Source organism: Penicillium argentinense (genome assembly GCF_028826775.1).
Source record: "Penicillium argentinense strain IBT 30761 chromosome Unknown utg000010l_segment0_segment0, whole genome shotgun sequence".
In the NCBI taxonomy this organism is placed as follows: domain Eukaryota; kingdom Fungi; phylum Ascomycota; class Eurotiomycetes; order Eurotiales; family Aspergillaceae; genus Penicillium; species Penicillium argentinense.
This window is the reverse complement of record NW_026622669.1, coordinates 3,504,343-3,561,692: the sequence shown is the minus strand read 5'-3', so window position 1 is coordinate 3,561,692 and position 57,350 is coordinate 3,504,343. Positions and strand designations below refer to the sequence as shown.

General features: G+C 51.7%; 14 protein-coding genes across 14 annotated transcripts; 8 read left to right on the top strand and 6 right to left on the bottom strand.

Annotated features, from left to right (window-relative positions):
* Positions 1 to 5,098: 5,098 nt before the first annotated feature.
* N7532_011000 (uncharacterized protein) lies at positions 5,099 to 5,731 on the top strand (the record flags this gene model as incomplete). The annotated part of the gene is made up of 1 exon (XM_056623491.1): positions 5,099 to 5,731. One exon carries the CDS (start codon positions 5,099 to 5,101, stop codon positions 5,729 to 5,731), a length of 633 nt encoding a protein of 210 aa, XP_056470907.1.
* A 1,833-nt stretch (positions 5,732 to 7,564) lies between these two features.
* Positions 7,565 to 7,753, top strand: N7532_010999 (uncharacterized protein; the record flags this gene model as incomplete). Its single annotated transcript, XM_056623490.1, has 1 exon — positions 7,565 to 7,753. One exon carries the CDS (start codon positions 7,565 to 7,567, stop codon positions 7,751 to 7,753), a length of 189 nt encoding a protein of 62 aa, XP_056470906.1.
* A 2,417-nt stretch (positions 7,754 to 10,170) lies between these two features.
* N7532_010998 (uncharacterized protein) lies at positions 10,171 to 11,110 on the bottom strand (the record flags this gene model as incomplete). The annotated part of the gene is made up of 2 exons (XM_056623489.1): positions 10,171 to 10,987; positions 11,064 to 11,110. 2 exons carry the CDS (start codon positions 11,108 to 11,110, stop codon positions 10,171 to 10,173), a joined length of 864 nt encoding a protein of 287 aa, XP_056470905.1.
* Positions 11,111 to 21,225: 10,115 nt separating this feature from the next.
* On the bottom strand, positions 21,226 to 24,197 carry N7532_010997 (uncharacterized protein; the record flags this gene model as incomplete). The annotated part of the gene is made up of 2 exons (XM_056623488.1): positions 21,226 to 21,246; positions 21,360 to 24,197. The coding sequence occupies 2 exons, from the start codon at positions 24,195 to 24,197 to the stop codon at positions 21,226 to 21,228; spliced, it is 2,859 nt and encodes a 952-aa protein (XP_056470904.1).
* A 1,497-nt stretch (positions 24,198 to 25,694) lies between these two features.
* N7532_010996 (uncharacterized protein) lies at positions 25,695 to 27,212 on the bottom strand (the record flags this gene model as incomplete). Its single annotated transcript, XM_056623487.1, has 1 exon — positions 25,695 to 27,212. One exon carries the CDS (start codon positions 27,210 to 27,212, stop codon positions 25,695 to 25,697), a length of 1,518 nt encoding a protein of 505 aa, XP_056470903.1.
* Positions 27,213 to 27,972: 760 nt separating this feature from the next.
* N7532_010995 (NADH:flavin oxidoreductase/NADH oxidase family protein) lies at positions 27,973 to 29,283 on the bottom strand (the record flags this gene model as incomplete). The annotated part of the gene is made up of 1 exon (XM_056623486.1): positions 27,973 to 29,283. One exon carries the CDS (start codon positions 29,281 to 29,283, stop codon positions 27,973 to 27,975), a length of 1,311 nt encoding a protein of 436 aa, XP_056470902.1.
* Positions 29,284 to 30,556: 1,273 nt separating this feature from the next.
* Positions 30,557 to 31,480, top strand: N7532_010994 (aromatic alcohol reductase; the record flags this gene model as incomplete). The annotated part of the gene is made up of 1 exon (XM_056623485.1): positions 30,557 to 31,480. The coding sequence occupies one exon, from the start codon at positions 30,557 to 30,559 to the stop codon at positions 31,478 to 31,480; it is 924 nt and encodes a 307-aa protein (XP_056470901.1).
* A 2,020-nt stretch (positions 31,481 to 33,500) lies between these two features.
* Positions 33,501 to 34,279, top strand: N7532_010993 (Rab family GTPase; the record flags this gene model as incomplete). The annotated part of the gene is made up of 4 exons (XM_056623484.1): positions 33,501 to 33,521; positions 33,589 to 33,601; positions 33,710 to 34,099; positions 34,170 to 34,279. 4 exons carry the CDS (start codon positions 33,501 to 33,503, stop codon positions 34,277 to 34,279), a joined length of 534 nt encoding a protein of 177 aa, XP_056470900.1.
* A 1,456-nt stretch (positions 34,280 to 35,735) lies between these two features.
* Positions 35,736 to 36,376, top strand: N7532_010992 (uncharacterized protein; the record flags this gene model as incomplete). The annotated part of the gene is made up of 2 exons (XM_056623483.1): positions 35,736 to 36,037; positions 36,112 to 36,376. 2 exons carry the CDS (start codon positions 35,736 to 35,738, stop codon positions 36,374 to 36,376), a joined length of 567 nt encoding a protein of 188 aa, XP_056470899.1.
* Positions 36,377 to 38,758: 2,382 nt separating this feature from the next.
* N7532_010991 (uncharacterized protein) lies at positions 38,759 to 39,916 on the bottom strand (the record flags this gene model as incomplete). Its single annotated transcript, XM_056623482.1, has 1 exon — positions 38,759 to 39,916. The coding sequence occupies one exon, from the start codon at positions 39,914 to 39,916 to the stop codon at positions 38,759 to 38,761; it is 1,158 nt and encodes a 385-aa protein (XP_056470898.1).
* Positions 39,917 to 46,861: 6,945 nt separating this feature from the next.
* N7532_010990 (uncharacterized protein) lies at positions 46,862 to 47,929 on the top strand (the record flags this gene model as incomplete). The annotated part of the gene is made up of 1 exon (XM_056623481.1): positions 46,862 to 47,929. One exon carries the CDS (start codon positions 46,862 to 46,864, stop codon positions 47,927 to 47,929), a length of 1,068 nt encoding a protein of 355 aa, XP_056470897.1.
* Positions 47,930 to 53,863: 5,934 nt separating this feature from the next.
* Positions 53,864 to 54,100, top strand: N7532_010989 (uncharacterized protein; the record flags this gene model as incomplete). Its single annotated transcript, XM_056623480.1, has 1 exon — positions 53,864 to 54,100. One exon carries the CDS (start codon positions 53,864 to 53,866, stop codon positions 54,098 to 54,100), a length of 237 nt encoding a protein of 78 aa, XP_056470896.1.
* A 31-nt stretch (positions 54,101 to 54,131) lies between these two features.
* Positions 54,132 to 55,369, top strand: N7532_010988 (uncharacterized protein; the record flags this gene model as incomplete). Its single annotated transcript, XM_056623479.1, has 4 exons — positions 54,132 to 54,253; positions 54,309 to 54,335; positions 54,393 to 54,448; positions 54,570 to 55,369. 4 exons carry the CDS (start codon positions 54,132 to 54,134, stop codon positions 55,367 to 55,369), a joined length of 1,005 nt encoding a protein of 334 aa, XP_056470895.1.
* A 673-nt stretch (positions 55,370 to 56,042) lies between these two features.
* On the bottom strand, positions 56,043 to 57,139 carry N7532_010987 (uncharacterized protein; the record flags this gene model as incomplete). Its single annotated transcript, XM_056623478.1, has 2 exons — positions 56,043 to 56,935; positions 57,004 to 57,139. The coding sequence occupies 2 exons, from the start codon at positions 57,137 to 57,139 to the stop codon at positions 56,043 to 56,045; spliced, it is 1,029 nt and encodes a 342-aa protein (XP_056470894.1).
* Positions 57,140 to 57,350: the final 211 nt, after the last annotated feature.

Sequence of the window (57,350 nt, the reverse complement as noted above, 5' to 3'; positions counted from 1 at the left end):
AACCCTAAACCCTAAACCCTAAACCCTAAACCCTAAACCCTAAACCCTAAACCCTAAACCCTAAACCCTAAACCCTAAACCCACCTAATCAACCCTCCAACGCGGATTTTTGCTTTTTCGCGGCCCGGCCCGGAATTGCCCTTGATTTACCTGAACCACATTAACTTACCTTAACCACTCTAACTACCTTAACCACTCTAACTACCTTAACCACTCTAACTACCTTAACCACTCTAACTACCTTAACCACTCTAACTACCTTAACCACTCTAACCACCTTAACCACCGTAACCGCCATGGCCAACTCAATCCTCATCCACTGGTCCTGACCCAACTCAATCTGCCTCCTCTGCAAATCTCTGTAACCCCACTGCTTTCGCCTTTTCCGCTCTCGCCCCCGCCCTCTACCCCGATTCACCTGCACCCATTCGCCGCCTTGGCCCGTCCTGCATCCCCATCACCTCCCCTTTTTCCTCGCCCTTACCACCCCTTGCAAACCCCACTTTCCTGACTCCTTTTCCGTCTTGCTGGGGGGGGGGCTTTACCCCGACTTTCCTTACCCCTCTTCGGGTTTGTCCCGGGGGGGGGTTAACCCTACTTGCTTTTCCTTTTCCGCCCTGGGGGGCTTGGGCTTGCCCGCACACCTCCATCCACCCCCAACATGTAAATCCCTGAACACAATCCATCTTGAACCGCCAACATCGATCCCTGAACACAATCCCATCTCAACTCATCATCCATACCTCAACACCCTCCAATCACAATCCATCATCCATCCCTCACCACAATCCAACCTCGATATCCCTCATCACCTGCCTCCATTCGCAATATCCATCAACAAAATCAATCTCCAACATACAAATCCCTCAACCCCTCGCCTTCATCCCCCAAAATCCTGAACACCCCCTGCATCCAACTCCCTCACCTCAATTCCTCCCTCAATCTCCTATCCGTCATCCTGCCGTAACCCTTACAATCTTCTCCAACACCCATCTCCTGGAACACAAATCTCCCCCTCCATATTGCCAAACCCGGACCACTCTACCTTCATATCTCTCCTGTCTCTCCAACCCTATCCATTTCCCCCCAATTTTCCATCCCTACTATCCATCCCCGTCTGCCCATACTCGATATCGTCGCCGATCCTCCATTTCCGCTCTCAAAAAAATTCCCACCTGACCGTTTGTCCTTCCGAATCCCCACCCGATATACGTATCCCGTCTTCCAAAATCTACTATCCACCGCACCCGGTCTGATTTTTTTTTTTTTTTTTTTTTTTTTTCAATATGATTTGCCTCATACTCGCGCCCTGCTCCTGCTTCCATTATTTCTTTCCTATACATTCATCGCTTCTACCATTCCTCTACCTGATTGAATCCTCCTATTGATCTGCTGTTGCCGTGGAACCCCTGCTCGTCGTTGCTGGCCAACTTGCCCCTCCCTCTGGTGCTGCCCTGCCCTGCCCATTTCCCATCACAACCCGCCATATTACACTGCCTGCCCTTCCCATTTGTACTACGCTATTTCCTGATCTTCCCCGGATGTATTATCCTCATTTCCATCATCCCTCTCTATCCTTCCTCGACCTCTGCACCCGCTTACCTCCCACCGCCTCTCCACCTCTTGCTTCCTACTTCATCCGCCTATGCCCCTGTGCCTCTCAACTCTACTGCTTTTGGTCGGATCGGGCCAACCACCTTTCGCCTTTCTAACACCACTCTCGCTGGCTCCCGCCTTTATCGCCCGAATATCCCGTTCCATCTCCAACCGTACTCCCTCTGCGCCTCTACCTTGTTCCGCCTTGGGCGCTTTCCGACACCCTGCCATTGAAAACCCAATATGTAAAACCCTGAACGCAACCCGGGAATCAAACCGCAACATGAATAACCCTGAACACGAACCGCCATGACACCCCATCCCGCCCAACATACATAACCCTGAACACCCACCGCCATGACACCCCATCACGCCCCAACATTCATAACCCTGAACACCTCACTTCCATACGCAATACCCCTGAACACGGCCGGTATGAAACCCTCGCCAACGACGGATCCGGGATATTCCATCCGTTCCTCCCCTGTCTTCCAAAACATCATTCCCATCATCAATAACCCTGAACACAAATCTCCCTCTCCATACGGATAAACCCTGAACACCACGCTTGCATACGTGCATCATATACTCCCCCAATCAAATCATCATATATTCTGCACTTCCGCTACCCATGGCCATCAATCCCGAATCGACTCCGTACCGCTCAAAATTTTGGACCTGTCATGGCTGGTCGCGGAACCGCAACGAAAATATATATCCGGTCGGCTAAATATATTTTGGCGTACCGGTATCCTTTTTGTTTACCACACTGTTTTCTTCACAATACGGCTTCCGTAACACTGATCTGGTGGATTGGATAATTATTCATGTCTTTATATCCCCCTGATCCAATATCGACACATTGCTGCTATATCTACACATTACTGCTGTATAACCTGCTGCCCCTGGGCTGCCGTGACGTGCCGCGCCGCTGTCTTTTGCATGCATCTCTCCGACCTCCCGCGGATCCGGAATACCAATCTTCGTGCACTGGAATATATATATGAAAATCATCATTCATATATTCCTGCTGGTAAAAACCAAACGCCCACGCCGATGCGATCAACATGACTCACGCCTCGAATCACTGCACTTCTCCCGTCCATCATATGTCCGCTGGGATGCTTCCGCGTGTGGTGGTGGGAATGGATGTGGGCTCGGCCCTGGGGTCGTGGGTGGTGCTGTCCTTGCTGCTGCTGCTGCTGCTGCCGTCGCTGCTGCTGCCGTCGCTGCTGCTGCCGTCCTCGCTGCGGCTGCTGGTGCATATGCCACCTGGGACACAATCCTCCCACTATCACTGCTGCTGTCCGTGCCACGGGGGGACATGCCCGTGAAAACCATCCGTGGCCTGGGGCGCAATGTCCGCGGGAACGGCGTCATCGCGGTCAACTATCTCAATATCCTCATCCGTCGTATACGCCTCCGCCATCACAATCCCATCCATCGCAACCGCCTCATCCACCGCCACATCCTCTGCCACCGGGAACGACGACCCCATCCGCGACTCGTGGTCCTCCCAATCGGGCTGGCATCCATGTCCATCACACACCGACTCGCCCGCCGTGTCACCGCACCGCCTCCGCGCATATCCATCAACCGTCCTGTCCAAATATCCATCCAATCCCGCCGTCGCCAACCGCCATGTCCCATCTGCATATACTCCTCCACCCGCCCCTGGTCCGTGCTCTGGCTTTGGAATGTATTGCTGGTGGCTATTGCCTTCATTCACTGGACGTGGGTCGATATATATTGCTGTCCGTCACCGGCTGATCTATATATAATCCGTCGCGCTGATCGTGTCCCAATGACAATCTATCCGACATATTCGTTCCCCTAAATTGTAATCAAATCTTTGCTGCGGTGAAATCGTATAAAACGCCTATCTGGGCTGCATTCCGCCGCCCATGCCATTCGGCTGGAAATGGCCATGTGATTCAATATCGAACAAAACCTTAAACCCCATCAATACCCCTGAATATGTTCAATTACCCTTAACACCATCAACACTCACTACCCTGAACACTCACTTCCCTGAACACTCACTTCCCTGAACACAATAATCAAAACCCTCAATGCCCATTATATCCCTCAACACCATCAACCAATAACCCTGAACACAAATCTCCCTCTCCATACTGATAAACCCTGAACACCACGCTTTCATACATCCATCATATACTCTCTCAATCAAATCATCATATATTCTGCACTTCAACTACCCATTGCTATCAATCGCGACTCGATTCCTTGCCGTTTAAAATTTTTGACATGTCATGACGTGTGCCGGAACCCCAACGAAAATATATATCTGATCCGGTAAATATATATTTCAACATATCGGGTTCATTTTTTGCCACACTGTTTTCTTCACAATACGGCGTCCGTGACACTGATCTGGTCGATTGGATAATAATTCGTGCCTGGACATCCCCCGGATCCAATATCTACCCATTTCTGCTATATAACCGGCTGCCCCTGGGCTGCCGTGATGTGCCGCGCCGCTGTCTTTTGCATGCATCTCTCCGACCTCCCGCGGAACCGGAATACCAATCTTCTTGGACTGGAATATATATATGAAAATCATCCTGCATCTATTCCTGCTGGTAAAAAACAACCCTTGTGAAACGCCTACGTGATGCCATCAACATGACCCACGCCTCGAATCACTGGCCTTCTCCACCCCTCATCCCATCGTCAAACCCCGCCTGCCCAACTCGCCGCTGCCATTCATCCGCATACCTCGTAAACCGCTTCTGGAATTCCTACGCCCCGCCGTGCGTCCCCACCCTGCAATCCAATCATGCATCACCATCCTGCCTCCACCACTTCATCAATCCCTAAACCCGCCTGACCGCCCCGGACGCCCACGGGTCCGCCAAATCGCCTTCATGCGCTGTCAATCGGCATCACTCCCATCACACAACATCTCGGATATGCCCAAATCCTCCTTGCCATCATCGCACCGCCTCCGCTCATATCCATCAATCACCCCGTCCAAATATCCATCCAATCCCCGCCGTCGCCAACCGGGATCACCCATCTGCATATACTCCTCCACTCACACCTGGTTCGTGCTCTGGCTTTCCAATGTATATATTGCTGGTGGCTATTGCTCTAATGAACGTCCCCGGGATCGACATATATTGCCATCTGTCACCTGCCGAATAATATATAATCTATCGCGCTGATTGTGTCACAATGACAATCTATCCGAAATATTCTTTCCCATAAATTGTAATCAAATCTTTACTGCTGTGAAATCGTGTAAAACGCCTATCTGGGCTTCATTCCGCCGCCCCTGGGATTCGGCTGGTAATGGCGACCCCATCAAACACCCTGAACATGTTCAATTACCCTTAACACCATCAATCACCCTCAACACTGTCACTATCCCTCAACACTGTCAACAACCCTCGACGCCGATAACCCTGAACACATTGATAAAAAATCCCTCAACACCACCAATGTCCCTCAACACCACCAATGTCCCTCAACACCACCAATGTCCCTCAACATCATCAATATCCCTCAACATCATCAATATCCCTCAACATCATCAATATCCCTCAACATCATCAATATCCCTCAACATCATCAATATCCCTCAACATCATCAATATCCCTCAACATCATCAATATCCCTCAACATCATCAATATCCCTCAACACCGACAACACTGAAAACGTTGATCAAAACCCGCAACACCGACAACCCAACCGTATCTCCGCCATATTCTTACCATCGCCCTTTGACCATCCTCTATACTCCCGGAAAACCCACTCCCACCCTACCGCCCATCCACCCTACTCCCCCCCTTCTCCGCATCACCAATGCCCCTTCCTCCTCGCCAATTCACATCCTCTCACCATCTTTCCCCTCCATCTTTTTTACCCGTCCTTGTGCCCCCGGCCTATACGTCCCCCCGTTGCGGAATGTCCAATGCCCCTTCCTCCTCGCCAATTCACATCCTCTCGCCATCTTTCCCCTCCATCCTTTTTACCCGTCCGTGTGTCCCTACCCTATACGTCCCCCGCTGCGGAATGTCCCCAATATCCCTTTGAATATCAATCATCTCACCTCTTGCCCTATCCGCCGGACCCTCCCGGATATCATCACTGAATCCCTCCTATCGTGATGCCTCGATTGCCGCCTGCGATCATCCTTCCGAAATACCATCTTCACACCTTCGGATATTGACACTATGTGCTCATTCAAAACAATCACTTCTTCCTTCCTAATCATGGCAAATACGGTCACCCGACTGCGACACCTGCAACCGACAATATTAATTCCCTTAACATCCCTCAATATACACCATAATCGATCCGTTAATACCTCTTTTATCCGCCCTGGGAATTGCTACACTGCTTAATTACACCTCTGACAATCATAACTCGTGCCTCTCGACATGTATGTGCTAATAAACTGTAATATTAAAAACCCTGAACACACTGCTCACAAATCCTGCACACGTCTGTTAAAACCCCTGAACATCTCTGTTATACTCGGATGCCTGGGAACTATAAATGGGTCTCTGCTCTGGCTGTCTAATATATATATTGCTGGTGGCTATTGCCCTGATTTACGGGACCGCATTCGATATATATTGCTGTCCGTCACCTGCGGAATTATATATATTCAATCGTGTTGATCGTGTCCGAATGATAATGTACCGGAAATATTCTTTCGGCTAAATTGTAATCCAATCTTTACTGCTGTGGGATTGTATACAACGCCTATCTGGGCTGTATTCCGCCGCCCATGGATTCGGCTGGAAATGGCGACCCATCAAACACCCTCAACACCCGATAACCCTCGACGCCGATAACCCTGAACATATGGATTAAAACCCTCAACACACGGCTCACATATCCTGAACACGTCTCCAAAACCCCGAAATATCTCCGTTATGCTCTGATATCTGGAAACTGCAAATGTGTCCGTGCTCGGGCCTTCGAATATATATATTGCGGGTGGCTGTTGCCTTCATTCACTGGACCGGGGTTGATATATATTGCTGTCCGTCACCTGCCGAATCATAACCATGAACACGTCTACTACAATCCCTGAATATCTCCGTTATGCTCTGATATCTGGAAACTATAAATGTGTCCGTGCTCGGGCCTTCGAATATGTATACTGCTCGTCGCTCAATTTGCACTCTCGAACGGCGCCGGAATCGATATATATTGCGGTCTGTCACCTGCGGAATTATATATAATCGATCGTGTTGATCGTGTCCGAATGATAATGTATCCGAAATATTCTTTCCCGTAATTGTAATCCAATCTTTACTGCTGTGGAATGGTATAAAACGGCTATCGGGGCTGCTTTCCGCCGTGCATGGCATTCGCCTGGAAATCGCCATGATTCAATATCGAACAAACCCTACTGATAAATCTGAAAAAATCATATGGCATTCGAATTCGAAAATCGACTTCCGTGGCCTGCTGAATATCGATCAATGGCTTCCAACCGTGGTACCGCTGTCAACATCAACCCGAATCCACATCTACCGGCATCGTCGCGCCCTTGATATGCCCGCCGCAACCAAATGAACTCCTGCGTGATCTGCGCCCGTTTCCGTGCTGTATTCGGCGCCATCGGTCCCAAAAATCCTATCAACACCCCGTCGTCCTGCTCCACGTTCTGAACTCCCTGCGGCTAACCGCTGGAACCACCGCTGGAACCACCGCGGCGATATCTCCGCATTGCATATGGCCCTTTCACCATCATCACCACTGTCGGGATCAATGCCGTCCGAAACCCTTGACACCGATCCTGTACCGCCGGACTATGCTCCGTCGTGTGATCCGCCTGCGGGCATATGTATTGCGGCATCCCACGATGGAACCAACCTTCCACCTCCTGCTCATATATGCCTCGTCCTGAAATCGCTGGGATGCCGTGCCATGGTGTCGATCTGATAAACGGGCACGTTTAATGTCCTGCGGCCGGAATCGATGCCATGGGCAATCGGGATCCTATCTGGTTTGGCGGCCGTGATACTGGCGGTGGATGCGTGGTGCCGGCATGTGGTGACTCGGGCTCATGCTCGTATGATCGCTTCCTGCCCACGATGATGGATCTGGATGGCCTCTTCGATGCCGCCGCACAATGGGCTGCGTACTTTGTGCTAATGGCGAACTCAAACTGACACTGCTGTGGCCACTGCTGCTGCTGCTGGGCCGACGGGCCATAATGGAAACCTCATAACTCTGCACACCTCGGGTGGTCGTGCCATGACGGGCATCCTCTGGGCATTCTCAACGCCGGCGGCAATGGGGCTGGTATATACCGTAATGCCCCCGGGGGAATGATCAATATGAATGGCCCCGGTCATCACGGGCTCCTGGTCCTGCCATTCGGGCGCACATCCATCACATAATGACTCGGGTGGATACCGCCACAACGCTGCCGGGGGGATCCATCAATGTGCCCGTCTACATATGTATCCAACACCACACGCCGGCAATCGTGGACCGCACTCCATATACTCCACAACACCGACATGCTCCGCCACACTATGACCCTGCATCCAACGGCCGTTGCTCCCGTCCAACCCTTTGACCGTCGGCCTGGATGATCATGGCCTCGCTGGGTTGCCCATCGCATCCCGCGCCGCCACTCTCCTGTGCGTCATCGAACATCGTGCGTGGCTGACCGAATGAATGACACTCCGGATGGCGGGAATATCAATTCCCATGCCCAATGCGTGGTGGCGGTGATGGCGGCGCCGGGCGTGTCCCGCAATGCTTGCAATACACCATCGCGGTCGATTGTCATCTGGTGATACGCGGCACACCCTAATGACTCGGCCATCCGGGTGATATGGGCCACGGCGGTGCCATATATGATCACCCGGCCGGGCCGCGCGCGACGGATCCGATCCTGGATGAATGCAATCACCTCGGGCATATCCACCCACTGCGGCTGCTGTTGAATTGGGCCGGGGGGCACGGTATGCACCCGATATGCCACATGGGGGCGATGGGGACGTCCTCGATGCCATGTCACGTCCCCGTCGGTCCACCCCATCCGCCGGCAACACTCGGGCTCCGCACTGGGGGCAATGTCGCGGTTAAACATATCATCTGCGTCTGCGCGGATCGTAACGGGCCGAATTTCTTCACTACTGGGCGGAATTCGTGGTCCTGGCTCAACACAACATGGCACTCGTCGATCACCATCCGATCCAACCGCTTCCACGTCCGCTGCCGGTCCATGAATCTCCGGACTTCATGACTTGGCACACTCTCGGGCGTGACTAATATAATGGACGCTCCATCGGGGGGCCACTGGCGATCCCACGCCGCACACGAAATCCCCACCTCCTGGCACCGGCGCTGCATGTCCCATCATAATGCAATCGATGGCAAACCCACAATGGTCATCCCGCCACGACGCACCCACACGGGCCACATGAATAATACACTGTTGCCACCCCCGGTGGGCATCACCGCGACAATCGGGCTCTCTCCGTGCTGGATGGACCGGAACTGGCTGCTCCCGCGTCCATACCGCCGGCCGACGGCAATGGCGATCTCCCGATATGCCTGGATGTTGATCGCGGTGCCATGTAACCCCGTGCGGGTTTGTGCCTTCAATATCTCCCGAATCGGGGAACTCCACTCCTTCTGTTTTTCGGGGTCGGGGACCAAATGTAATCGGCGCGTCGCTCGGTGGTGGCGGGCTGCCCACGGAACCCTCGCTGAAATGACTGCATGGCCTGGATAAACGGCAACACCAACCACAAATACCATATCACCAACTCCCCCAACTCCCGCGGTAAATATCGGCAAATCACCTGGTGTCATTGTTGATATGGAACCCTTTGATATCGGCTGACAAACATCACCATCCCATCATCAATGAACCCATTCCGGCGCTCTCGCTCGCTGTCGAATACTCAACAACTCGGGGGCACGGCTGGGTTGCCCGGCACATACGTGGATGCCCACGCTCAACATCTCCCGGATTGACGAACACACGGAAATACTGATGGATCTCCCCCATATGAAACTCAATGCCTTCGGGCGTGATGAACTGCCGGCGTAATGGCCCACGGCACACCCGCTGGATCAACCACTCCGATCCATTGACCGGCCACTGCGTGGGGGTCCTGGATGAAATTCCACCCTGGCTGGCGTCGTCGTATAAATGATCCCATGGAATAACGGGCGCCCGGCGGGCAAAACATCAACTGCCCAACCAATATCGGGCACGTCTTCCCCACCAACCCATGCACGAATCCACGGAAATCGCCCATGGTGAATGGATCTGCTTCTACCATAACTCATCCCCGGATTTCCATTCAATCTGGCCTTCCACGGGCGTGTCGGTGACCCGGCCGTATGTACGCAAATCGATCAACCACTGGATGGGCCCGCTGGTGTCGCGGCCTCGCATGACGCCGCACAATATTCTACAACCGCTGCTGGGACTGCGAAACTGATACTGGGCGATTGCCAATCATGGACTGGAATATATATATGAAAATCATCATGCATATATTCCTGCTGGTAAAACAACCCTTGTGAAACGCCCACATGATGCCATCAACATGACCCACGTCTAATCACTGCACCTCTCCCGTCCATCATATGCCCGCCGTAACCAAATAAACTCCTCCGTCAATTGCGACCGTTTCTGCGCCGTCCCCGGCGCGCGCTGTCCGAAATACTGAATCAACCCTTCATCATTCCGCTCCGGATCCACCACCCCGCGCGACGCCAATCGCTGGAACCATCGCTGCGTGACCTCCGCATCTCGCTGCGGCCCCTTGCCCATCATGGCCACCATCGGAATCAACACGGTGCGGTATCCTCGACACCGTTTTTGGACCTCCTCGCTATGGTCCGCGTGATGATCACCCAATGGACATATGTGCTGCGGCATGCCACACGGGAAATGTGCGGTATAATTGGCATACTGGACCTTCCCGCGGACCATCTTCATCCAATCCTTATTCGCCTGGGTTTCCCTGCTGGCTCCCCCGGCCCCGGTAAACCCACAACGCCACATCTCATGCGCATCATCATATCCCCTCTGCGTGCATGTCCAACACCGATGCACCCACTTGTCGACCTCACTGACCAAAAACGCTTCGTCGTCGAATCGGGGCCCGGCCGGACCGTGATGCCGCTGCGCGATGTGGGCGCGCTCAATGTCCTGCTGCCGGAATTGGTGTCGGATGTCCGTCGGGATGGTTCGGGGTGTGGTGGCGGGAATGGATGTGGGCTCGACCCTGGGGGTCGTGGGTGGTGCTGTCCTTGCTGCTGCTGCTGCTGTCCTCGCTGCTGCTGGTGCCGTCCTCGCTGCTGCTGGTGCCGTCCTCGCTGCGGCTGGTGATATAAACGGCACCTGGGACACAATACTCCCAGTATCACTGCTGCATGCCACTTGGGACGCAATCCTCTCACTCTCACTGCTGCATGCCACTTGGGACGCAATCCTCGCACTCTCACTGCTGCATGCCACTTGGGACACAATCCTCCCAGCATCGCTGCTGCATGCCACCTGGGACACTATCCTCCCACTATCACTGCTGCATGCCACCTCGGACATGCGCGTGGAAACGATCGGTGGCCCGGACACAACGGGGGGCGCAATGTCATCCGGCATGCCTTCATCTCCGTCAACCATCTCAATATCCTCATCCATCGCATCCGCCTCCCCCGGGGACGACGACCCCATCCGCGACTCGTGGTCCTCCCAATCGGGCTGGCATCCATGTCCATCACACACCGACTCCGGCACCGTGTCCCCGCATCGCTGGCGCTGGTATCCGCCAATCTCCCCATCCAAATATGCATCCAATATCACCCGCCGACACCCAATCGCGCCGCGGTCCATATATTCGACCACCTGCGTGTGCTCGGCCTCGGGGGCATCGTTCATCCAATACGGACGGATCTCCCGGCCCATCGTCCGGCCCTCGGCTTGCACGATGATGGCCTCGCTGGGCTGCCCATCCCGACCCGCCCGGCCACTCTCCTGCGCATAATCCAACATGTTCCGCGGCTGGCCCACGTGGATCACACTGCGGATGTCCGGAATGTCGATGCCCATGCCCAACGCACTGGTGGCGACGATCACGGCCCCGGGCTGGCGGCGGAACGTTTCCAACATCCCGTCTTTGTCGACCGCGTTGCGGTAAAATGCCGGGCACCCCAACTGCTCGGCCACCCGCGTGACATGCGACTGGACGGTGCCATACACGATCACCCGCCCGGGGTATGCCCGCCGCATGCGGTCCTGGATGAACCGGATCACCCGGGGCATCTCCACCCACTGGAACTGCTCGTCATATGCGTCGTCGACGGGGATGGTGTGCACGCGATACGCGATGTTGTGCCGGCTGGTGGGACTGCGGTGCAGACTGACCTGGTCCCGCTGCCACCCCATGCGATCCCACAACGTCTGCTCCTCGCGGGGGGGCAATGTCGCCGTCAACAACACCATCTGGGTGGTCGCGGCCCGCAACGCGCCCATTTGCTGCAACAATGGCCGGAAATCCGGGTTGCGACTCAATACCACATGGCACTCGTCGATCACGATGCGGTCCAACCGCTGGGACACCCGCTGCCGGTTGACGAACTTCACAAATGCCTCGTTGGGGGTGGCCTCGGGCGTGACCAACACAATGGATGCCCCGTCCGGCGGACGCTGGGGATCCCACGCGGCACATGCAATGCCCAAATCCCGACATCGCGCCATCATATCACTCCGTAATGCCGTCAATGGCACGACGACGATGGTCAATCCGGCCCGGCCACTCACCCACGCGGGCAACATGAACAACGCACTTTTGCCGCCCCCGGTGGGCATCACGGCCACGATGCAACTGTCGCCGTGCTTGATCGCCTGCAACACGGGGCCCTGCGGTCCGCGCAACGCCATCGCGGTGCTGCCCATCATGCTCTGGAACGCCTCGGCCATGTTGGTCTGATGCAAATCATATCGGCGCTGGATGCGCGCCTCGGCCGCGGCGTCTTCCCACGGGTTGGGCTTCCGCGTGATCCCCGGGGCTCGGCGGCGCTGCGGCTCCACGGCGGACGGGAATTCCAAAAAATGATGCCAATCGTGGCTCACGGCCCGGAACAACTCGCGGTGCCGCGCCGTGCTGTTGGGGTTCTCCATCAACATGCGGCCGTAGTTCATCCCGGCGATGCTGGCGGAATGCGCGGCCTGGATGTCGGCGATGAATGCCCGCATGCCCTCGTCGTCCATCTTGCTGTCGTCGTCGATGTCGTCGGCTTCCTCCTCGGCGTTGTTCTTGAACTGGCTGCTCGGGCGTAAATACCGCCGGCTGATGGCGATGGCGATGTCGCGGTACGCCTGTAACCCTAAACGCTGCCCGCGTAATCCATGGGCGGTCTCCCGTTGTAACACCGCGCGAAACCGGTCCCCGCTCCATTCGGTGTGCCGATCGGGGTCGGGGGACCATATATACTCGGCCCGACGGCCCACGGTGGCGGGCTCCCCCGACATGCCGCTGGTATGACTGCATCTGCTCGACGAACGGCAACACCAACCACAAATACCACACCACCAGCTCGCCGATCTCCCGCGGCACATATCGGAAAATGACCTTGGTGTCGTTGTTCACGTGGAAACCCTTGTGGTATCGGCTGACGAATGTGACCATGCCATCCTCGATGAACACGTTGCGGCGCTCGCGCTCGCTGTTGCGGTGGCGGATGCTCATCAACTCGGGGCCCCGGCTGGGCTGGCCGGCACAAACGTGCACGGCGACACTCAATTGCTCCCGGAACTGGGCCACCACCCGGAAAAATCGATCGATGGCCGGCATCCGGAACCCGCTCCCGTCGGTCTGGATGAACCGCCGCCGCAACTTGGGCTCCTGGCTCACCCGCTTCAGCAACCACGTCCGCCCGGCGACGGGCCACTGGGTGCGTAAATCCTGCAAAAAGCTCCATCCGGGCGCACTCTGCGTGGCATCATCATACAACGCGTCCCACGGGATGGCGGGCGGCGGCTGATCCAGATCATGACAAAACAGCAACTCGGACACGACCCGCTGTCGCATCTGGTGGACCAACCCATGGACGAATCCGCGGAAATCGCCCATGGTGAAATGGAACTGCTTGTACAACAACTCATCGCCCGACTTCCACCCCACGTGGCCCTCGGTGGGCGTGTTCATGTGGATCGTCCTGCCGTACGTGCGCAAATCCATCCACCACTGGACGGGACCGTTGGTGCCACGGACCATGAACAAATCCACCAAATACTTGACCCATTTGGCGAACGTGCGCGTGGGGTGCCGGCGCTGCTCCTGCGTGAATGGCCCGATCATGTCGTCGCGGGTCGGGGGTGGGGAACTCCGCATGGCCATGGGGGTGGACGGGGCGCTCGTGTATCCCTCGTCCTCGTATGAATATGCGTCGTCAAACTCGATCATATCGCCCTCGACCCACTGGTGGTCCTGCCGCCCGGCCAATCGACGGCGGATCTCCTCCGAATTCGGGTCCAACCGCAACGCTTTGTGTAAAATGAAAAACCGCGTGATCTTGATCAAACTGGATATCTGCGGTGGGAAACTCTGGGGGGTGGCCCAACCGACCTCACTGTAACCGATGACGGCCGTGGCACAAACCATGGCACACCCGTATTCATCGTTCCGGATCTCCTGGCGTAACAAATCGATGCAAAAATTCAGCAATGCATTCTCGATGGGGCGGATCTCAAACGGCTCGGGCTCGTCCTCCTCGTCGCCGGGCTCGGGGCTACCGGCACGGGCTTGCGCATGATGCCACACGGTGTCCCACGACTGCTGCTGGCGCTCGGTGAATGAATATTGGGGGGACTCCCAATCGTGTTCGATCTGTGCTGGTTAATATGGTCGGTCCGGAATGGACATGGGTTGTGGTGGGAATTGGGTTGTCGACTGGTGCGGGTCGGGCCGGGCTGGTCACCCCGGTGGAATATCCACAACGCGGCAATATATCTCTCCGCCGGTGGACGGGAGCATTGGCATACCCACACGATGCTCTGGGCACACCCTCACTGAACACAACGTACCTGGGTCCGCGCAAAAAACATCAAAATGTGCTGCCACGGCGCCACATGCTTTGCAATGGCGGCGGCATCCAAATATGCCAACAATGGCTTGTGCGGGCTCTCGTCCTTGGTGGTGCGGACGACTTCGATCCGCAATAAATGACCACACGCCTTGGCAATCTCCTGGCTCACATGCGCTAATCGTTCAATGGCCTGCCAAATCACGAATGCGGCGCGCTCCGGTCCCTCGATATTTTCCTTGGGGCGCCGGGTGCTCTCGACCAATGGCTTGCGGGGGATCCCTTGTAAATACCGCACCCATCCCGTCCGATTCAACCATGGCGTGGCTTCGTCTAAATCGCCGGCCTGGATGATGGTGTCCTGGGCCTGTTGGTCTTCCTGCTGATACTCCGACACGGTGTGCAATAACCGGCGGATGGCATCGGCGTCGGGAACGGGATTCACGGGCACTGCGGGGTCGGGCTGTCCCACGCAAATATAATGGGACCCGGGCCCTTGCTTAAACAACCGTTGGCATGAAACGGTCCAGCAGTGGGCTTCAATGCGGCCCTGGATGGCTCGAATCTGGGTGGGCGTGGGGCGACCACGGCCCTCATACACACGATAGTCATGGGCCTTGCCCCAATGTTTCTTCATCACATCGATCTGACGACATGTGTATTGGTCGCAGAACCGACATATGAGTCCATCCTGATAAACGGGTAACTCGGGGATGGGCTCGTCCATCTGATGGGGCCAACGGTCGACCTGGGGCTGCTCGTCGATGTGATCCCACTGCTGAATGACGCTGTGAATGTGCTGGGCCCACCCCATGGGAATGCGATGAGCGGTACTGATTAAATGGGCCTTGACCTGTCCTGGTCGTACTGCACATTGGCATTTCTGGCAAATCAACACCTGGAACGCGGGGTTGACGCAAAAAATGTCGCGGGCATGGTATTCGCGGCCCATGGTGGATCTGCAAACATCTATACTGGTGGATGTTGTAGATGCGGGGGAATGGTGCAACCGCGACCTCCTGGGATCGGGCTCAAAATCAAATGGGACGATGCGGCGGGATATCGGAATCGACCCCTGAAATTTGCAATCGCAAAAGCCAATTTGGTCGCTAACCTGAATGGGGTGGTGGCCGGCGATGGTCGTGGTGACTGGTCGCGACCGGCGGGTGGCGGTTACCCCATCAAAACATCGCCCACATTTTCACGATCGCAAAACCACCCTCAACATGCTCCGATCGCGCTCAACTTCAATTATGTTATGAACATACCTCCAACATAAAACATACTGATTTTTGGGATCCCTGCGACCCTATTTATATGCGCGATCGGGGCTTTGAACGTTCTGCGCGACCCAGTGCCACTCGAATTTTTCCCCTCCTAAAAACCCTAATTTTAGCTCGACTCGGGCCCATTCGAGCAACCCTGATGGCCGAGGCTGCTCTCCAATGGCCTCCAGCTGGTCTACCCCCTGTGCGTTGCGTTGCGTTGCGTTGCGGTTCGGGCGGTTGAAAAGCGTGGATTGGATTGTATAGATTGAAGTCGGTTTGGATATGGCGCTAAATCAACTTTATCTCCGGGGTGCGGGAACTAGGCCTGACCGGGTTAGCGTGGTTCCCGGTCACCAACCTTCGACAGAATTGGGGCTATGAGGATGTCTGTCAGCTTTATCTTCAGATCTATCACATTAAGGATACATTTGTTCCAATGGCCTTGGTGTGTTAGTCATCATGCAAAAGAGTTTCGTTTTGAGTATTTAACGCGAAACGGGCTTAATTTGAGGACAAACATGGGGTTCCGTGATTAAGTAATCCAGTTCAACGAACTCGCCCAAGCCCAACTTCAACGCATTATACTACATGAACCACACAAGGAATCAAAATTGTGATAAAACGATCAAAGTATACGGTATTAATTGTACTAGAATCCCAAGAATTAGCCTCGAAGGATGTGGTGGTGATGCAAGGTCAGGTCGGCTTCTACCGCATGGTTTCCTAGCTCTAACTAGCCATCTACCTCGCAGTTCTATATTAGTAGCTTTCATCATCACTATAGTCAATAGTGATATACTCTTTTCGGCGTTTCTGTGCAGATAGCACCTTTTCTTTATCGCTGAGCTGACCATAACGCCTTTTCTGACCTCTTGGAGCGTCGAAACCCAGCAGTTTATGCCATTCAGAACTGATTGCCCGAAACCGGATCCGCTTCGCCTCAATAACTCCGGGCGCCTCCTTCAAGCCACGTGCATAAGTAGTTCCGGCCATCCAGGACCCATGCGCGGCCTGTTCATCCACAATCGGGTCATCTGGCCCATAGTCGCGCTTGAATCCACCACATTTCAGGTGGACGCGAGAAATACCGATCGCTGCATGGCGCCAGTTAAGCACATGCAGCTTGGTCTGCAGATGGGCCTCCCCTTGTGATCTCAACACCGCTCCAAGACGTTTCGCATCCCAATGCCCCCTCCCCTTCGGCCAGAAATACGGCGACCGCATCCGGGTATTGCTTTGGCAGGCAAACATAGCGGCTTGCTCTGCGAATGGTTGGATCAGCCAAAGATAGTACACCACAAGCTCGCTCACCACTCGTGGCAGGTATCGGTGGATGATCTTCATGGAGTTGGTGACGCTCTTGGATTTATGGTAGCTAGTGACAATGCAGACCAGTCCATGTTCCACGAAGACGTTGCGATGTCTCCCTTCCGGGGTGTTGCAATACCGAATCGAGATCAGTTCAGTGGCACGCGCGGGTTGGCCGGAAGTCATGTGGACCAGCAGTAGCAGCCGTTGTAAGAACTCATCGACCCAGTTAAGATATTCCAGGAGGAGAGCTTTATTCCACTTCACAGCCGGACGAACTTCAGTCCTGGTGGCTGGGCCGACCTCAACAAAGTCCTTGCGAAGGGCCTCGGTGGCCATAATGCGGTCCAGCATCCATCTGTCACCACGCGTGGAGAGAAGCTGGCGGTTTTTCCTATGCTTCAGGAAGTTCCACCCACGCTGGTTGTTGACTGGATCATCAGTGAGCTGGTGCAGGGGCAGCTCTGGGATCGTACCAGCGCGTGCTTCACCTTCATTAAGCAGGAAGAGTCTCTCAAGCTCATATTGGGCAAGCTCCACTTGCGTGCGGATAAAGGCGGCCAGGGAATCCATAGTAAGCTGGAGATCCCGGTAGTGGAGTGACTGCTGATCACCACTCCAGATGAGAAATCCAAGGCTGGTGGATGTATTCTGCACTTTCTTGCCATAGGTGCGGAGACGGGCGATCCAGCTGAATGGATATCGGACGCCATACATCAGGAAACGTTCTTGCATCTCTTCAAGCGCATCGCCAGGGTGCTTGACCTCGTTCCGATCGGCCAGATCGACTGCCTGCTGGGTGACGAGCATCTGGGAGATCTTCACCAAGGCGGACAGGTATGTGGTATAGCTGCCAGGCTCGAAGTAAGTCTGGTTCTTGCTATCAACACCTAGCGCTGCCATGAAGGCAACCACAGGGCTCTCAAAGAAATCGCCACGGATCTCATGGTCTAGGAGCGCGAGAGACAGGTCCAGGCAGGCTTGGTCAAGATCCTTCATGGCCTGGCTGGTGGGTGTCTGAGTCTGGTCGCGGGGCGGGAGACCTGGATCGACGTTGGCGTCCTGCATAGAACCGGGGTCCCTCGCATGAAACAGCCGCTGGAGGGAGCCTTGGATGTCGTCAATGGCGCTGAGCTGGGAGGTGGTGAACTGGTGGCGAAGCTGGAGCTGCTGGTCGGGCTGACTCGTGCGATACGCAAAACTCAGGAGACGGACCCAGGTCCGGCAGTAGCCATGATACGTCTTGGGCCGGAGCTTGATCTGGATGGGGCGCTGCCAGATACCGGGTTTCTGGACAAAGCTGTTGATGCGCACTTGGTCAAACTCGTTGATACGATGAGAGACGATCGACTCAAATGCCCGATCGATGAGTCTTTTCACGCTCAGGCCAATCGCGACCAAGGTTGGCTCGGTCATGGGGTCCGGGTGGGAGGCAAGTTGGGCGATGTCCCGGAACGCATGCCCTCGAACATACTCAGGCCATCGGGTGAGCTCCAGCCACGGGGACGTGTCGGTGGCATTCTCGTCCGTTGGCGCCATCTGGTCTTCTGCATCCGCGATCCCATCAGATCGGAGGAGCGCCAAGTCCACCTGGGATCGGATATATGCAGCTTCATCGAGTTCCGGGGCCGGGGCCTTGGGGTCCGCCAGCTCCGCCGGATTGGGCGTGACAGCGAAGTAGACACTATGCGGCCCATATGGATGCAATCGCTGGCAGTACACCGGCTCCAGGGCCCGGAGTCGGAGTATATCGTCATCTGGGTCGACTGGTGGCCTCCCCCGGGGGTAGACAGCATCGCGATGCTTATCTCCACGATGTTTGCCCATAGTGCTTCGGGTGCGGCACGCGTATCGACAGCCGTCGGCGGGACAGCGGTAGCCACGATGGACCGTTAATCCAGGAATTGGCCGGGAGTCAGGGGGTGGTGGGGTGAATGGCTCCGTGTCAGGGTTCCATGGGTTCGCCTTCATGGCTTCAGCATGAATAGCTGCCCGTTGGTCGCCAGTGCGGGCCATAGGGTGTTGTCGGTGCTTTGCGCCTAGGTGGGCAATCATGGTTTTGACATCCACCACATATTGACAGGTCTTGCAGATCCATAACCGATATGTGGCATTATATGTGAAGAATACCCCGATGGCGTCCATGGTGAGAGCGCTAGTGGAGAAGGCAGCGGTGAGTGAGGTCGATATAGAAAAACACAAGGTGTAGATTCAAAGAACTTGATCTAGGGAGGCAGGGAATAGGGGTTGAACGGCACTGGGGCCGATGTGATAGGTCATCCCGGAGAGTACCTCGGGATCTGACACGCGGGTGCGGGACTGCCGGAGGTCTGGCTGACCGATCTAGATATTCCAGCGCAATGCAACAAATAGCGACATCGAGAGATCAATAGTTGGGGAATCAAATCAGATATGGCCTCGGAATTATCAGGAACACGTCGATCTGGGCAGATCACATATGAGCCCAATGCACCCGGCAAACTGGGCTTGACAGTGTAAAGATATATATTGTAGTGGGGAGACCCCCTCCCCCTACTACATGGGTGCCATCCAGACTATGTGACATAGCCGGCAGTATACGGTGGCCGGATAGCCAGTTCTCGAATACACCTTCTTACACCTCCCCGACCTGACCCCTACATACGCGTGTGTTTTGTGGTGGTCTTTCTGCTGAATCGACCCGCACGTCCCAGCGCGTGCTGCCATCGAGCGTTCCCCTCTTCAATACATATACTGTAAAGACGGGGATACACATCTATACTCTAAATGTGATAATTCGGTGTGGTGAAGCTTAGGTCTGGTACGATCGTGCGACCGGAGTGTGGATGATTCTCCAACTGCATCATATAGCAATCCTTGGCCGAATGAATCGTGAATAGTCTATGGCTGTGCCCGGCAGGGTCGCTGCGGTCGGCGGTTGCGGATTTCGCGAATTTGATGGGGGCTATGATGCTCTTAAAATATGGGATATCAATCAATCCTCTGGCAATTAACCTCTGACATCTCGACGAAAAACTAGTCCTGTGAACTAAACCTGATGGGGGTGATTTTCGGAGTACGGCGGATGGACCACGGTCGGCGGGTGATGCGCGCTCCTGCAAAAACATCGGGCGTTTTCGAACCCCAGAAACCAAGCTTATATCAATATGGATTGGCCTCAAATTTGATCTGACTATCAAACCGAATTGCTTTTACAACATATTCAAATTTGGGGTATCTTTGTCAGCAAAAATGTCAACACAATGGGCCCCGAAACCCATTTTACGACGGCAACCCTAAAACCCTAGAAACCCTACGGCACATTGAATTTACGCCCATGGGGTGGGGTCCCGCTGCGGTCGGCGGTCGCGGACTGCGCGAATCTGATGGGGCGCGGGCCCTCCGGGCACGCACCGAGGGCGCCGGGAGCACGCACGGGGGACCAATCAGAGGGCGAAGAAGTCGAGCGGGCCCCGGGTGGAACACCCTCTAGAGTATAGGGGACAGTAGAAGGTCCATTGACCTCCATCTTCCCAGACGAGCTTGTGATAGGGTTCCGGAGGGAGCTTGGACGCAACTGATAGTCGTGGCCAGATTGAGGCCCCATGGTCATAGTGACAACGGCGGGGAGAATCGCCCCGAGATCTACTAGTTTGGAGGGAACCATCTTGAGGAATGCTTCGATATTGCCTGGGATGGGCGGCAGTTCGATATCCAAGGGCATTGCCTGGGCGAATGATATCCAGCCATGTTGAGGTAAATGTCCATATTGCGTAGTGGGAATGATTGGGCACCTAGATACGCATGCCGGGAGCGAATTCCGTATCAGTTCTTCATTCCAGCTCGACCACCAGCGATACCGTTGGTGCTTGTCCCGGCTGAACAAGGTCTGTTGGTCTGGGTACGGCAGCATCCAATGCGTGCTGAGAAAGCGATGTTTCAGGCATGCTTGCCAGGAAGTGGCTATTTCCTCACCATAAATTTCTTGGATTTTGATCACACAGCGGCGGTACAGTGTACGATATGGTTTATGAGCCCAGTGCAGGCGGCTATACTCGTCAGGATGCAGCCCCCATAGCCAAGCAAATAAATGATCAACACGCCTAATGCCACAACGACTGCCAGTCAGGATGGCAGGAGGCCAGTGTGTGTCTTTTAATACCCGTTGTAGGGAGGGCTTGCTGAGCGCTACCTGCCCAGTCTCTGCAATGCTCTGAAATTCAGGGCGTATGCCCGCCTGCAAGACAGTCAGAATATCTTTCCGAAAGGCGCGCAGACAGAAGTCAATGAGGAGGGAGAGCAGCGCAGTAGACGCGGTATGGTCTCGCTGATACTGAATTATATACAGAAAATAATCCTCGAGTAGAAGAAAATCATTCTGGTATTTGCGGACGCGCTCGTAATTGACTCGAAACTGGGCCATGACCGCTGGTGTGTGGAGGTCCATGTGGAGACGATGGGCTGGGCGGAAACCCATAGTATCCCAGTGGATCTTGTTAAGGAACCAGCCATAGCCGTGGCGTTGAATAGTGGTTCCCAGTCCAATGCCCTCCCGATACTGAATCTGGCCATTGGACCCCGGAACTTCTTTCACGTCTTGCCAACACGCCCGGCTTTGCTCTAACCGGTTCCCGCCTCCGCCAAATGCCCGTCGGAGACAGCGGAGGAACAGGATCATTACCTGGGTGCGATCCCAGGACACCATAGAATGGCGCTGCAGACTATTTGTTAACTCGAATCCCGCACATAGCCGATTTATGTTCCACCGGACCCATTTAAGGATAGTCGCAGTGGAATGGATATAGAATGGTTGACTTGATGGATTTTGAACCACCCGTTGAGTCGCGCGGCGTCGCTGAAACTCCTGATTAATTTGGATCAGGAGGTCTTCGCGCACCCGATGCTCTTCCCGGGTCCCAAAAGATTTTCCAATAGATGCATCGATTGCAGTGGCACACCGGGACTTGCTGTGGATGTACGCGCGATGGAGGGTGTTTCGGTCATGAAAACCTTTCCCGATATGCTGCCAAGTTTGATATGACTCGTGGTCCAGGGCTGGAGCCTCTAACAGTGGATTACTGAAGGGGTACTGATTTCCAGCCGCAAAGATCTCTTTGACCGAGTTGTAGAACTGGCTGTAAAGGAGCCCGGTCTTACGGAGGTGAGATCTAGTCCGGGTTTGGATCGTCAAGGACCCTGTATCTCGGAGAAACGAGAAAGGATAAAATATTGTCTTCCCCGGGTTCTGGACTAGCGGGGAGCGGAGAAGCTTGTCTAGACAGCATTGTTTCCAGAGCAGAGTTTGCCCCCGGATGGGCTGGCCAGAATCGGGGGTAATAGGACATGTTTCCTTCCCAATATCAAAGAAGACCTCGTGAATATAACTCTGGTTGGCAGTGCTGCTCCATAACTGTTGAAACCGATGTTGCATATCGGACCAGGTCGCGGACTGTGTACGGAGCTTTAGGTTCTTAGCACTCAGGAAAAGACGAACCCCCTGGAATTCGTCTAGCCCCTTTGCTCGAATAATTTGATGAACAGCCTGCCAGATATGATCTAGGTGCTCGGGGGGCAGAAAGTAGCTGAGTAGCTGTTGACGGGACTGTGTCTGGATCGATCGGCCCTCCGCCCACGCCGCCCATGAGTTTGAGTTGCTATGACTGAAACTGGAAGGGAAATGCTGTAGCCGGGCATCGGAGTAGTATTGATGGACCGCTGGGAGGAGGATATCGTCTATCCAGACCCGAAACTGATCATCTGGCAGTCGGCTAGACTTCTGCTGGGGCTGATGGAGTCTAGGGAACAGGGCGTAGATCGATGCATCCTCGAATCCCGACACCCGGGCAAACGTGTAGTGCTTAACGCGATGTAGCGGTACTGAGACGCAATGTAGGTGACCGTGGCCATCTGTGAACTGAACCGGGAGTGGATCTAAGTGAAGATCCGACTGGAGGTCCGAGACCGGCCGCTGAACAGGATACCAGTAGAGGCCTTGGGAACAGACAGCTGGACTGGTTACATGAGCTAAGACACTGTCAATATCGAAGTGGACGGCTGCTGGCCCTAACTTCTGTTCTCCCCGGGCCAAGCAGATAGCAGGCACGCTGCTGGGTTGTCCCGCATCGGTTCCGCAGAAGACTTTTTCACGCTGTTCTGGTGGCCAGTCCTCGATCAATTGGTCACCAGACCTGGCCAGTCTGGTAGTGCTGAGCACGTCGGGACAGGGCCAGCTGAAGACCTCGTTCAGACCGTGGCTCGGTGATCCGACTGGGTTCCGCTCGTGCTTATATCGCGTATGGCAATCAATGCAGCACTCGGGAGACCGGAGGAGCTGTTCCGCGAGTAGCGCTCCGGTACTTTTCGTTTCTTGGTCTGGAGTGGGACTCTCTAGCTCGGTATCCGAATCGACGATGATGTCAGGATCTGGCACGTCCACATCAGGCCACACGTCATTCGTGTCGCTCAGAATACGTGTATGATCACAGCCGGACTGGTTAGGGGATCGGATCGGAGATTCTTCGTTATCCTCGCTGATCAGTGCCGCGGGCGATGATTCGCTAGTCCGTGAGGGATCGAGCGGATGATGATCTGGATTTGCGTTCACAGGTATGCTATCTGGCAAAATACAGGTCGAGTCGGCGGACAGAGATCGAGGGAGAGCGGCACTTCCAGGTTCAATGACTGCAGTTGGTGTGGGGCTCAGAGGAAGCGAGAGCGGCTGAATGTCTCCAGGCAGCGTGGGTTCCTCTCGGGGAAGGGCAAAAGAGGGAGTGGTAGGAAGAACAAGCCCAGCAACAGGCTCGGCGGTTACGTGAGCGAGATTGGCACAGTACGGACCGATTTGAGACGCATAGTTGGCAGCCTCGGCAGCCCTGGCGGACTGTCGCCGTCGCTGATGCCGTCGTTGAATCGTGCGAGCCTCGCGCCTCTGCTCCACGGATGGGTGTTTTCGTGGTCGGCCACGCTTTCGAATATTAGGACCTGTGGCTAGTAATGTCATGTTAAACTTGGCTCCTCAGCGGTCGATCGCACGTGGGGATGAGAAGCGCTGGATTCACCCCTGCAAGGCATGGTCAACAGGGCGGATGGAAATAGGGGCTGCAATGAATAAGTTCGCGGCACTAATTGAGGACACAAGATTCGATAGGTCAGAAAATGCATCTCTGATCAAAGAGTAAGAAAGTTACACTAATGACCAAAAGAGGTTTAACTTGGCACTATTCCAAAATCGGTTTAGCTGTCGCCGAAAATCGATCACTGTCGCCGAAATTATGAACTTCAAAAAGTCCCCAACTTCCCTACCTTCTTTTGGCTCAACCAGAGATGTTGGAGGAGTTTCAAGTGTGGATTCTGATTAAGCAGATCTTCTTTAACCTCTATCTACGAGACCAAATCCCTGCGACCCTGGGGTGGCTCTGGTCCTGGCCATGAATTACCCGTTAGAAAGTCTATCCACTAATCCGGAACAGGAAATCGTCACGCTACGCTATCTCAATCAGGAAATCGTCACGCTCTTGGCAAGAGAGTCGAAATCGCCAACTTTTCGACGGTGAGGTGCGACAGCAGAATCTATTCTGGTGTCATGAGTCGCATTGTTTGGCATTACTGATTGACCAGACAATGATCTAGAACAACCTTGGCGGATTCAAATGGTGTTTGGTGTCACAAACTTAAATGCTGGCCGGTACATGGAGGGGCCCATTGAATTGACATTTTTGAATTCACGTTTGAACTTCATCCGATATTGGTGGGGCGGGCCTTCCCAATCGGTCGAAACCGTCACTTAAGGTTATTCCTAATCGGTCAAAACCGTCACATAAGGTTATTACTTAAACCACCCACGCTAACCGCTTCAGTAAAACCGTCACATCCCCACAAGTTCTCTATTTCTGCCTTCGACGTTTGATCAAGACTTTGAAATTACACACTCATAGTTTGATCCATCCTCTGGTATCTTTCGTCAGTTTCTTCATTGGCTCTTCTTTTGTATTTCCGCAGATCACAATATTTTCCTTCATTCCACAATGTTGGTGACAGTGTGCAGAATCGAATGTCAACGTGTTCTTTTTCCATGAGATTGTCGCATCGTGGAGCTTCAGCCAAGGGATCCCGAGCAGAATCGGTTGCTGGCTCAACTTGGTCACAAAGCAGGGCAGAGTCTCTCTATGCCCCTGTATATTCATCGGTATTCGTGTCATATGAGTAATCCGCCCCGCGACTGATTGTCTTCCGTCGACAACCTCGAGTCGTCGCGGGTGGCGTAAAAGTTCCAGTTTCAAATCGTGTTTTTGCGCAAAAGTTTGATCAATAAAGGCCATTCCATTTGCTCCGCTATCGACAAGAGCATCTATCTGTATATTCTTTCCGCCCTTGTGGAGAGTACATGGCAGGATGAGGTGATGACCGTCTAGTTTCACCTTCTGCTGCCGCACAGAGCAAGCGGAGATTTTCATTGATCGCACTTCGTACTTCGTCCGTCCTAAATCGCGACTTCGATCTAGGACATCTCTTTTCCCTCAACGACTGTGCTCTCGTCATCGGTGTCGGATTCCATTGTCGCATTGTTTACCTTCGCCGTCCCGCGACCAGCAAGGCGTGGCATCTCCTTCATCCGCGGGTTTGTGCACTCGTGGATTCGGTTTCCGTGCTCACCGCACCTATAGCACCGACCATCCTGGGCGAGCAAGGCACGATCTACCGAGCGCGGAACATAGCCTTCAGATCGCGAGGCGAAAGGCGTCTGTCTTGAATGTGGTCTAACGAACTGCAGGCTTGTTCGTGCATTTGCTTCACGGTTCGGCAATCGTCTCCCGTAATCACGCATCTCGTGGTCAACATCGCGGTAAAAATCCACCAAGTCATAAAATTCGGTGGGCTTCTGCAATCCGAAGACTTGTTGCGCCAGTTCGTTTGATATCGCATTTTCGAGTAGGGGTATCATTGCATCGTCCGCATATCCGACTTCCGCAGCACAGCGGGCGAAATCGGCATGGAAATCGTGAAAGGTCTTTCTTCCCATACGCAGGGTGCGTAGTTCGTTGGTCGCTCGTTTCCTCTTGTTCTTGTCCCCATAAATCTTGTCTAAAGCTTCTAGGGTTTCGTCGGCTGATTGAAAACTGCGCGGATGATCTGGTCGGCATTGGGCTCGGATTTGTTGATACGCGATACCATCAGTGCGGCTACGGATGTAGGCAACCCGTTGCTGTTCGGTTGGATACTGGGTGGCGCTGTTATTCAGCTTGTCATAGACCTTGTCTCGCCAGCTATCGAACGAGCTGCGATCTCCCGAGAATACGGGCGCATCAGGGAACTTTGGATTATCAAAGCGTTCTAGGCTGGCCGTATACAATCTATGAGAAGCATTTCGTTGTGTTGGTTCAATTTGCGGCCCTGGAGAGCCACGACGCTGGGGAGCACGATTCTGGCTGTTTCCCTCTGAAACTGCCGTCGCTTGTCTCGTCGTACTCATGAGCGCAATGATTGACTGATCTCGATCATGCTCTCGATAGGCTCCATCCAACTTCAAGGTCAATTCCTCGACTCGTTTTTCTGCTAGATCTCTCTGCACCGTCATTCGGTCTCTTTCCCGCCGCATTTCCCGATTGTCCTCGCCTAAACGTATGACTTCTTCACGGATCACATCATCCGTCACTTGATTTGTATTCATTTTGGCTTGCTTGTCCATGGCGATTATAATGTCCCACCAGAACTCGAAATGGTGTCGCCATCGCGCCAATTGTTGTGCTCTGTCTAGGAAACAGATCGCTCGAGCAGGGCGTAACGGGTAATTCGGGCTCACGTAGTCAAACGCATCAATCATCGGGGTCATGCCCACATTCTCTGGTGCTGTTGTCTTGTCGCCTTCATTACTGGGCTGGTAATCGTCGTCGTCAGAGCCGTCATCATCGACGACGGTAGCTTCTCGTGCCATCGCAGTTTCTCTTCTTGTTCGTCCCCTCCGTTCCACGTCCTCGGGTCCTCGAGCATTGGCGAGTTCGTTGGATTTGGACGTCATAGTGTCTTTGTTGTCGTCGGTTGTCTGGGTTGGCGCTACGTAATGTGAGGATCTCACGTATGCGTAGTTGAATGATCAATATTAAGAACGCTATTGTCTATTCTAGATACAAGACCTAGCGCGAGGAAGCAAAAGAAAGGTAGCTTCCTCGCATTCAGGGGAACCCATATACACCATGTGGTCCCGCAGATCATATCTCCATCCGTCCTGTATGCTTCATGTATATCCCTGACAGAGCAGCTTAAAGAGCCCGAAGACGACACCCAGGCAGTCGAGCGGCAAACCAAGGGAATTGGACGAGCGCGCCTGTTGCTTACTCGGTCACAAAATGTAGTCGAGCGGCTGGCCTGCATGGTTGCGTTTCTTACGCGGCGCACGGCACAGATGCAGATGTTCCCCGAGGTAGCTTATATATACAAGCTCGGGATGATGGGAAGCCAGATGCCTCCTTTTAGTTCGGGGGGCAAGTCGTGCTACCATGAATTGAGTCTGGGCGACCCTTGTTGGTACCGAGGTGGCAATTACAGCTGGTGCTACTCTGAAGCTGCGGGCCTGTCAGCTAATGAGGGATGTACTTCTCCAAGAGAGATGGATTGATGGCTGGGAAGATGTGGAGAGGATAGCGAAGCGACACTTGTGGGATGAAAGCTCTCTCGCTGCATGGAAGAGCCATTGGATGAGCTACAGGAAATCGGAGTAGTTTTCAGAACTCATTAAAAGATATATATGTAGACTGATTTTAAAGTGAAAGACTCTCTCTTTACACGTCCAGATCAACATAGCCAAACAGCTTCATCGTCTCTGCGTCGTCTGCCATCCGTTGGGCCCAGGCCGTCATCGCCTTCACAAAGACTTGCACATTCTCCTCCAGGCTCATATCAATCGGCTCATGTCCTTTACCTACCTGTCGCATCTGACTTCCCGCAATGATATTGGTCAAGGCAAAGTCATCTTGGTTGACCTTTGGGTCGATAGCACCGGTAATTTTACCATTCAGTATGTCCTTGGTCAGACTGAACTCCTGTGCGACCACCCGCCCAAGACCAACCCCATCAACTGTCTTCAGCGCTTCCAACATCCCTTGTAGTGTTCTGAACCCTCCAGTAATATAGGTCTTTGTCTTGCTCAGCGCAGGAACAATCATGTCCGCGAACTCCAGGAAAAACGCTTCCCGCTTTCTGGTCGACTCGCGCTCGTGCTTGAAAGCCATGGCCTGGTATGTGCCGCCGCTCAGTTCGACAAAGTCGAAGGTCGCTTCTTCGAGCATTTGGCAGAGCTCTCGTGCTTCCTCCACGGTAAACCCGTCAGACTGGAACTCCACACTGTTGATTTTGATTCCTAGAATGAAGTCCGGAGTTGTATTTGCGCGAATGCATTGCGCAATCTCCATGATTAGGCGGGCACGGTTCCGAAGACTACCACCATACGCATCGGTGCGAAGATTGGTGGTGCGCGAGAGAAATTGGGAAAGGAGATATCCGTGTGCACCTTGCAGTTCAATACCGTCGAATCCGGCCCGCTGCAGATACTGCGCCGCGAAGGTGAAACTGCGAACAATCTCATTTATTTCTTCCTGGGAGGCGGGATGGGGTTTCGCGAATTCGAGGCCGAGAAATTTTCCCTGGAGCTGCACATCACTCGCAGAGACAGGATTGGGCTGTATTCTGCGGTCAACCTGTCGTCCTGGGTGCGTGACCTGGCCCGTAATGAGGCTACCGTGAGCCTTTGCGAGGGAAGCGAGCTTGGCGAAGGCTTCAAAACGTGGCCCCTCAAAGGGAGCGTCTGTGGGAATGATGAGATTTCCCGCGGCTTCAAGCTGGTCATATGCCAACATGATATTGCCCGTCAGGATATGACCGAGTTCGCCTTCGCCCCATCGCTGGTACAAATTGTGTATCGCAGTCGAGGGAACTCCGCGAGCCTCTTTATTCTGGGGATCCCAGGAACTCAGCTTTTCAGTCATTGAGGCTTTCAAGAACCTATTGGGGGCTGTTCTTTGGCTGAACTCGAAGCGTAGCGGTTGCACCAGAGGCGAAACATCTTCGACTTGGGAGTGGAAGCGGGACGCCATTGTTTGTGGTTGGAATCGGGATGAACTCGGGATGATAAAAAGAGAAGTGGGCTTAAGTAGGTATGATCTTTGTGTAAGCCTATACATCTACAACAAGGACGATTGAAGACTTTATAGAATTCCATACTCAACTACATTCTTTTACGAGGTAATATTACTACTCCATTTCCTTCTCCGGGGAGGCCTGTCTTGGAGTGATAGTCCAGATCCTTGGCCCAATAATTTCTAAGCTACCAAATACGCAGACAAGATCTTAGAAATCTTAGAAATTCTCCCAGCCCGGCACATTCCCTCCATGTTGTGCCTACACTTGGAGAACCTTGCAACTCTCTAGACCTCGCCAAAACCGCGGGTCGGGTTTCGATCCTTGACCCAAAACCCGCCAAGAGCTTTGAATACACGTAATATATACCAAATTACAAAACTTTATATGAGGTATATAATGTATTACGTATGTAATTCTGTAATTTACAAGCTCGTGGGTTCTTGGCGGGTTCGCGGGTACCCGTAGGGTACCCAAATAAGCAATATGGCGAGGTCTAGAACTCTCCATGAACTGGTTGGGCCCGAGCCCGCGGGCGGGCCGATAGCTTCACTTCCTAATCGAGAGTTTACTTCTGGCTAATGAAATGCATGTAGGGTACCCGAAAAAGCAATATGGCGAGGTCTAGAACTCTCCATGAACTGGTTGGGCCCGAGCCCGCGGGCGGGCCGATAGCTTACTTCCTAATCGGGAGTTTACTTCTGGCTAATGAAATGCATGTCCACCACACCTTCGCTTGGAGTTTATTATTGAGGTCCCCACATCTCATGGTCGAGAGTCGAGTCTACCACATGAAACATGATCGACCAATATCGGTCAGCAACCACGTTGTGCAGTCAGATTCTGAAGAATTCAAGTGATCGGTAGACTCAGTTTGAAGGAGCACCCGTGGACAGGCGGCCAAGCTGACTGACTAATGTGCTCTGTTCACTCTAGCGCACCCACCCTGGAGCTGTCATTCCATCGCCAAATTTGGCTTTACAGCAGCCAAGGGTCAAGCTTTCTTGCGATTTTTAATCCAAAAGGCTTCATTACCTAATTTATAATATCCGCTGCTGCCAGAATTTAGTCTACTGCTCATGACGCAAGGACATTCTTGGCCCGATTTGTCATAAGATGAACTACATGAGTAAATATATAAACGCTGCATTTTCCATTGACAAAAGCACCGATACATCACAATCATAACTTCTTTCATCAGCTATTAGAAACCCTATCTCTCTGCCTGTCATGTCTTCACTACGTGTCGCTCTCGTTGGCGCTACCGGGAACCTCGGTCCCGCCATCCTGCAGGCCCTTCTTGCAGCCTCGCTCGAAACTACAGTCCTTACACGAGTAGGAAGCGCTCACAAGGTCTCCGTCCCATCTGGTTCCGAAAAACTTTTGAAAGTTCAAGAAGTCGATTACAGCTCGCACGAGTCTCTAGTTTCCGCCCTCAAGCCTGTTGGCGTGGTTGTATCAACCCTCGGCTTCGCGGATCTGTTCAACATACAGAAGAAGCTAATTGATGCCTCTCTGGAGGCAAACGTCACCCGCTTCATTCCTTCCGAGTTCGGAAATGATTCAGCAAACCCACTCGTCCGAAAGCTGCCACTCTACGCGGACAAGATCAAGACGCAGGAGTATCTACAGGAAAAAGCTGCCCAGAATCCAGGATTCAGCTACACATTCGCCTACAACAACTCCTTCCTCGACTGGCAGCTTCAAATTGGTTTCATGGTCAACCTCAAAGACCACAGCGCTACACTCTACGATGGTGGTGACGTCCCCTTCTCCGCGACTCGGCTTGCAACGATCGGACAGGCCATAGTTGGAATCATCCAGAATCTGGAAGCCACCAAGAATGAACACATCTACTTCCACGACATCGGCGTCACCCAGAACCAGCTGATTGAAATCTCAAAGCGCATTGACGGGAAGGAGTGGTCAACGACCGTTGTTTCGACCGCGGACGTTGAGCAGAAATCTTACGACATGCTCAAGAGCAGCGATCCTGCGGAGGTGGCCAACTCGGCGCTCGGATTCATTGCCCGGGCCTGCTGGGGCGCAGGGCACGGAGGTGATTTCAGCGACAAGGTTAGCAATAAGCTTCTTGGAATTCCGGGAATGAGCACAGAGGACCTTGAGAAGCTGGTTCGGGAGATTATGGCTTGAGCTCAGAACAACCTGCCATGGCAGATAATTGCCATTTGAAACAGGTGCTGTAGGGGGATTCTCCTTGTTCATAGATTTCCTGTCACGAAGAGAAATGAGAGTTTTTCGCCACAGTAATCCTGCAGGGTAGTTCGAGTATTAGTTCTCGTTATTGTCCGGGTAGAATTGAAGCGGAATTTCTCCAAGTTGAGGTGCCATATTCTCTCTGAACCGCAATATATTTTGCCATAGTTGAACGTACTTCTACATCGTAGCAGACGTTATATGCCTATCTATATTTTCCCCAATTGCTCATCAACAACGCCCCGAATGTAGATTTGGAGAGGAACTGGATATGGGCCCATTTAATGCCAAACCAGGCAGTTCCCCTTGGGCTGCGGATAAGGGACCAAAACCAAAGCGCCTGCGCGACTCTGGGGTCGGAGTGATCCGGATGTCTTTACTTCAATGTTCTAGAGTCAGAAGACGGGCAATGAAGGTGTAGGAGTACAGTGGCGGCCTCCTACTCAATCAAAGAGCGGCATTGGCAGTAAAGGTTCGTAGCCCGCTTAATCGTCTCAAGAGTCCGATTTCCACACTAGCTCAGTATCTGTTGTTAGGCGAGGCCATGCCGAATGCCCAGTTCCCTGAAACCTTGGCCCTAAGGAGGGTGGTCTGCGGGTCCGGCACCAACTCCACTTTCCCAAAGAGGAGTTTACTTCTCGCGGACCCGGGGCGGGGCAGACGCAGCATGGCGGAAGGCCACTGAGCAATTGAGGTGTCAGGTGCAACATGCCTGTTGAGTAAAGGCCTTAGTGGCGTAGTCCGGCTTGGGTCGTGCTTTTTGTGCCGTGCTATGATGAGTAAGAGTTTGCGCTCTTTGGTGTGAGAATGGCCCTGACGAAAAAAATTTACTCTAATGGTGCTTCTGTGACCTCCACAGGAGTCAGGTGAAAATCAACCTGGAAAAAGAAGGAGGTCCAAAGAAAAGACGCCGGGGGGGGAGAATCGCGTGACAGAACTCTGATTTCATCTATGACAAACCAGCTTGGGCCAGCCCACCAGGTCTGTTCCCAGGCAGCAAACTGTCCTTTCCAACGTCCATTCGTCTTCCCTATCAGCCCCAGCTTCATCTGAAATATCATATCCTCGGAAGTTCTATGCCGTGTCGTTAAGTATAGTAAGGCTGCGTTAGGCACCGGTTGCGATAACTATTATTAGTGTTTGGTTACCTGTATTGAAGTGAACAAGACTAGAAACCGCATCGCTTGCCATATCAGCGACATATCAGGATTATACACCGTTTGCGACGCTGGATTGAGACGACGAAATACTAGCCTTGAAGGGCAAATATAAGCGTGGCCATGGTTTACAGAGTTGGAGGACTCGAATATTCCCTCAAGGACCTGCCGTCTGAGGGTGAAAAGTCAACCCATTCACGACCTCCATATGTCATAGGGCGTGCGCTCTATCGCCGGTAAGTCCTATGGATGCTGCACCGCGGTTAAGCAGCAGACTATTAGAGAAATGGAGAAGCCCAAGGCACCCCCATCAACAATTAGTCATATGCACAGAACGTATACCTCCTATGCTAGGTTAGTCCATTTTCAAAGTAAGCGACATAATTAATGGTTAGTGTGTGGCGTTAACAGCGCCCGGCGGGCACCGCGCCGCGACACGACCCAATTTCCCAAATAGGGTTTTACTTTCAACCAATGACAATATTGCACATGGTATGCAAACCTCGCATCCAAGAATTAAATATCACAGGCTAGTTGTTAGTAATCCATTGTTTCTTTTGCTAGAGAGATAATACCGAAGTGACTGGCAAATCTTGTGGCAAGCGGCATGATGACAGACAGCGACATTCACCATTTAAACCATTTAAACTGGGTTTGTTAGGCATTTGCTTCTTCTTCATCACCTTTCCAAAGTGAGCGTCTGTCTCTCGCGAGTTGATCTCCTCTCCCCCCGCTGCCTACGACTTTGGCACCATCGACTGATCTCATCAGTCTGCGAGTTCTAGTCGTATAGAGTGATTATGGCAGAAGACGAGTACGACGTAAGCCCTTATGACGATATTTCTATAGCTATTTTGACAAGTATTCCCTAACTTAACTGGTTTGTAGTTTCTCTTCAAATGTCAGTAACCTTGGTGCAATTAGCCCGTCCATATAATTACCCCTCCACTGCACCATTGTATCTCGTTTGTATCGCGACTGACATGGTGTGATATATTTTGTACGACAGTGGCGCTTATCGGAGACTCTGGCGTTGGCAAATTCAACCTCTTAGGCCGATTCACACAAAACGAATTCAAGCCCGACTCCAAGACAACCATCGGCGTCGAATTTGCAACACGCTCTATGCAAGTTGATTCTGTGAAAATTAAAGCTCAGATTTGGGATACCGCTGGGCAGGAACGCTATCGGGCAATTACGAATGCTTACTATCGCGGTGGTGTTGGTGCGCTCCTCGTTTACGATATCAGCAAGCGGCAGATATATAAGAATGTTGGCCGGTGGTTGCAAGATCTCCGGGACGGTTCGAGCTCCAACATTGTTACCATGCTAGTGGGCGACAAAATTGATTTGGGTCATCTGAGGGCTGTATCGACTGAGGAGGCCAAGAGATTTGCCAGTACGTTATTTTTCAGTTCCATCATTTTCCCCACAACATAGGGAACGGTCCGAAAGGCTAAGTGTGATAGGCGAGAATAACCTGTCCTTTATTGAGACCTCAGCGTTAGACCCCAGTAATGTGGATGTCGCCTTTCATGAGCTTCTTACTGGTAGGGACTTGCTTGCAACCCTTGTGTAGCGACGCCTTAATAGCTAACGTTCTTAAATACATATATCATATCACCTCCAGACGCCCAATTAATGAAGCCAAATCTGCCGGCACTTCTGTCGGAGAGCGCCATAGGGTAATTGACATTAAGAACGAAAAAGCCCATGTCGGCGAGAACAGCGGGAGATGTTGCTAAATGGTGTGGATGTAAATTGCATCAAACACTGGCTCTTGGGCATTGTGATGTAGCTTTTAATGAGGATTCCTTCTTCAGCCAAGCACATAGTATGCAATCATAGATTCTGACTTGAGTAGTTTGCATTCTGTAGCTCTATGCTAGGACTATCTTTGACGAACAGGAAAAGAACTGCGAGCCAGTGTCAGGTCCAAGCCCTGTTCCTGCGGCCTGAAGTAAAAGTTAGACGTTGCGGAAATCCTTACAGAATATAGCAGACTAACTAGCGAACACTCCACCGTCCACATTAAACGTAAACCAATTATTTCAAGACATGGAGCTGACACCATGTACCGGTATAGTCACCAATGCCGAGCCGTCCGTGGTTTATTTCCTCTCTTTAAACTCAGATGTCTTCCTATCCGTAACTTGGAGCAGCAGACTGACTGCAACCAGAGCACTGCCGGCATGGCATGCAAGTTACCCCTTTTTCAAATCACCACCACACAATACCCGCTATCTATCTTTGTTGATTACTGATTGTCTCATAAGGATGCGCTTGGCAGCACAGACCTTGGAGTCCAGAATGCTTGATTAGAGTTGGACAGTGGTGCTGTGGCTATATCTAGGAGTGACAGAAATAGTGCATTGTGTGACTCCTCAAGTAAGACTTTTGGAGCTGATTTGATCTCACGGCGGAATATCCACTATGCGGGCTGAAGCCTTTCGCTTCTGTCATCTAGTGAATATTTACCGCTATATAAGCTGCATTGACTGCTGAAAGGCCACCTAAAATCTGGTTTACCCTACGATTCCTTTTCACGTCTAGAGATAAAATCTTCATCGTTCCGACAACTAAATCTACACTGATATAGTGCTATCATGGCAACCAGTACAAGTGGCTCCTTCTTCCTGAGCCATGGCCTGGAAGTTTACTCAAGAGTCTGGGAAGTGAGTAGAGCAGCTCAGTAGAGCTATCTCTTCCCCTGTCTGTCACGGGTTCGATAGAACTGATGCAGTCACAATTTAATTATGGCCCACATACTCCCCCATCAAATCACACATCGCCTTCCTGCACGGCTTCGGCGACCGCTGCGATCAATACGACGCCTTCTTTTCACTACCCGTTGCAAACTACCCCATCAAAGTGCATGCCTGGGACCGACGAGGCTGGGGAAAGACCGTGAGAACAAGAGCGCAAATGGGGGACACAGGAAAAACACCACAAGTCATTACCGAGATTCATGAGACCTTGAGTTAAGTTACATTGCTTCTACAATACCCGATTTTAGGCAGACTCCCCTGTTTCTAATGGGCCACAGCATGGTCGGGCAGGAATCTGCTTTCTATCTTTTGAATCCAGACGTGGACGGATATCGGCCCCCAATTACAGGCTGGATCTTGGAGGCGCCGTATATTGGACTCGATCCGGCTATCCATCCAAATCTCATCATCGTTGCCGTCGCCAAGCAAGTTGCGCGTGTCTTTCTCAAGTTGAAGTTTACTCAGCCAGTGACTGGCGAGTTTGTCACTAGAGATCGCGATGTGCGCGAGAGGTATCGCAGCGATCCACTCTGCCACAATACTGGCACTTTGGAGGGATTGCAGGATTTGTAAGTGATCCTATAGAACTGGTATAATACCCATGCAGAACATTACTAAAAAGAGCATGGTTCCTTCCGTGTAGGCTTCAACGCGAAAGTGACCTCACCAAATTGTCTATGTCAGACCAGCCTGTTCCCTCTGGCGTCAGCGCACGCCTTCCTTGCCCTGTATTCTGGGCACATGGCTCGGCAGATATGATTACCTCCTATGCCATTTCGAAGAGGCTTTATGAGCGACTCGAACCAGGCAATGAGGCTGATCTGGACGCGAAGACGTGGAAGTCATTCGAGGGCGCGTTTCACCAGCTCCATTCTGAGCCTGATGGCGTGACAGAGGAATGCATGTGAGATGTTGGCGAATGGGTTGCTAAGATAACGGCCAGGTCCTTGGCTGCTGGACAGAACACTGAGAAGACACCGCTTATTGTTGCCTTTTGAGCTGGGGTGTTATCGAGATCTTCGTGATGAGCGACTGCTTGGTATCGTTCCACTTGGAAACACGCGTAAGATTCTTCTGAATCTGCATGAATTATGTATTTCAGTCCCTGTGGCCTTGACATACGAGATGTTTATAAGTGGTCAATCGAGTATTACAAATTCCTGTAGTAGTGCCAGATGATTGCTACCTAGTACTATGTGCTATACTTGATGAAGCTCTCCGCAGCAGCCAAAATCGCCTGCTTATTACTATGCTCGAATTTCCACCCAAGAACCCTCTCAGTCTTATCCGCAAATATCCTCCATCAACCCCCAATTCACGCCCAATTAGCTTCGCAATCGGTGTAAACATTCCCAGTAATCTGATTAGCAAAACTGGCAACTTTATAGTAGGGACCTTAGCCCCCCTCTCCCCTAGATTTCTTTCACCATTCTTGCAATATCGCTCATCCACAGTGACCCCTCATCTATACATTTAAACCATTCCCCCGCAGCTTTGGGCTCAGTCATGGCAAGCAAATGCATCCGCGCGCAATCACGAGCATCATTGATCCCCTACTGAATCCCGGGAATTCCCGGTGCTGTTCCCATCACCAAATTACCTACCGCGCGCAGAGAAGTCCCATCACCTTTACCTAATGCAGGACCGAGGATTACAACAAGGTTAATAACCGTGATCTCCATGGCCGGTACCTGCGACTCCGAGTCCGAGTTCGAGTTCGATTCAGAGTTCAAATCGAGGCGTTCGCACTCCCTGGTCCCCAGAAAGTCCCACGCCGCACGCTCAGCTAGCGTCTTAGACCTCCAATAGATCTCAATTCTCCCCAGCGGCCCAGAGAGTCCTCCTCCATAAACTCTCTCTTATGTTTATTTCCCGGTCCGTGGAAAATCGGGCCGAAGCTACTTGCTATCACGACACGTTTGATGCTGCGTTGTCTGGATGAAAAGTGTAGAACACGCTTCGTGACCTCTACCGCCGGCTTAAGAACATCATCTTCGTTGTTTTACCGGGCACTGGGTAAATGTGAGGCGATGCGTTGGACATATTGCACGTCTTTGAGAGCAACTTTCTACCCCTCATCGGTTAGGAGGTCTGCCGTATCGATTGCCAAGGTGCAGTGGAGGTGGGCTTTGCTGATCATGGCAGAGAGGAGGGAGGCGCGCATTTCCTGTTCTCGGGTGGGGTTGCGGGTTGTTGTTCGTACGCGATAGTTTTGGTGGAGGAGATGTGCTATTACCCATTTTGGGAGGCAATATGTGCCGCCGGCTACTAGGACTGGGAATTCCATTTCTGGAGCCTTCGTCTCTTAGTGTGAAGGGTTCTCGTTGTGAGGAAGGGGAGCAGAAGTGTGGCGGAGTGTTTTGATTGGTCCATGCACGCTAATGTATGCACCACTCGATCATTGTAATAGTATCAAGTTATGCGAATTAGTTAGTATATCTGCCCATGACACATTGATGCATAGCTGTCTCTGCACTTTAAGCCTCTGCCATGAAATGACGGGGGTAATCGGATATATTAGTTCCATCAAGCTAGATAGGTAGGCACGGTCCGAGAATTTCCGGCCGTGACCCTGTTATCCTGTACTTATTACTGAGTCTTAGAGTGTGAGCAGCGAGCCAAAGCACCAGCAGAGTAGGGCTATTTCTAGAAGCATCTCGTCTCGTCGGCGTGAACTCCTGTTCAGTAATCCACCATAACAAATCTTAGATGAATCAAATATAGGCACCACCCTGTGATCAAAAAGTCCTTGGTATCTAATGAAAATTTTGACGTTTTCTGAGTCGGCAGTACTATTACAGGTGTGGGTGCAAAATTACTCCATATCACGTCCACACAAGGATTGGCTCACTCCACCAAACCTTTGTTGAGCACTAACCCTTTTGCTTTCTCCAACCCCAGCACATATCAATATAACTCAGAATGATGCAAGTACCTCATCCTTCGCAAAGAAAGAGTCCGTTCTGCCTCTGGCAAGGAATGGGAGCAGTGATCTCGTCTCCAGCGCCGTCTCCAGCGCCGTCTCCTAGCCTAACGAGCTAGATAGTGCTGGTCGATGTTTCAAACGAGCATGAGCCTCGCACCTCCGCAGATATGTCTATTAGACAATTCATACTAGATCAATCGAGACTGTAAGTAGCTACGTACCTAAGAAATCTAAAGGGGGTATTTTAAGGAGGCTTGATGGCCTACGGGGGCTGATGTTGTATGGCTATATTAAGCGTATAGTAATCCATATAATAACGAGTCGCGCTACAAAACATCGCATGCATCCATATCTTGAGCACTAGTTAACCCTCCCTCTCATCTTGATAGTAGCTCATCCAGTACCTTTTCCACGCAGCCAAAGTCTTCCGATTCCATAAGAACCGTTTAACCAAGTCTTCGATATTACCCCAATCATTATCAATCAAAGGCTCCTTGAACAGAAACTCCCTCATCAAGTCATTAGCATGCCTCTTCAACGTCGCACCTCCCGTAATCGCATTCTCAGCCGTTGCAAGAACAACCCAAGCCCGTAGTTTGCGACAACAGATAAACAACCCCGCATTATCAAACAACTGTGTCTGCCTGCCCAGACTCTTCACCCTGTTTAATAGCGATGCTTCTGGGAAAAATTTCAATTGGGCCGTGCCCCATGATAAGAATGCGACCATGCCTAGGCAAGCTAGCTCCTCCACGGGGTTATTGGACCAATTCGCTAAAGCGCGAGCGTGTTTTATCCACTCAGTCTGTCGTTCCGCGACTTCTGCCATGTCGTGGTAGTGTTGGAGGCGGAGCTGTTCTTTTAGGAGGAGGAGAACTTCGACGCTCATGTTTCCTGTTTCTGCTAGGTCGCGGAAGCCGAGGGGTAAGTTGTCTATTAGGGATTGGATGTCTGTGTTGGTTTGTTTGCCGGGTAGGGGGTATCGCAGCTCTAATGCCTCCATGCTGACGCTTGAGGGGATAGTGGTTGGTGAGTGGACGGAGGACTGGTACCCGTATAGAGCACTTTCATGTCTGAGATTCGATGCCATTTCGGTCCCCTCTACCAGCCCAACCGCTTGCATGACATGCAGGTCTTCCAAGGAAGCTGTAGTTGAATCCGCATCCAGACTCGTACTTGCACATTGAGCCTGCGTCTGCGCTTTGGCTCTCAAATGCACCATCTGCAAAAGACCCAAACAATGAGCCCTGAACTCCGACTCATACCCAAACCTCGCCGCCCCCTCCATAAGATAAAATGTCGCCAGGATGGTTTCATTCGCAGTCCATATAGCTAATTTGTCCGGCGCCTCTGTGGATATTTTGGCTTGTAGGCCTTTTAATGCCCTGGCTTTGTGCCATAATATAGCAGGGCTGGGTGTTTCTTTATCTTCTAGCGTTGTGGCCCTTATACCGTATGAAAAGGCGGCCACTGCGTCGAAGAGGGTTGTTTCGCTGCAGATGACCTGCACCCAGGAGCGCATTGAGGGGGTAGGACCCTGTCCCCAATTTGTTGCGCGCTCGATGAGCCAGTGGATAACTGTTTATTTTTAGCTATGGGATGATTCAACTAATCAAAGCATGGAGCATGGAGTATAATGCTGACCGGGGATCTAGCATGCAGATTCATGATGCTTGGGAACGGGGCAACGTGCACAAGTGCATGTGAGGGGCAGAACTCACTAAAATCAAGAATATGAACAACCTTCTGTCGATGTTCAGGTGGGTAGGCTGGGACGTAGCATTCTACTACTGGCCGGATCAATTGAGTATCATCATCATTATCGGCACGTGGCTCTGAAGTGCCGAAGTCTTCTAATACAGGGTCAGTCTCTCCTTCAAAGTGGGGTCGTCTGTTGCCACCTTCTCTTAGTGGATGCCATTTGGATCGCCCTTTGATGGCTACGAGCACCTGTGGACTACTTTTTCCTGGGGATGGCTTTGCTAAAAGCGGTAATGGCGTCTCATCATCCTGGGGAGGCAGTTGTGCTCGCCGTGCAGGCGCAGAACGATTCCGAAAATGCTTCCCAATAAAGGCCGAGACTGTCCGGCGCTGTGTCTGCGTTGGTCGGGGATTAGGTTGGTTATAGTTCACGAATATAAGATTTTGACTTTCAGCCATGGTTGTCAGCAAAGCTTCACCAGAATAACGACTAGATCGCAGGACCTAGCAAGGATGATCGCATAATCAAGATATGTGGGGGACGCTGTGAGTCATGCACTCTGGGGTCAAGGCAGCGCTCCGCAGAAAGGTCACAGGGTTTGACTGGTTTGCATCATGCTTGGCATCTGACTAATTGATGCCGTGACCGCCCACCTTATATAGAATATGACAAACTGAGAAGGTGGTCAAATACCACTAGGACCCTTCGGGATTGGCTTATTCATCGTTCACCCAATTTCCACCTAGTATGGTGTCATAACACGCCATAGTTCAACTATAAAGACCCCTGAGATCGCTCAACCGATCGGAGAACCTACAATCAATCATCTTATTCTGTTTGGACATCTTCAGTACTAGCCAGTACATCGATTCCTCATCCTGACAGTTATGAGCCCGGACTGCCTGACTGTATGAGAGAGATATATCACCTACCTGCTCTGTATCTCGCAGTCAACGAATCCCCGAAGCACCTAACACGGTCGGATACCCCTGAACGCTTAGCCACCCCTTGTGAGCTCTTACGTTCAGCACACAGCGAGATCCGCACCGACAAACATCCTTCGGAAACGTTATATGAGGAGAATTCGAGTGTCTGAGCTATATCTTGTGCGAAGATGTCTGATATCGCGAGGGAAGATCTGATGCAGGTCCCGCTTGACCAAAAGCTTCAGTCGGAAGCGCAGTGGAGGGTCTGGATAGGCCATATCAAGTCAGCGGCTGTTGCAGAAGATGTATGGGATTACCTTGATCCTGAGAAGACGGACGAGGAGGTCCTACAAGTGCCCGAGGCTCAGGAAGAGCCCTCACTACCCCGGGATAACCGCCAACGAGAGAGAGATATTATGGAGCTAGATGATGCTGAGCTGAAGAGATACACGTTCGCTGTTCAAGCGTACGATCGTCGTAATCAGCGCCGGCAGAGGTTGTTAAAGACTATGTCACGATTGAATGGCCTTATCACCCGCTCGCTAGCCACAGAACATCACTATCTCATTGTGGGAGAGGACTCACCGCGGAAGAAGCTACTGAAGCTATCTGAAACGTTCAAACCAAAACCTCAGAATCGACAGCAACAACTTCGCCGTGCTTGGAGAGAGATGATCAAACAAAAGCCTTCAGGTGATACAAACCACTGGTTAACTCAGTGGGTTAGCCTATTCGAAGAGGGCAAGATCGCGGGCATACCTGACTGCTCACTTGGAGATCACTTCGCGATACGAGACTTTCTTGACGCTATACAACCAATTGATGATGGCTGGTGCATAACCTGGCGCGAAAAGCTTGCAGATAAGGATAAATCTGTCACATTTGATGAAGTTATAGCTAGCTATCGCAGCCGCCGTGGAGATCTTACAGTCTCTGGAGGACGGAAGCAGCCCAAGATAGCTCTAGCTTCACTGAATGGTGAACCTGAGGCTAAGCCTGCAGAAAAGGCCTATCGCAAGAAATGTCCGTGTGGTAACGCACATCCTCAGCATCACTACTCAAAATGCTTCTATCTTGACGAATCACTTCGACCAGATGGATGGAAGCCAAGAGAGGGAACTGTTCAACGCATTCCTGAATACATAAAGCAGATGAGTCCTCAAGATCAGGAGAAAATCGCCAAAATACAGCAGAAAAACGCTAAATCAGCTCACCTTGCTGGTTCGGCTCAGCCAGAGAATCCGTCCTTAGCGTTCTTCGCTAATGATACTCGAGCTATCGCAGCGTCAGCAGTGGACGATGAGCTTCTCAAAGACAGCTGGATTCTTGATACCGGAGCCACCTGTCATATCTGCAACGACCGCCGACAGTTCTTGACCTATACGCCGCGAAATAGCACCGTTAAAACCGGTCAAACAGTGACGCCGATGATAGGCTATGGGCAGGTCAGGATCACTGGGAGACACCCTCGTACAGGCGCTACAGTGCCTATTACCCTGGATAACGTGTGGTACTCGCCTGGCTTCCACACAAGCTTGATCTCACTCTCTGTGATCGAAGACAAAGGATTCTGCTTCAAATCTGCTGAAAGAGCGATCTTTAAAGGCGAAGAGGCTGTTCTTGAGATAGGGAGATATCATGGTCTCTACACAGTCATATATGATCCGAATCACCGAGCAGCATTTTCGGTACGGCATTCGGAGAAGCCCCATCTCTCAGTAGCCTCAGCGCGGCGCTGGCATCGTCGGTTAGGCCACGCCTTTGACCAGAAGATTGAAAAGCTACCAGAGATGGTTGATGGAGTCAAAATCGATGGGATCTGCGAAGATAACCGTCATGACAACCCTGAGAGATGTGAAGTCTGTCAGCTAACCAAGGCCAAACGTCAGATCTCTCGCAGGACTACTGGAACACCGTACGGCAAGTATGGGCGTATCCACTTTGATCTTGTCCAGATCGACCCAGGTTATAATGGAGATCGCTGGATGACGCACTTCTACCTCGAGGGCGTACGCCTCCATGCAGCCTATACTCATGAGAAGAAGAACGGCTGTCAAGACGCGGTTAGTCAATTTGTGGCCCTAGCCAAGAAGCAGTGGAATCTTCCGATCCATGCCTTTCGATACGATAACGAACGCTCTGCGGGTCGTACAGTAGAGGATTTCCTGTCAAATGAAGGCTTTATCATTGAACACAGTGTCGTGGGTACCCCGGAACAGAATGGCTTCGCGGAGCGATCTGGGGGGGTGGTAATCACCATGGCTCGTGCTCTTATATCCGATGCAGGCCTTCCGAAGAATCTATGGCCAGAAGCTGTTAGAGCCGCGATATGGATCATCAACAGATCGCCCACGAAGTTGCCAGACGGCCGGTGGATAGTCCCTTACCAAGAGGCATTCCTTAATCAGCCACAACAACGTGTTAACCTCGCGAATCTGAGGATTTTCGGCTGCCGAGCATATGTGAGGAAGCAAGTTATTCCGAACGCAGCAAAGATGGAACCACGCGCCGAAATAGGCTATCTCGTTGGCTATGAAGCCTCGAATATCTGGAGGGTGTGGTTTCCACGCAGAGGAGCCGTACGATCAGTGCGAGATGTTGTTTTTGATGAGAATGTGTTCTTTAACACTCAAGAGCTAGAAAAGGAGCCTGTCAGCGATATCTTGGAATCCATGCCATTCGTTATCGACGACAACGAGGATTCTGACCAGGTTATTTCTGGACCAAGTCTGGATATACCTCAGCCAGAGAAATCAGCCACTCCAAAGCTAGTGGAGCCTCAACAGATGATATCACCGTCACCCACGCCATCCATTCAGCCTATACAGGCCTCGATGCCTCGCATACCACCAGAATCAATCCCAGGTGCCTTTCCGGAACCACCAACTCGTGATTCTCAAGATCAACTCACTGAACAACTTCAGAGAGAGCTCTCAGCCGCTACACCTACACAAGGGACTCGCATTGCGCCTAGAGACATCGTGGGAGATATCTCGACTCGGAACATTCTGTCAGGCTCACGTAAACGAACATCAAGAGATATCAGCAATTTAGCCTTCTCGGCAGACGAGGATGCTGAAGAGGGTATACTCGCAGCCTTTGCAACTGGCCTCAACGGATCTCACTCACACACGAGACCTCACCGTGATGATCTTCCCCCTGAACCCCGGAACTGGCGAGAGATGATAAATCACCCGTTCAACGAAGGTTTCCTAGCAGCCGCCGGCCTTGAGGTAAAAACTATCGAACGAAAAGGCACCTTTGATGTCATACAGCGTCCAAATGACCGCAGCGTGCAGGTGCTTCCGTTGAAATGGGTATTCAACTATAAATTCGATAGCGATGGATATCTCGCGAAGCTGAAGGCGAGAATCTGTGTGCGAGGAGATCTCCAGAAGCTCTCTACAGAAGAGAAATATTCAGCTACCCTCGCTTCCCGTACGGCCCGCACCGTTCTTGCCCTAGTCGCTGCATTTGACCTTGAAACACGCCAATTTGATGCCGTCAACGCCTTTCTCAATAGCTCACTGGATGACACAGTGATAACCGAGATGCCAGAGGGATTCAGACAGTCTGGACATTGCTGGAAGCTCTTAAGAGCTCTCTACGGCTTACGGAAATCTCCGAGGCTCTGGCAGCGCGAGGCCTCAAAGGTCTTGACTCAGCTAGGTCTCACTGTCGTTCAAGAAGACCTTTGTCTCTTCGCATCGGACGGCATTATCATATTCTTCTATGTGGATGATATAATCATTGTCAATCACCCATCTCAGCGCCAGCGTGCGGCAGACATTAGAGAAAAACTCAATGTAACATGGGAATTGAGAGACATAGGCGAAGCTGAGTGGTTCCTAGGGATTCGTATCGTCCGTGACAGACAACAGATGGCCCTCTGGCTCTGTCAGGACTCATACATCTCCTCTATGGCCAGCAGATATCACCTTACCACATATCGCCGCTTCGATACACCCTTACCACCAGCTACATTGAAGCCGTACGCTGGGCAGGCCACGAAGGAACAGATTCATGAGTACCAGGAAAAGGTAGGCTCCACTCAGTATGCCACTACCATCACACGGCCAGATGCAGCCAAAGCAACTTCCGCGTTAGCTCAATTCCTCACGAACCCGGGACCGGAGCATCTCGAAGCGATCAACCGTGTGATATCCTACCTATACCACACCCGTTTTCTTGCCCTTACCTACCGGCCACGCCGATCTGAGGACAACGAAGCCGTCACTCTCTTTAGTGATGCCTCGTTCGCTGATAATCCTGACCGGAAGAGCTCGGAGGGATACATATGCATCATTTTCGGAGGACCAGTTGACTGGAGAGCTAGCAAACAGCGTACAGTGACTACCAGTACTACCGAAGCGGAGCTACTGGCGATCTCTGAGACTGCAAGGAATATTAGCATGTGGAAACGTCTCTTTGAATCTATTCGCTTTGATCCAAAGCACGAGCTCGCTATCAGATGTGATAACCAGCAGACGATCCGGCTTCTCACCAAGGAAGCTCCTCAGCTGCGCACGAAGCTACGTCACGTTGATGTACACAACCACTGGCTCCGTCAGGAGGTCCAGGCAGGCAGAATTCTCATCAGATGGAGCGAAACAAAGGACATGGCTGCGGATGGGCTCACCAAGCTACTGCCGCGTCAAAAGCACGCAGAATTCGTTCAATTGATGGGCATGGAGGATATCGGAAACCTGCTCGATTAGCAGAGGATTTTTGGAGATTGTGCGAACGCTGAGGGGGTGTGACAAACTGAGAAGGTGGTCAAATACCACTAGGACCCTTCGGGATTGGCTTATTCATCGTTCACCCAATTTCCACCTAGTATGGTGTCATAACACGCCATAGTTCAACTATAAAGACCCCTGAGATCGCTCAACCGATCGGAGAACCTACAATCAATCATCTTATTCTGTTTGGACATCTTCAGTACTAGCCAGTACATCGATTCCTCATCCTGACAGCAACGTGTGCTTGCCGATCTCTCGTATTCCGATGACAACTCACTTCTTGAGGCCCGTCGGCCAATCCGAGAGCAAGGATTAGTGTCACACAGCCCCGTTTCACTGTTCGCGAGAAATATAGCTGAATGATTCTGCCAGTAGTGGGGATTTTCAATATTATTAATATGGTCTTTGACCGTCCCAATGCTCTTTAGGCTCTTGGCAGGCATGAAGTTGTGTTCTGATCGACCGGAAATACGAGGACCAAAATATTAGTTAGCCGAAAAGCAAAATGCTTATTAATTGACGAGGGGAATGACATATCAAAGTTTGGCAGGCCATTCCTGTCTTCAGGGGAATACTCTAAACTTGAGATTAGCCAAAAATTAATCATCGCTCAGAGATGCGCCATTGCAGGCACTGGAGCGCGGAAAATTGGCTAATATCATTTATAACCCGTTGAAATGGTAGGGGTTCCACGCAGCAAGGGCTGTTTGCTCTGTCGAGAGCGACGCATCAGGGTCAGTTTTCTTTCCCGATACTGGGCTCAGTACTTACAAAATTGATTTAATCAGTGTGATCTGTCCCGTCCCCAGTGTATGCAATGCCACAAATACGGCGTTTCATGTCCAGGATACAAGCGTCCTTGGCAATTCAAAGACGAGGGCCCCCGTCTCCAAAGGCGATATCCAAAGCAGTGGCCAGTTCTCAGTGGTAGCAAGACCAACCTCGAGGCTGTCCGTAGCAACAATGGTTCCATGCGAAAAGATCCCTCTACGTACACTTCGATCGATGAGCGAATTTATCCAACTTTGGTCCGTCAATCATTCATCGGCCAGCAACCACGAGTGTTTAAAGAATTTGTTTGCGCTGCCTTCCCGACTATGTTCTTCCATAATATATTTCGCTTCGGAGAGGGCTTTACCTTCCCAGACTGGGTTATGAGAAATTTTGGCTCGAAGCATTATTTTGATGCATCAGTCTTGTGTCTTTCCACAAAGTACCTGGCCTATCTCACCAAGAACCCGCGACTCCACCAACTCAGCCAACACATTTATTCACAGGCTTTGGGGGAAATCAGGAAAGCACTGAGCTCGGATGAGGTATCATCTGATTCTCTGCTTGTCACGGTTATTCTTCTCTCGTTTCATGAGATGGATACACGAACTACTCGAGATGCCTGGCTCTACCATTCTAGGGCAGTAAAACAACTAATGCTGAAGCGTGGAATTGATTCTCACTTGTCCGGTGCCGGACGCGTCTGCCACTTTGCATATAGACCCTTTATTATCGCTGCTGCATTTTGCGAAGGCGAGTCTTGTTTCCTGGACGAGGATGACTGGCAGAAACTGGCAAGTGACCTCCGAACAGAAGACTCGCAGAAGCACGGTGAATGGTCATTCTACGTCAGCGTTTACGAGACGATTTTTATGGAGCTGGTCAAATGTCCAGGATATGTTAAGGAGGCACGTAAAATTGGCACCGTGACCTCGATCAATACCGGGCTGTTAGCACAGCAAATTCGTATCACCTGTGACCGACTCCGGATTTTGAGCAACGAGTTGCGATCGATGCTTGCGTCCTACAATCAGCGGAAGGACGGGATAATCTTTGAGAGGTTCGTCGGGCCAGAGCCCAATGCCTTTCCTGAAACGAGTCCTTCCCTTCTTCTCGGTGCCGCTGTCAGTGCTATTAGCATTCTTGAACAATTGTTCACTCGATTGACTACACTTGCCCGTAGTCAGGAGACCCCATCAACCTCGTCAACGTCGCAAAGTGTCAATACACCTGATGGTGGTGGTCAGCTTCTTGATTTTCATTTCGCCTGCGAACTTGGCGGGGGCACTAAAAAGGATATTTCGCACTCCTTTACCTGGCTCGACCGAGTCGCTGGTTCAATGGGAATGTTGGGAGCAGAAATCAATTATGGGAATGCAGTTGAGGGGGGGTAGTCTTATTCCAATGCGCTTCTATATAATTTGCCAGACGACTCGTCCAAAATGATTACAGTCTGTTAGTCTAGGACGTGGTATTCAGCCATTAGGAAAGGCTATATATGCAACGAGAGGATCAATCCCGTGCATTGATAGACAAGATGGTATATGTCTGATATAAGACTCGAGAAACAAGAAGCATCAGGAAATGAAACCTGGCAGACATTTCGAAGATATTACGGCCATTCTTTTATTTCCCAACCGCTTCAGCGTTCTATTCTCAGCAAGATAATGTCCCTACACAACCGCAGACATCGTATTAGACGCTCTTGCCGAGACAGGCTTGAAGTTATGGAATGGCCTGCTAAATCACCTGATTAAAATCAAATTGAGAACCTCTGGATGGTATTGTCGGTGGTGCCTCAGGCTACCGCATAGCCTGAGGATCCTGGCAGAACGGCAGCCCCTCCGTGGTTAATCATCAACCTTTCGATAACTAACGTAATCCACTAGCAAGTGAGACACACGGGCGCGTGAGACAGAAACCGCGGTCGCGCCCCAGCGCGTCAACCTCCTCATTTCAACTACCCACTATGCCCCCAATTCGCAGTCAAATTCCTCAAAATTCTATCAACCAAGAAGGTAGGATCCAGCTCGCAATACAAGCCTTTCAGAACGAAGAATTTCGATCAATTCGCGAAGCTGCGCGCCGATTTCAAGTACCTACCGCAACTCTCCATCGCCGATACAATGGCAAACTTCATCGGTCGGAAACCCGCGCCAGCAATTATAAATTGACTCCAACTGAAGAGGAATCGCTCCTACGGTGGATACTCTCTATGGATACACGTGGATCAGCTCCCCGGCCTTGTATGGTAAGGGATATGGCCAATATTCTACTAGCAGAGCGTGGTAGTCAGACTGTTGGAGTCAATTGGGTTTACAGATATACAGAGCGCTATGATGAGCTCAAATCGCGGTATTCTCGTCGATATAATTATGAGAGGGCAAATGCGAAGATCCAAGGGTTATTAAACCATGGTTCGACCTTGTACGACGCACGATCGATGAGAATGGTATCCAACCTGAGGATATCTACAATTTTGATGAAACTGGCTTCGCAATGGGGCTTATAGCCACTGCGAAAGTCATTACAAGAGCTGAATACTATGGTCGGAGGTCAGTTCTACAGCCAGGGAATCGCGAATGGGTCACATCGATTGAATGTGTGAATTCAACGGGCTTTATACTCCCACCATGCATTATCTTCAAATCGTCAAAGTACCAACAATATGCATGGTTTGATGACCTACCCGACAATTGGAGAATCGAAATCAGTGAGAATGGCTGGACTACAGACGAAATTGGGCTTCGATGGCTAGAAAAGCTATTTATCCCTGCGACTACTAGTCGTACTAGGGGTAAATATCGACTACTAGTTCTCGATGGCCATGGCAGTCATTTGACCCCCCGTTTTGATCGATTGTGCGAGCAAAATGATATTATTCCAATCTGCATGCCTCCGCATTCGTCTCATCTACTACAGCCTTTGGATATAGGCTGTTTTGCCCCCCTAAGGCGCGCGTATGGGAGCTTGATTGAGCGCAAAGCACGGTTGGGGGTCAACCATATCGACAAGTGATTTCCTTGCAGCATTCCCACAAGCTCGCAAAGAGGCCTTTAAACCAGAGACTATTCAAAATGCATTCGTCGCAGCTGGTTTAGTACCATATGATCCCGATCAGGTCATTTCAAAGCTTGATGTTCAACTTCAGACACCTACCCCCTCAGGTAGTCGACCAGGGAGCCAATCGAGCGCGTGGAGCCCTAAAACGCCGGCAAATCTCAAACAATTGAATCGACAGGGCTCTTCAATCAAGGCACTGCTTAAGAAACGTTCGCAAAGCCCTCCGACGCCTACGAATAAAGCTATTGATCAGCTCCTCAAGGGCTATCAGCAATCGTTGCATTCTAATGCAATCCTTCTAAAGGAAGTCCGCGATTTACGGGCTGAAAACGAGACACAAAAGCGAAAACGCAACAGAACGACTAAGCGCGTAGCTCATACGGAGGGTTTTACGGGCCAAGAAGCCAGGGAGTCGATGAACCAGGCTCATGAAGCTCCTAATACTGCCCCCGCGGAACCAGCTGCGTCAGCTTCCCAGCCAATTACACGCGCACCCCCGCGATGCAGCGACTGTCATCAAATAGGGCATAAAAGAACGCAATGCCCTGATAGGTCTAATAGATAGAAATTTGAAATCAATGGCGTTGTTGGTTTAATAAATTGGGTTGAAATTATAGTAGCTGGTTTTCTGTCTCACGGGCCCGTGTGTCTCACTCGCTAGTGGATTACGTTAACTAACTAGTGATGCGGTGAAGGGACTCTGCAGGGGGAACCCTGTTATAAGTTGCATAATCTCGTATTCCTGTCTCTACCCCTCTTTTGTGGGGCTTTCCCCTCCCTTTCGAGAGAAGAGACTGTATATAAATTGAGTCACAGTGGGTTATAGAAACCCTAAGAAACAGACTTGAAGCAACTTGGGACTTAGTGCTTTCTTCTCCTACCTAATTGACAGGCCTTCTACCCTGTAAGGTAGATCATACCTTTACACTCTACCCCGAGCTTAAGATGCGAAATAATGAGGCTACACACGCTCTGCTAATCCGCGCTGCACAGGAGGCGTGGAACGCGCTGGTCTGCGCGTCGTGGCGAACCTCTCTGCTACTGTGTCGCATCGTGTGACGTAATTTTGGAGGTCAATGAATGGTATACTCGTTTTTAGACATGGATGGAATTTTCTGAATAGGCAGAATCGACCGGCAGAATAAAAGGTGGGTCTAAGGGGCCCACGGACTTTGTTCTGCTAAAATACTACAAATAACGCTAGCTGTAAATATTGAAACCATTATACTAGAATAATACACTTGCAATGAATTAAGCCCTTCTGAATAAATCATTGTGAATTGCCAAGACATTTCTCCAGACCAGATACTGCCTAAAACTCAAAATCGGGTGGTCTTTTGGTATGTCGGACTTTCGGATATCGGTATCGACTAGTACTCGCGAGGGGCCAATTGAACCATCTCAGCGTTCGATTGATTGACTGAAGAACTATCTCTCGGCTCCCGTTCAGGATGCCATCTATTCAGGGTTTTTTAGTGTGTTACAGCGCTGCTTTTTCGAGAATACCCGATTACCATACAAAACAGGTAGGAGATTGGGTATCTGCTGAATCATCCTGCTCCTGATTGTAACTAATATCAGTCTCTCCGATCGACATGGTAGACTACTATACAAGGAGCTACGCCGCCTCTTGATTGATATGTACGTAAGACTTATTTAGAATTCGTCCTTTTTATTACATCTGCAGATATTTTCCGCGCAGGAATGGGCTCCGTATCAGATTCATTTTACCATGGCTTTTGCAGCAATCGGTCTGACCAAATCCAAAATCATTTCGCACTATTGAGAAACTCTTCGTCGAACCGTGCCGTACCTCTGAGAGTGCATCGGCGAATCCATATATGTATCCATCATTCGATCCCAGAACGTGGTCAGTTGTCCGAAGTTTCTCTTTGCATTGAGGTGATGGACCGTGTGAAAGCCCCCTCCACTGTCATCTGAACCTTGTATTTTAATTTCCATAAACGAAAGTTTGGCAGTGTTGCTCAACGTACGGCTTATGAGTGTCTCCAGATTCCCGTAAAGTAGAAGGAGGAGATAGGCAGTCTTGGATATTGGTATCAAAAAGGGTACCAGTAGATTCGGTAGGCTCATGATGCATGCTTCGAAAGGATGGAAGGCGAAAGCAGCAAAGGGTGTAGAAATAATGAACCTTGATTATGAGCTTTTTGCCTTATTGAGACCTCAAATTTGCGTACCTGTGATGCTTCTTATGCGCCCATGAGAATAGAAGCGGGCTGTGGAACGCCCGATGCAGCCAGTATATTCCAGTATCCATGAGCAGAACCGACAACGGGTACTGAAAGATCTCATACCAGAGCCCGGGTCCATCAGCCATCGTATGGTAGAGGAATGAATAGCCATTAAGCTGCAACATAGTAATGGGGACGCTGATAAAATCCATTGCGATAATAGCGAGGACTGATTCTTGAATTTCCATTCGGATTTGATAGCGTCGAAATCTTGGATCTTTTCGTAGGGCGTGGTCAAAGCGAATGAAATACCAGCATGTGCCGAAAAGAAGGAAGATGAGAAGATGAGCCGATCTGTAGGTGGAATTAGAATATACACAGTCACGTTTTGGGACAATGTTACATAGTCAGAACAAAGATGCTGCAACTTTGCTGGGGAATGGATGGACGATCGTAAGAATATTCCCGAGGAAAGTGACACATTTGGCTTTGCAAATCTGTCAACGATAAACTGTTATTTGACGCCGCAGTGTTAGGTCCAAAATTTGATATAGAGGTCCCTGAATCGGCTTTCATACAGGGCCTGCTATAAATTGGATATAAATAATCCCGGTCAACAATGGCCAGGACGACGTTCATTTTGCAGCCGATGCCACTTGACGTGAAAATCCTTTCTTCTTGGTTTGCCTGTTTGTGACTGCTGAGAGTTAAATACCATCAACCGTCGATCTTCGTTAACGATACGCATTTGGCGACTTTCCGTGTATAGTCGTATACGCAAGTTCAGGCGATTTTGATTCGCGCGTGCTCTCCAGCGATGGAGCGAGCGTGGTGAGGGTGGTGGATCAAAATCTAGCCCGTTAGCTACCTTCCTGGCTAGTAGACATGTTGACTAGTCGGTTGATTGGTTGATTGATGGCAACTTGGGGAAAAAGATTCAATGGTCAGAGTCGAATCTCCTTGTAATGTAGTTACTAAGCGAGTGAAGCGCCCCGCCAAAAATTGCGTCCCGACGCGGCCCACTATTTTCAACCACCCACATGCCACCAAAACACGATCAATCAAGCCATGGTTCAGCAAATCGTGAGGGCCGAATCTTATTTGCTGTTAAGGGGCTTTTCAAAGCGGCCAATATCCTAGTCTTCGTGCTGCAGCCAAGACATATAACGTATCTGAGGCTGCAGTCCGCCGCCGATGTGTGGGCCAGACTTCTCGCGCGGATACACGCGCTAATAGTCATAAATTGACTAAGTTCAAAGAGGAATCGCTTGTACAGTGGATACTCTCAATGGGTTCATGCGGTGCAGCGCCCAGTCCCTCAAGTGTGAGAGAAATGGAGCATATTCTACTTGCCGACCGTGGAAACACCCCCCCACCAACAGGTGGAAAAACGCATCAAATTTTATCAATCGCAAAAAAGAGCTTCAGTCTTTGTTCTCAAAACTCTATGACTATCAACGTGCTCAAAATGAGGACCCAAAGGTCTTACGTGTTTGGTTTAAAACCGTTCAAAATGTGATCAATAAGAACGGCATCCAATCAGATGATATCTACAAATTTGATGAGACTGGATTCGCGATGGGCCTTATTTTAGCACAAAAGATGGTTACTCGAGCCGAGTATCATGGCCGTCAGGCAGTTCTACAGCCAGGAAATCGAGGATTGGTGACTGTTATCGAGTCAATCAGTGCGGCTGGTTTTGCTCTCCCACCATGCATAATTTTTAAAGCCAAAAACCACAACATTAGTTGGTTACGGGCTTCCAAAAGACTGGCGAATCGAAGTCTCTCCAAATGGCCGGACTTCAGACGAAATCAGTACCAGATGGCTTCAAAATCTATTCATCCCACTCACCCTAATTCGGATGAAAGGAACATACCGCCTTCTGATCCTTGATGGCCGTGGGAAACCGAGACCTTCACACCGGCGCAGACCATCCGGCCGTCGAGCGTCGGGCCGGTACCAGACATCACGCCAGCAACCAGAGACCCGCTGGAGCAGGCCACCTGCGTAGGAGAATTGGAGGCAGCGCAGGAACATCATCATTATCCGCGTATGCTCCCACGTGACAAAATGACGGTCGTTGATGCTGTAGACGCTCTCAAAGCCCACACAGAACTTATTGATATTCCAGTGGAACCAGAAGAGGAGGGTGGAGGTCGGGAGCGAGTAGAAGGGCTGCAGCTCGGATGGCGCCTCAGGCAGCCTCGATTGCTGGAGGTTGCGTTCGCGGAACTGCTGGTCGATCGCATGGAAGAGCTGAAAGGAGACACGATGCTCTTCACGAAGGCCAAAGACTTTGAGATATGACCCTTGCAGAGCGGCATAGCACCGCTGCTTCATGTTCAGATACGCCCGTATCAACGCAACAGGGTCGTGGCTGAGCCCACCCCCAACGTACTGCCAGGTTTTGCGCAGCTGCGGGTCGAGTGCCAACGTCTCGATCGAAGGGTTGGTGAAGGGGTACACGTCACCGGCCGCAAAAACCTCTTTCACGCTAGAATACATTTGCGTGTAGAGAAGACCACCCTTCCGCTGTGGAGAGGTCCGACGGGTCTCCAAAGTCAAGCTCCCACTGTCGTGGAGAAGACTGATCGGGTAGAACTGCTGCCGCGGCCGAGGAGATTCCGGGGGGTGCTGTTGGCCAATCCACTCGGCGTACGAGTCCAAGCAACATCGTCGCCAGAGGAGAGTCTGCGGTAGAGGAGAATGCGAGCGAGGGCCCTGTCCCGTGCGGCGTCGGGACGCGAGGAGCCCATCGCCACCAACCCGTGAAAAGCCATCGGGGCAGGTCTCTTTCCCAATGTCGACGTAGGAGTTGTCCGAGAGATAGCATCCATCGATGGCGATGTCCCAGTGCCGGGTGAACAGCTGCGTCATCCCTTCCCACGTGTGGGCCTTGGTCAGCGTCTTGAGGTTTTTGCCTTGGACGAGGATGGTCAGGTCCTTGAACTGTTGGAGCCCCTCGCGTTCGATCGTCTCTTGAATCGTCGCCCAGACGAGGGACAAAGCCTCGGGTGGAAGGAAATAGAACAGCAGCTGTTGGCGGGCAGCGGGATCCACTCGCTGCGAGCGTGTCTCGAGCCCCCGCGCCGTCGCATTCAGACGGCTGTGGTCGAAGCTGGATGGATAATGCTGGACCAGGGAGCCCTCGTAGTGTTGGTAGATGGCTGGAAGGAGACACTGGTCCATCCAAATCCGAAAGTCCTCATCCCGCAGACGGCTCGATTGCTGCTCCTCCCGGAAGAGTCGTGGGAACAGGAAGTAGATGGAGATATCTTCGAATCCGACCAATCGACCAAACGTGTAGTGTGGGATCATATGCACGGGTCGGCGAACATGGTGCATGCGCCCATCGCTTCCAGAATAGTGGACCAGGAGAGGATCAAGATGGAGGCCGGAACGAAGATCAGTGATGGCCATCTGTGTTGGGTTCCAACGGACTCCCAGTTTGGCCACCGCGAGGCTACTCGCAAAGCCGACAACACTGTCAATATCGAGGGTGACTCCGGCTGGACGTTGCGTCTCGTGGTCTGCGGCGAGGCAGACATGGACCGGATGAGCGTCAGATGTAGATGATGCGGGTGGAATTCCAGTGTAGATTTCACGCTTTCGCTCTGCGGTGGTCTGCCCAACAAGATCATCCTCGCGTCGAGCCATGGTTGGTACACGGAGGACATCGGGAAATTCTCCCTCCGCCTGAGCGCGGTCCATGTACTCTCCTAAGCCAGGGTGCTCCGAATGCTTTGCGTCATGTTCCCGCTCGCGCTGCTCATGGCATTGGCGGCAGCAGCCATGGTGCTGCTGAAGCTGATCAGTGAGGACCCGAGCGAGGTCGTCAATAGAGTCGGGGGAGTTAGTTATAACGACCTCTAGTGGAGTGGGTGCTGATTCCACAGATACTTCGGTCGCTTGGATGGGGCTTTCGGTGGTCTGGGGGATGGTATCATTAGTCTCCAGGATGGGGCTGTTTTCGGTCTCTGGGATAGGGCTCGCTCGGTTAGTTTCACTTTGTGTACGTTCTGGCGAGTGCGTGATGGTCTCATTGCCTTGGTCTGGCATCGACTCTCCTAACAGCCCCTCTTCTATAGGCGCGGTGTCTAGTGCAGACAATTCCCATGGGTCCAGCCCGGGGCTAAGGGGTGGTAAAAGTTGCTCAACCTCGGTAGCGATGGAGATTTCACCTGGAGGAAAGTAGGTGGAGAGAGGTTCATAGGTGTCGGCAGCCCGAGTGTGTGGTATGGAATAGTATTCATCGAATTGCCGGGCGCGGTCTGTAGCGCGAGCGGACTGACGCTGGTCTCGCTGTTGTGCTATCTTTGACGCTTTTCTTTCCTCCGCAGATGCGTACTTGGTAGGTCGACCTCTCTTTCTTTTTGGTGGATGGTGGCAACAACTCTTTTTCCTCATCTGTGATCAAGACCACTGGTGGTGTCTCTTGATCATTGCCAATGCCACAGAATGGTTGCCGGCGGTCGGTAGCAGACCAATTTTTGGTACAGGTAGTCTCTGCATCAGGTAGTTGTGGGCTACCGAGCACCTGGGGGCAGTGCCACTTTTGCAGATCGGCCAGCCTGATGGTTGGGATGGAAGATCTCTCCTGATTAACCAGCGGCTCCATTGGCTGCTGATGACACTCAGGGCAACAACCTTGGAACTGCAGGATCTGTTGTGCTAGTCGCACCCCAAGGCTATCAAGGTTCTCAGTGCCAGTGCTCAATTGATCAGACTGTGGATAGCCATTGTCGCTATCCCCTGATCCATATGCGCTATCTGTCAGGTCATCTGTGCCTGAGTCTGCTGAAATTTCAGGAATGCCAAATAGGAGCGGTTCATAGTCAGCGGCCGAGATAGGGCCTTCAGTGGGCTCATCATCATCTGGAATTGCTTCAGCAGACAGGTTATACCTGATAGTTGCCTCCGCCCGTTGCAGAGCATTTCCGCCATCAGAATCGAACCCACTAGGATCATCCAGCAAGAAGTCATTATCATTGGATAAAGGCAGTGAGCCTTCCGGTGTGAGGTGTGGCTCTGGTATAGGCCCCGCATCAAGTGTATCTGGAGCAGCTGCAGGCTCAGGGGCGGTTCCGGACTGTGGAGGTGAGTCTGCGTCTTGTCTTGGCTCATGTGGTTGAATGACCGGTTCTAACACTGCAGTCAATATTAAGAAAGTTGCGGTGCGTAATCAAATTGGCAAATTATATCCATCTTACGTGTTCGTGGACGTGCTGGGACCGAAGTCTCCTGGGATAGCACTTGAGCTCGCTTTTGTTGCTGATAGCGGAGCCGTCGAGCGGCGTTTCTCGCAGCCCTTGTTTTGTATGTCGTTGTAGGTCCTCTTCGACCCATTATGCTAGATTTTAAAGGGTGGCCAGGACAGCATAGGATGAGGTAGCATGGTTGGCCCTCATAAGTGTGAGAGGTGCATTTGTCAACTTTTGACAGCGCAGTCCACCCCTGATGACACACCATGGACTGGATATATTATTTCTTGGCACTGAGCACAACAATCAGCGCTCACTGGCAGAAACATATGTGTGTGCACCGCGAATGGCAGTCA